The sequence below is a fragment of the Triticum aestivum genome, chromosome 2A (genome assembly GCF_018294505.1).
Source record: "Triticum aestivum cultivar Chinese Spring chromosome 2A, IWGSC CS RefSeq v2.1, whole genome shotgun sequence".
Taxonomy (NCBI): domain Eukaryota; kingdom Viridiplantae; phylum Streptophyta; class Magnoliopsida; order Poales; family Poaceae; genus Triticum; species Triticum aestivum.
The window spans coordinates 531,752,764-531,824,852 of record NC_057797.1 but is presented as its reverse complement, the minus strand read 5'-3'; the positions used below and the strand labels follow the sequence as shown (position 1 = coordinate 531,824,852).

The 72,089-nt window shown below is 48.6% G+C and overlaps 2 protein-coding genes and 1 non-coding gene across 4 annotated transcripts; 1 reads left to right on the top strand and 2 right to left on the bottom strand.

Moving 5' to 3' along the window:
• Positions 1–33,347: 33,347 nt before the first annotated feature.
• On the top strand, positions 33,348–42,770 carry LOC123189268 (mitogen-activated protein kinase kinase kinase 3). 2 transcript variants are annotated; one of them, XM_044601644.1, is made up of 11 exons: positions 33,348–33,858; positions 34,562–35,128; positions 35,471–35,558; positions 35,662–35,724; positions 36,653–36,813; positions 36,896–36,971; positions 37,476–37,535; positions 37,637–37,744; positions 37,834–38,070; positions 41,967–42,079; positions 42,164–42,770. In XM_044601644.1, the coding sequence occupies exons 1-11, from the start codon at positions 33,512–33,514 to the stop codon at positions 42,405–42,407; spliced, it is 2,064 nt and encodes a 687-aa protein (XP_044457579.1). In that variant the 5' UTR covers positions 33,348–33,511; the 3' UTR covers positions 42,408–42,770. The 2 variants fall into 2 exon arrangements, with proteins under 2 accessions (XP_044457579.1, XP_044457580.1); XM_044601645.1 differs by having other exon boundaries at positions 33,350–33,858; positions 42,167–42,770.
• A 10,201-nt stretch (positions 42,771–52,971) lies between these two features.
• TRNAF-GAA (transfer RNA phenylalanine (anticodon GAA)) lies at positions 52,972–53,044 on the bottom strand. Its single transcript has one exon. It is a non-coding gene; the product is annotated as a tRNA-Phe (tRNA).
• Positions 53,045–53,122: 78 nt separating this feature from the next.
• LOC123185503 (U-box domain-containing protein 26-like) lies at positions 53,123–55,154 on the bottom strand. The gene has a single exon (XM_044597377.1). The coding sequence runs from the start codon at positions 54,565–54,567 to the stop codon at positions 53,365–53,367; it is 1,203 nt and encodes a 400-aa protein (XP_044453312.1). The 5' UTR covers positions 54,568–55,154; the 3' UTR covers positions 53,123–53,364.
• Positions 55,155–72,089: the final 16,935 nt, after the last annotated feature.

The following is a 72,089-nucleotide window of genomic DNA, read 5'->3' as shown; positions in this document are numbered from 1 at the left end:
GGGAGGGGCTGCGCCCCCATCTAGGGTTCCCTCCCTAGGGGTGGCGGCAGCCTCAAAACCCATCTAGGGTGGCGGCCAAGGGGGGAGAGAGGGGGTGCACCTAGGGTGGGCCTTAAGGCCCATCTGGACCTAGGGTTTGCCCCTCCCACTCTCCCTTGCGCCTTGGGCCTTGGTGGGGGGGGGCGCACCAGCCCACCTGGGGCTGATCCCCTCCCACACTTGGCCCATGCAGCCTTCTAGGGCTGGTGGCCCCACCTGGTGGACCCCCGGGACCCTCCCGGTGGTCCCGGTACGTTACCGATAGCACCCGAAACTTTTCCGGTGACCAAAACGGGACTTCCCATATATAAATCTTTACCTTCGGACCACTCCGGAACTGCTCGTGACGTCCGGGATTTCATCTGGGACTCCGAACAACATTCGGTAACCGCGTACATACTTTCCCTATAACCCTAGCGTCATCGAACCTTAAGTGTGTAGACCCTATGGGCTCGGGAGTCATGCAGACATGGCCGAGACAACTCTCCGGTCAATAACCAACAGCGGGATCTGGATACCCATGTTGGTTCCCACATGCTTCCCGATGATCTCATCGGATGAACCATGATGTCAAGGATTCAGTCAATCCCGTATACAATTCCCTTTGTCTATCGGTACGATACTTGCCCGAGATTCGATCGTCGGTATCCCGATACCTTGTTCATTATCGTTACTGGCAAGTCTCTTTCCTTGTTCCGTAACACATCATCTCGTGATCAACTCCTTGGTCACATTGTACACATTATGATGATGTCCTACCGAGTGGGCCCAGAGATACCTCTCCGTTACACGGAGTGACAAATCCCAGTCTCGATTCGTGCCAACCCAACAGACACTTTCGCAGATACCCGTAGTGCACCTTTATAGCCACCCAGTTACGTTGTGACGTTTGGCACACCCAAAGCACTCCTACGGTATCCGGGAGTTGCACAATCTCATGGTCTAAGGAAATGATACTTGACATTAGAAAAGCTTTAGCATACGAACTACACAATCTTGTGCTAGGCTTAGGATTGGGTCTTGTCCATCACATCATTCTCCTAATGATGTGATCCCGTTATCAACGACATCCAATGTCCATGGTCAGGAAACCGTAACCATCTATTGATCAACGAGCTAGTCAACTTGAGGCTTACTAGGGACATGGTGTTGTCTATGTATCCACACATGTATCTGAGTTTCCTATCAATAAAATTCTAGCATGGATAATAAACGATTATCATGAACAATGAAATATAATAATAACTAATTTATTATTGCCTCTAGGGCATATTTCCAACAGTGGTTGTCTAACATCAAAGTTCAGTTCGTCTGTATCACACATCAATTTGTTCTGAAGAACTAAATTGTTATTCATTTTTCTTATCGGCTTGACTTAACATGGCACGGAGAAAGAGCAAGGGACACAGAATGACAGGGGATGGTGTTAGTACTAAGGACACACGGAAAGTGAAGCGGAAGAATCCTGCAGATTCTGCTGGTACTGATGGTGCAATAGAAGGTCAAAGTCTAGCAAAAAATTGTACAAACGGGGTATCCCGTGCTACACGAGCTGCAGAGCCAGCCAAACAGAAACAAATAGCTGCCACCAAACAAGCAGAGACAGCCCTAGTTGTTGCAACACCTTCCAAAGTACCACGAGCTGCACGAGTTACTCGTTTGTCAACTCAGCTAGCAACATGTTCCCAAGCTCCCTTGCCACCTAACACTAATTCCAAAGCACTCTTGACACAAGACGAGTTGGCAAGATCAGATGAACTTTGTGAGCTTCAACAGCAAGAAGGTAGTTGCCGAAGTCAAGTTACAGTTGTATGCTTCTTTATTTGTAGTCTCATAGTTTGATGTACACTAACACTTCCTATGTTCGTTGTTGGACTAGCACCTAGGTACAAGAGGAAAGAAACATCAGGGATAATGCTCAATAGGTTAACTAAATCTAGAGGAGGAAGAATGGAGATCAGTTTTGAGGCAGGTTTAAAAAGGCCACATGATGCTACAGAGTTAGCCAAGTTAGTATCAGAGGCAACGGTTGCCGTTAGGTGTCGTGTACGTATCCTCCCAACATGGATTCAGTACAGGAATGACAAAGATGAAACCCAGTTCAACACCTTCCTCGACCATTTTATATGTAAGTATGGTTATGCATGGAAACTAGTAATATCGTCCTGCTCTGTCCCATACTTCCTAGGTTGCTGATAATGAGACTCCCATAATTTTCAACAAATGAGGTTCAAGTTGGATAGCCAAGATGGTGCAACCAGACAAGATTGCACCCATGTTTTCAAGTCTACTCTGCGACAGTATCAGTATAACTTGAGGAAAACTCACTTTTAAGGCAAGGCTAATAGTGAACTTGCCCAAACATCTCAAGTGGAAAATATATCGGATGAAGACTAGAGAGGCCTCGTTAAACACTGGTGTGATCCAAAGTATCAGGTACATTATATATATGTGATCAGATCACATGTTGAAGTCCTATTTACACATGTGCCTCACAAATCTATCTTGTTGTAGGTAATCTATTCAAAGAACAAGGGCAACCGTATGAAAGTGAAATTCCAACAGACGACAGGATCTCGTAGCTATACTGCACACTGCGAGGCTCTTGTAATTAGCTGTTGTTTCACTCTTTTCGCTATACCATATTATCATATCTATATTGACTTGTTCCAAATGTAGGGGAAAGCCCGCAAGGACCAAAAAGTACCTGAACCAAATACTGTGGAAATCTTCAAGGACTGTCACACTAGCAAGATGAAGGGCATGACTACACCAGTCAAAGCCGATGTTGTAAGTCCTTAATCCTCATGCCTTTTAACTACTACTTACTCTGACTTGTGCATTGAACTCCATGGTTTGCAACCAATGTCTATTACTGTTTTCAATTTTATACACAATTGTCTTAGCGTATCATTGCACCTTACAAGGTTTAAAAGAGAGAAGTGATGTTCCTTTGATCTTGATCTGTAATCTAGTTACGTGCTGGACTTGCCCACACAATGTTACAATTGCTTGTTTGTCTGTTCTTAGTTGTTTCGTGATATTAATGATGTCATACTATGCTTACCATATTATAAACGTTGTCTCTTTATCCTTAGCTATCAATATAATGTGAAGAAATAGACAGTAAATTAGCCATGGTACATGGTCATGTGTTTGGAACCTGGTTTTATTATGTACTTTGCAGTAAAATACAACTAATATTTTACATGGGTTCACCCGAATAAGTTCTGTATATAGACCAAAGCTATTTTGTTTGGTTTTGATGCCTCCTTAATATCTTCTGTTCTGGTACTACTAATGTAAAAACTCAACTTTTTAGCAAGCTATGGAAAAAATGGTGGAACCATCACCTTCTAAAGGTGACGAGGCAACTATAACCGCAATGTCACCTCTTGCTGCAATGGGTCAGTACATGTCCACTAACAGTGCCAAAAGCACGTTCCTGCGTAATACTGGGTTGGTTGTTAAGGCAATCTCATCCAAACTGCCTCATGATCAAGATATGCAAGCTCAAAACAATGTTATACCTGCACTCCAGACACAAGTCCATTCCCTAATAGAGACCCTTTGTGAAACAAGGACAGACATTGTTCGATGTCATCAAGATATGCATGGTTTTGAAACCAGACTATCAGACATTTGCTATGTTGTTCAGGAGCCTAGGAGAAATGAAGGCGAAGGGTGCTCCATCGGACAATACTGTTGGGTTTCGTAATAATTTCAAAAAATTTCCTACGCGCACACAGGATCATGTGATGCATAGCAACGAGAGGAGAGTGTTGTCTACGTACCCAACGCAGACCGACTGCGGAAGCGATGACACGACGTAGAGGAAGTAGTCGTACGTCTTCACGATCCAACCGATCAAGTACCGAAACTACAGCACCTCCGAGTTCGAGCACACGTTCAGCTCGATGACGATCCCCGGACTCTGATCCAGCAAAGTGTCGGGGAAGAGTTTCGTCAGCACGACGGCGTGGTGACGATCTTGATGAACTACAGCAGCAGGGCTTCGCCTAAACTCCACTACAGTATTATCGAGGAATATGGTGGCAGGGGGCACCGCACACGGCTAAGGAATCGATCACGAGGATCAACTTGTGTCAACTTGTGTGTTTAGAGGTGCCCCTGCCTCCGTATATAAAGGAGCCAAGGGGGGGAGAAGGCGCCGGCCAGGAGGAGGTGGCGCAGGAGGAGTCCTACTCCTACCGGGAGTAGGACTCCCCTCCAATCCTATTCCAACTAGGATTCCCAAGGGGGAAAGAGGGAGAGGGGTGGCCGGCCACCTCTCCTAGTCCTAATAGGACTAGGGGAAGGGGGGAGGCGCGTAGCGCCCTTGGGCTGCCCCTTTCTCCTTTCCACTAAGGCCCATGATGGCCCATATGGCTCCCGGGGGGTTCCGGTAACCTCCCGGTAACCCGGTAAAATCCCGATTTCACCCGGAACACTTCCGATGTCCAAACATAGACTTCCAATATATCAATCTTTATGTCTCAACCATTTCGAGACTCCTCGTCATGTCCGTGATCACATCCGGGACTCCGAACAACCTTCGGTACATCAAAATGCATAAACTCATAATATAACTGTCATCGTAACCTTAAGCGTGCGGACCCTACGGGTTCGAGAACAATGTAGACATGACCGAGACACGTCTCCGGTCAATAACCAATAGCGGGACCTGGATGCCCATATTGGCTCCTACATATTCTACGAAGATCTTTATCGGTCAGACCGCATAACAACATACGTTGTTCCCTTTGTCATCGGTATGTTACTTGCCCGAGATTCGATCGTCGGTATCCAATACCTAGTTCAATCTCGTTACCGGCAAGTCTCTTTTACTCGTTCCGTAATACATCATCTCACAACTAACATATTAGTTGTAATGCTTGCAAGGCTTATGTGATGTGTATTACCGAGAGGGCCCAGAGATACCTCTCCGACAATCGGAGTGACAAATCCTAATCTCGAAATACGCCAACCCAACATCGACCATTGGAGACACCTGTAGTACTCCTTTATAATCACCCAGTTACGTTGTGACGTTTGGTAGTACCCAAAGTGTTCCTCCGGTAAACGGGAGTTGCATAATCTCATAGTCATAGGAACATGTATAAGTCATGAAGAAAGCAATAGCAACATACTAAACGATCGGGTGCTAAGCTAATGGAATGGGTCATGTCAATCAGATCATTCTACTAATGATGTGACCTCGTTAATCAAATAACAACTCATTGTTCATGGTTAGGAAACTTAACCATCTTTGATTAACGAGCTAGTCAAGTAGAGGCATACTAGTGACACTCTGTTTGTCTATGTATTCACACATGTATTATGTTTCCGGTAAATACAATTCTAGCATGAATAATAAACATTTATCATGATTATAAGGAAATAAATAATAACTTTATTATTGCCTCTAGGGCATATTTCCTTCAGTCTCCCACTTGCACTAGAGTCAATAATCTAGATTACACTGTAATGAATCTTACACCCATGGAGCTTTGGTGCTGATCATGTTTTGCTCGTGGAAGAGGCTTAGTCAACGGGTCTGCAACATTCAGATCCGTATGTATCTTGCAAATCTCTATGTCTCCCACCTGGACTAGATCCCGGATGGAGTTGAAGCGTCTCTTGATGTGTTTGGTCCTTTTGTGAAATCTGGATTCCTTTGCCAAGGCAATTGAACCAGTATTGTCACAAAAGATTTTCATTGGACCCGATGCACTAGGTATGACACCTAGATCGGATATGAACTCCTTCATCCAGACTCCTTCATTTGCTGCTTCCGAAGCAGCTATGTATTCCGCTTCACATGTAGATCCCGCTACAACGCTTTGTTTGGAACTGCACCAACTGACAGCTCCACCGTTTAATGTAAACACGTATCCGGTTTGCGATTTAGAATCGTCCGGATCAGTGTCAAAGCTTGCATCAACGTAACCTTTTACGATGAGCTCTTTGTCACTTCCATATACGAGAAACATATCCTTAGTCCTTTTCAGGTATTTCAGGATGTTCTTGACCGCTGTCCAGTGATCCATTCCTGGATTACTTTGGTACCTCCCTGCTAAACTTATAGCAAGGCACACATCAGGTCTGGTACACAGCATTGCATACATGATAGAGCCTATGGCTGATGCATAGGGAACATCTTTCATATTCTCTCTATCTTCTGCAGTGGTCGGGCATTGAGTCTTACTCAATTTCACACCTTGTAACACAGGCAAGAACCCTTTCTTTGCTTGATCCATTTTGAATTTCTTCAAATTTTTGTCAAGGTATGTGCTTTGTGAAAGTCCAATTAAGCGTCTTGATCTATCTCTATAGATCTTAATGCCTAATATGTAAGCAGCTTCACCGAGGTCTTTCATTGAAAAACTTTTATTCAATTATCCCTTTATGCTATCCAGAAATTCTATATCATTTCCAATCAGTAATATGTCATCCACATATAATATCAGAAATGCTACAGAGCTCCCACTCACTTTCTTGTAAATACAGGCTTCTCCGAAAGTCTGTATAAAACCAAATGCTTTGATCACACTATCAAAACGTTTATTCCAACTCCGAGAGGCTTGCACCAGTCCATAAATGGATCGCTGGAGCTTGCATACTTTGTTAGCTCCCTTTGGATCGACAAAACCTTCTGGTTGCATCATATACAACTCTTCTTCCAGAAATCCATTCAGGAATGCAGTTTTGACATCCATTTGCCAAATTTCATAATCATAAAATGCGGCAATTGCTAACATGATTCGGACGGACTTAAGCATCGCTACGGGTGAGAAGGTCTCATCGTAGTCAATTCCTTGAACTTGCCGAAAACCTTTTGCGACAAGTCGAGCTTTGTAGACAGTAACATTACCATCAGCGTCAGTCTTCTTCTTAAAAATCCATTTATTCTCAATTGCTTGCCGATCATCGGGCAAGTCAACCAAAGTCCATACTTTGTTCTCATACATGGATCCCATCTCAGATTTCATGGCTTCAAGCCACTTTACGGAATCTGGGCTCACCATCGCTTCTTCATAGTTCGTAGGTTCATCATGATCTAGTAGCATGACCTCCAGAACAGGATTACCGTACCACTCTGGTGCGGATCTTACTTTGGTTGATCTACGCGGTTCAGTAGTATCTTGATCTGAAGTTTCATGATCATTATCATTGGCTTCCTCACTAACTGGTGTAGGTGTCACTGAAACAGTTTTCTGTGATGAACTACTTTCCAGTAAGGGAGCAGGTACAGTTACCTCGTCAAGTTCTACTTTCCTCCCACTCACTTCTTTCGAGAGAAACTCCTTCTCTAGAAATGATCCATTCTTAGCAACGAATGTTTTGCCTTCGGATCTGTGATAGAAGGTGTACCCAACAGTTTCCTTTGGGTATCCTATGAAGACACATTTCTCCGATTTGGGTTCGAGCTTATCAGGTTGAAGTTTTTTCACATAAGCATCGCAGCCCCAAACTTTAAGAAACGACAACTTTGGTTTCTTGCCAAACCACAGTTCATAAGGCGTCGTCTCAACGGATTTTGATGGTGCCCTATTTAACGTGAATGCGGCCGTCTCTAAAGCATATCCCCAAAATGATAGCGGTAAATCAGTAAGAGACATCATAGATCGCACCATATCTAGTAAAGTACGATTACGACGTTCGGACACACCATTACGCTGTGGTGTTCCGGGTGGCGTGAGTTGCGAAACTATTCCACAGTTTTTCAAATGTACGCCAAACTCGTAACTCAAATATTCTCCTCCACGATCAGATCGTAGAAACTTTATTTTCTTGTTACGATGATTTTCAACTTCACTCTGAAATTCTTTGAACTTTTCAAATGTTTCAGACTTATGTTTCATTAAGTAAATATACCCATATCTGCTTAAATCATCTGTGAAGGTGAGAAAATAACGATATCCGCCACGAGCCTCAATATTCATCGGGCCACATACATCGGTATGTATGATTTCCAACAAATCAGTTGCTCTCTCCATAGTACCGGAGAACGGTGTTTTAGTCATCTTGCCCAAGAGGCACGGTTCGCAAGTACCAAGTGATTCATAATCAAGTGGTTCCAAAAGTCCATCGGTATGGAGTTTCTTCATGCGCTTTATACCGATATGACCTAAACGGCAGTGCCACAAATAAGTTGCACTTTCATTATCAACTCTGCATCTTTTGGCTTCAACATTATGAATATGTGTATTACTACTATCGAGATTTAATAAAAATAGACCACTCTTCAAGGGTGCATGACCATAAAAGATATTACTCATATAAATAGAACAACCATTATTCTCTGATTTAAATGAATAACCGTCTCGCATTAAACAAGATCCAGATATAATGTTCATGCTCAACGCTGGCACCAAATAACAATTACTTAGGTCTAATATTAATCCCGAAGGTAGATGTAGAGGTAGCGTGCCGACTGCGATCACATCGACTTTGGAACCGTTTCCCACGCGCATCGTCACCTCGTCCTTTGCCAGTGCCCGCTTATTCTGTAGTCCCTGTTTCGAGTTGCAAATATTAGCAACAGAACCAGTATCAAATACCCAGGTGCTACTGCGAGCTCTAGTAAGGTACACATCAATAACATGTATATCACATATACCTTTGTTCACCTTGCCATCCTTCTTATCCGCCAAATACTTGGGGCAGTTCCGCTTCCAGTGACCAGTCTGCTTGCAGTAGAAGCACTCAGTTTCAGGCTTAGGTCCAGACTTGGGTTTCTTCTCTTGAGCAGCAACTTGCTTGCCGTTCTTTTTGAAGTTCCCCTTTTTCTTCCATTTGCCCTTTTTCTTGAAACTAGTGGTCTTGTTAACCATCAACACTTGATGCTCCTTCTTGATTTCTACCTCCGCAGCTTTCAGCATTGTGAAGAGCTCGGGAATAGTCTTGTTCATCCCTTGCAAATTATAGTTCATTACGAAGCTCTTGTAGCTTGGTGGCAGTGATTGGAGAATTCTGTCGATGACGCAATCATCCGGAAGATTAACTCCCAATTGAATCAAGTGATTATTATACCCAGACATTTTGAGTATATGCTCACTGACAGAACTGTTCTCCTCCATCTTGCAGCTATAGAACTTATTGGAGACTTCATATCTCTCAATCCGGGCATTTGCTTGAAATATTAACTTCAACTCCTGAAACATCTCATATGCTCCATGACGTTCAAAACATCGTTTGAAGTCCCGATTCTAAGCCGTAAAGCATGGCACACTGAACTATCGAGTAGTCATCAGCTTTGCTCTGCCAGACGTTCATAACATCTGGCGTTGCTCCAGCAGCAGGCCTGGCACCCAACGGTGCTTCCAGGACGTAATTCTTCTGTGCAGCAATGAGGATAATCCTCAAGTTACAGACCCAGTCCGTGTAATTGCTACCATCATCTTTCAACTTTGCTTTCTCAAGGAACGCATTAAAATTCAACGGAACAACAGCACGAGCCATCTATCTACAATCAACATAAACAAGCAAGATACTATCAGGTACTAAGTTCATGATAAATTTAAGTTCAATTAATCATATTACTTAAGAACTCCCACTTAGATAGACATCCCTCTAATCCTCTAAGTGATTACGTGATCCAAATCAACTAAACCATAACCGATCATCACGTGAGATGGAGTAGTTTTCAATGGTGAACATCGTTATGTTGATCATATCTACTATATGATTCACGCTCGACCTTTCGGTCTCCGTGTTCCGAGGCCATATCTGCATATGCTAGGCTCGTCAAGTTTAACCTGAGTATTCTGCGTGTGCAAAAACTGGCTTGCACCCGTTGTAGATGGACGTAGAGCTTATCACACCCGATCATCACGTGGTGTCTGGGCACGACGAACTTTGGCAACGGTGCATACTCAGGGAGAACACTTCTTGATAATTTAGTGAGAGATCATCTTATAATGCTACCGTCAATCAAAGCAAGATAAGATGCATAAAGGATAAACATCACATGCAATCAATATAAGTGATATGATATGGCCATCATCATCTTGTGCCTGTGATCTCCATCTCCGAAGCACCGTCATGATCACCATCGTCACCGGCGCGACACCTTGATCTCCATCGTAGCATCGTTGTCGTCTCGCCAATCTTATGCTTCCACGACTATCACTACCGTTTAGTAATAAAGTAAAGCATTACATCGCGATTGCATTGCATACAATAAAGCGACAACCATATGGCTCCAGCCAGTTGCCGATAACTTGGTTACAAAACATGATCATCTCATACAATAAAATTCAGCATCATGCCTTGACCATATCACATCACAACATGCCCTGCAAAAACAAGTTAGACGTCCTCTACTTTGTTGTTGCATGTTTTACGTGGCTGCTACGGGCTTAAGTAAGAACCAATCTCACCTACGCATCAAAACCACAACGATAGTTTGTCAAATAGACTCCGTTTTAACCTTCGCAAGGACCGGGCGTAGCCATACTTGGTTCAACTAAAGTTGGAGAGACAGTCGCCCGCAAGCCATCTTTGTGCAAAGCACGTCGAGGGAACCGGTCTCGCGTAAGCGTACGCGTAAGGTTGGTCCGGGTCGTCTCGTCCAACAATACCGCCGAACCAAAATATGACATGCTGGTAGGCAGTATGACTTGTATCGTCCACAACTCACTTGTGTTCTACTCGTGCATATAACATCAACATCAATAACCAGGCTCGGATGCCACTGTTGGGTTTCGTAATAATTTCAAAAATTTTCCTACGCGCACACAGGATCATGTGATGCATAGCAACGAGAGGAGAGTGTTGTCTACGTACCCAACGCAGACCGACTGCGGAAGCGATGACACGACGTAGAGGAAGTAGTCGTACGTCTTCACGATCCAATCGATCAAGTACCGAAACTACAGCACCTCCGAGTTCGAGCACACGTTCAGCTCGATGACGATCCCCGGACTCCGATCCAGCAAAGTGTCGGGGAAGAGTTTCGTCAGCACGACGGCGTGGTGACGATCTTGATGAACTACAGCAGCAGGGCTTCGCCTAAACTCCACTACAGTATTATCGAGGAATATGGTGGCAGGGGGCACCGCACACGGCTAAGGAATCGATCACGAGGATCAACTTGTGTCAACTTGTGTGTTTAGAGGTGCCCCTGCCTCCGTATATAAAGGAGCCAAGGGGGGGAGGAGGCGCCGGCCAGGAGGAGGTGGCGCAGGAGGAGTCCTACTCCTACCGGGAGTAGGACTCCCCTCCAATCCTATTCCAACTAGGATTCCCAAGGGGGAAAGAGGGAGAGGGGTGGCCGGCCACCTCTCCTAGTCCTAATAGGACTAGGGGAAGGGGGAGGCGCGTAGCCCCCTTGGGCTGCCCCTTTCTCCTTTCCACTAAGGCCCATGATGGCCCATATGGCTCCCGGGGGGTTCCGGTAACCTCCCGGTAACCCGGTAAAATCCCGATTTCACCCGGAACACTTCCGATGTCCAAACATAGACTTCCAATATATCAATCTTTATGTCTCAACCATTTCGAGACTCCTCGTCATGTCCGTGATCACATCCGGGACTCCGAACAACCTTCGGTACATCAAAATGCATAAACTCATAATATAACTGTCATCGTAACCTTAAGCGTGCGGACCCTACGGGTTCGAGAACAATGTAGACATGACCGAGACACGTCTCCGGTCAATAACCAATAGCGGGACCTGGATGCCCATATTGGCTCCTACATATTCTACGAAGATCTTTATCGGTCAGACCGCATAACAACATACGTTGTTCCCTTTGTCATCGGTATGTTACTTGCCCGAGATTCGATCGTCGGTATCCAATACCTAGTTCAATCTCGTTACCGGCAAGTCTCTTTTACTCGTTCCGTAATACATCATCTCACAACTAACATATTAGTTGTAATGCTTGCAAGGCTTATGTGATGTGTATTACCGAGAGGGCCCAGAGATACCTCTCCGACAATCGGAGTGACAAATCCTAATCTCGAAATACGCCAACCCAACATCGACCATTGGAGACACCTGTAGTACTCCTTTATAATCACCCAGTTACGTTGTGACGTTTGGTAGTACCCAAAGTGTTCCTCCGGTAAACGGGAGTTGCATAATCTCATAGTCATAGGAACATGTATAAGTCATGAAGAAAGCAATAGCAACATACTAAACGATCGGGTGCTAAGCTAATGGAATGGGTCATGTCAATCAGATCACTCTACTAATGATGTGACCTCGTTAATCAAATAACAACTCATTGTTCATGGTTAGGAAACTTAACCATCTTTGATTAACGAGCTAGTCAAGTAGAGGCATACTAGTGACACTCTGTTTGTCTATGTATTCACACATGTATTATGTTTCCGGTAAATACAATTCTAGCATGAATAATAAACATTTATCATGATTATAAGGAAATAAATAATAACTTTATTATTGCCTCTAGGGCATATTTCCTTCAAATACAGCATGAAAACGTAACAGTCACATCAAATGAACTAAGTTTCTGAACTTCTCGTGGTGCATTTATTCAGACTATTAACTTTTATGCCAACCTTCCTTTTGTTTTATGGTTGTAATTTGTTTTGTTGCGATACAAAATTTGTTCTTAACGTGCAGCCACCGGTTGAAGAAAATAGCAAGCCATTTTTGTATAGTGTAGGGTGTTCCCTATATTTGCACTGGTGGCGATCTTTGATGCCCAGTGGATGTAATCTGTGCAATCGCCTTAATAGCCTAGCGTTAGTTTCGGGCTTATTTATTTCCTAGTATTCTTTTTCCTTGGTTTTCTAGTGGCCGCAACAACCATGGGCCATATAGGACCATGGTAACCTTGACCCTGCTACATGCCATAGGATCCATGGGCCTCCTATGGGTCGTCAGATAAATGGGCTTCCAACGGGCCGTAGAATCGGTGGGCCTTGGGCCATCAGATAAATGGGTCCACATGGGCCGTAAACGAGCGTAGTTGGTATCGGACCAGCACGGTAATGGGCCGTTAACAGGTCGGAGGATAGCAAAGGCTTAATACTGTCACAAGCATAACAGGTCGTTAATGGGCCAGAATATAGGACGGGCTGGAAACGGCGCAACGGGTTAACAGGCCACAAAAGGGCCGATTCTTGCCATGGGCCGAATTTTGCCCATTAGGGGAACATGCCAGTAACGGGCCAGAAGTAATCGAGGGCCGGAAAGGAGCCCAAGAACGTATGGGTCGTCAGTAGGCCAAAAGCTAATACGGGCTAGAAACGGCCCATGTGAATCATGGCCCGTTAATGGGTACAAAGAAATTTACTGTTCATTATGGGCTAGAGTCACCATGGGCCACTAAAGGGCTTAAAGTTACGAAAGGCCTCATATGGGCCGAAAGACATCGTGGGCCATACATGGGCCGAAAATGAAATAGGATGGTGTTATATTCGACGGCCCACATGACATTGTTGGGCCGATTTCGGGAAGGCCCTAACGGGCCGTGAGTTACCGAGCCATAAAATGGGATATTTGCGAACATATAGTTAATAGGCTTTTCATGGGCCGACCCGCTAACTTTTGACCAAGTCAAACGGGTCGGCCTTTGTAAGCTAAATGGGCCAGTGGTGGGCCGTCGCACCTATCGACATATCATAGGGGCCTATCTGACCCAATGATGAGATGACATGTGTTTCCTCCAGCCAATGAGAATTTTACACATAGAAAATCCCCATTGGTCCGGGCTGTTAACGGGTTATCGGATCCAAAACCGGACCCGATAGCTTAACGACGACCCATTACAGTGGATGCCACGTGTCGGTTACCCTTGACGAAAGCAATTCCATGACGCATCATTTATTGTCATGGAAGTGAACACTTCCGTGATGATAATTTTGGTATTGTCAATGAACACTTCTACGACAGTACATGTATGACTATATTGATTCTGTCATAAAATCGCCATGGATGTACATACATGACAGAAAAGGTGACCTACTATGACAAACACGTATCATCACGGAAGTGTATTTTTTTGTAGTGATAATCACCCAGTTACGTTGTGACGTTTGATAGCACACAAGGTATTCCTCAGGTATCCGGGAGTTGCATAATCTCATAGTCAAAGGAATATGTATATGACATGAAGAAAACAATAGCAACAAAACTTAACGATCATTATGCTAAGATAACGGATGGGTCTTGCCCATCGCATCATTCTCCTAATGATGTGATCCCATTCATCAAATGACAACACATGTCCATGGTTAGGAAACTTAACCATCTTTGATTAACGACTAATCTAGTAGAGGCTTACTAGGGACACGGTGTTTTGTCTATGTATCCACACATGTATCAAGTTTCCCGTTGATACAATTCTAGCATGAATAATAAACATTTGTCATGATATAAGGAAATATAAAATAACAACTTTATTAATGCCTCTAGGGCATATTTCCTTCAGTCTCCCACTTGCACTAGAGTCAATAATCTAGTTCACATCGTCATGTGATTTAACACCAATAGTTCACATCTTTATGTGATTAATACCCATAGTTCACATCGCCATGTGACCAACACCCGAAAGGGTTTACTAGGGTCAATAATCTAGTTCACATCGCTCTATGATTAACACCCAAAGAGTACTAAGGTGTGATCATGTTTTGCTTATGAGAGAAGTTTAGACAACGGGTCTGCCACATTCAGATCCATATGTATTTTGCAAATTTTCTATGTCTACAATGCTCTGCATGGAGATACTCTAGCTAATTGCTCCCACTTTCAATATGTATCAGATCGAGACTCGGAGTCATCTAGATTAGTGTCAAAGCTTGCATCGATGTAACTCTTTACGACGAACTCTTTATCACCTCCATAACCGAGAAATATTTCCTTAGTCCTCTTAGGCAACTAAGGATAATTTTGACCCCTGTCCAGTTATCCACTCCTAGATCACTATCGTACTCCCTTGCCAAACTTATGGTAAGGTACACAATAGGTTTGGTACACAACATAGCATAATTTATAGAATCTATAGCTGAGGCATAGGGAATGACATCCATTCTCTCTATATATTCTGCCGTGATCGGGTTTTGAGTCTTACTCAACTTCACACCTTGTAACACAGGTAAGAACCCTTTCTTTGACTGGTCCGTTTTGAACTCCTTCAAAATCTTGTCAAGGTATGTGCTTTGTGAAAGTCCTATCAAGCGTCTTGATCTATCTCTATAGATCTTGATGCTCAATATATAAGCAGCTTCACCGAGGTCTTTTATTGAAAAAAATCTTATTCAAGTATCCTTTTATGTTATCCAGAAATTATATATCATTCCCGATCAACAATATGTCATCCACATATAATATTAGAAATGCTACAGAGCTCCCACTCACTTTCTTGTAAATACAGGCTTCTCTGAAAGTCTGTATAAAACCATATGCTTTGATCACCTCATCAAAGCATATATTACAACTCCGAGATGCTTGCACCACGGCATAAATGGATCGCTGGAGCTTGCACACTTTGTTAGCACCTTTAGGATCGACAAAACCTTCTGGTTGCATCATATACAACTCTTCTTTAAGATATCCATTAAGGAATGCAATTTTGACATCCATTTGCCAGATTTCATAAAATGCGGCAATTGCTAACATGATTCAGATAGACTTAAGCATCGCTACGAGTGAGAAAATCTCATCGTAGTCAACACCTTGAACTTGTTCAAAACATTTTTGTGAGAAGCCGAGCTTTGTAGATAGTAACACTATCATCAGCGTCCATCTTCCTCTTAAAGATCCATTTATTCTCAATGCCTTGTCGATCATCGGGCAAGTCTACCAAAGTCCACACTTTGTTCTCATACATGGATCCTATCTCAGATTTCATGGCCTCAAGCCATTTATCGGAATCTGGGCTCATCATCGCTTCCTCATAGTTCGTAGGTTCATCATTGTCTAGTAACATGACTTCTAGAACAGGATTACCGTACCACTCTAGTTCGGAACGTGCTTTGGTTAACCTACGAGGTTCGGTAGTAACTTGATCTGAAGTTTCATGATCATTATCGTTAGCATCCTCTCTAGTTGGTGTAGGCATCACTAGAACTGATTTCTATGATGAGCTACTTTCCAATTCGAGAGAAGGTACAATTACCTCATCAAGTTCTACTTTCCTCCCAATCACTTCTTTCGAGAGAAACTCCTTCTCTAGAAAGGATCCATTCTTAGCAACAAAAATCTTGCCTTCAGATCTGTGATAGCAGGTGTACCCAACAGTTTCATGTGGGTATCCTATGAAGATGCACTTCTCCGATTTGGGTTTGAGCTTATCAGGATGAATTTTTTTCAAAGCATCACAACCCCAAACTTTAAGAAATGACATCTTTGGTTTCTTGCCAAACCATAGTTCATACGGTGTCGTCTCAACGGATTTAGACGGTGCGCTATTTAACATGAATGCAGCTGTCTCTAATGCATAACCCCAAAACGATAGTGGTAAATCGGTAAGAGACATCATAGATCGCACCATATCTAATAAAGTGCGGTTACGACGTTCGGACACACCATTATGCTGTGGTGTTCCAGGTGGCGTGAGTTGTGAAACTATTCCACATTGTTTTAAATGAAGGCCAAACTCGTAACTCAAATATTTGCCTCCGTGATCAGATCGTAGAAACTTTATTTTCTTGTTATGATGATTCTCCACTTCACTCTGAAATTCTTTGAACTTTTCAAATGTTTCAGACTTGTGTTTCATTAAGTAGATGTACCCATATATGCTCAAATCATCTGTGAAGGTCAGAAAATAACGATACCCGTCGCGAGCCTCAACACTCATCGGACCACATACATCGGTATGTATTATTTCCAATAAGTTAGTGGCTCGCTTCATTGTTCCAGAGAATAGAGTTTTAATCATCTTGCCCATGAGGCATGGTTTCAAGCATCAAATGATTCATAATCAAGTGATTCCAAAAGTCCATCCGCATGGAGTTTCTTCATGCGCTTTACACCAATATGATCTAAACGGCGATGCCACAAATATGTTGCACTATCATTATCAACTTTGCATCTTTTAGCATCAATATTATGAATATGTGTATCACTACGATCGAGATTCAATAAACCATTTACACTGGGTGTATCACCATAGAAGGTTTTATTCACGTAAATAGAACAACAATTATTCTCTCACTTAAATGAATAACCGTTTTGCAATAAACATGATTCAATCATATTCATGCTCAACGCAAACACCAAATAACATATATTTAGGTTCAACACTAATCCTGAAGGTAGAGGGAGTGTGCGATGGTGATCTTATCAACCTTGGAATCACTTCCAACACACATCGTCACCTCGCCCTTAACTAGTCTTTGTTCATTTTGCAACTCCTGTTTTGAGTTACTAATCTTAGCAACTCAAACAGTATCAAATACCCTGGGGTTACTATGAACACCAGTAAAGTACACATCAAAAACATGTATATCAAATACCGAAAAAGGCTTTTGCCCCGCTTTATAGATAAAGCAGACCGCCAAAGGACATACAACCACACCAAGTCCACACACACACACACCCAAGTACCACAACAAAGTCATAAGGTTCTGCTGAGGGCACAGCTCAACAAGCCCAAAGAAAGAGAAAAAACAAAGCGAGACCCGCGCCGGGGATTTAGTCAGGCTCCGGCGGCGGCGGTGGCGAAAGGCGGACGGCCATCAAGCGAAGATCAGCGATGAAGGCAGAGATGGCGTCGCGCTCCAGGGGACGGCTAAGCAGCCGCCAAAGCTGCAGGAAACCCGAGAATTTGTAGAGAGCGTCAGTAGCACAACGGAGAGGGGTACGCTCGATCACAAGCTTATTACGAACAGTCCAAAGAGTCCAGGCAAGGACCCCAACCTCCAGCCACCTAATGTGGCGGGAGGACGAGGGGGACGTTTGGAGTTCAGCAAATAAGTCGGGGAAGTTGGTGTGGGTCCAACCCCCCCCCCCCCCCCGACAATCTCGCGGAAGCAGCTCCAGAGGAACCGGGCGGAGGCGCACGCGAAGAAGATGTGGTTGGAGTCCTCGGGGACAGCACAGAGGGGGCAGATACCAGTGCCTGGGCCATTACGCTTGCGGACCTCCACACCGGATGGGATCCATCCACGGATCCACTACCACATGAAGATGCGGATCTTCAGTGGGAGACGGACGGACCATACCATCAAGAGGGGGGGAGCGGAGGAGGGGGCAATGGCCATGTAGAGCGATTTGGTAGAGAACTGGCCCGACGACTCCAAGTGCCAACGCACACGGTCTTGGGCTCCATCCACCAGCGGCTCATGCAGAGCGACGCAATCAAGCAGCTCACGCCAGGCGGCGGATTCCGCAGGCCCAAATGGCCGACGGAAAGCGAGGCGCCCTAAGTCAATAAGGGCCCTATCAACAGAAATCATGGGGTCGACAGAGATAGAGAAGAGGATGGGGAAGCAAGCCGCAAAGGGGGAGTCGCCGGCCCATCCGTCAAACCAGAAGAGCGTCGAGAGGCCGGACCCTACCGAGATAGAGGTACCAATGCGGAGCACAGGGAGGAGCTGGACGAGGGACTGCCAGAACTGAGAACCTCCCGACTTCTGGCAGAAGGCAAGGGGTTGGCCGCGCAGGTATTTATTCCGGATAATGTCCAGCCATAGGCCACCCTGACCCTGCGAGATGCGCCACAACCACTGGGATAGGAGGGCAATATTCATCCGCTTAGAGCACATGATCCCCAATCCACCCTGCTCCCGAGGCTTGCAGATGTCAGGCCAGCTGACCATGTGATACTTCTGCTTGCTGTGCTCGCCAGCCCAATAGAAGCGGGACTGGATTTTGGCGATCTCCTTATGGAGAGATTCGTGGAGGCTATAGAAACTCATAAGAAATAAGAGGAGGCTGGAGAGGGAGGAGTTGATAAGAATAGTCCGGGCCGCCTTGGAGAGCCACCTCCCCTGCCAGGGCTCGCATCTAGTCTGGAGCTTGGTCACGGAGGGGCGAAGATCGGCGGCCAAGAGGCGCGAGTCACTGATGGGTGTCCCAAGGTAGGTAGTGGGGAACGAGCCCAGGCGGCAATTAAGTCTATTGGTGATGGCCACTGACTCAGCGGGAGAGTATCCCATCACCATAACATCGCTCTTATCAAAGTTGATCTTGAGGCCCGACATCTGTTGGAAGCAAAGAAGGAGGAACTTTAGGTTGGTGATATCCAGCTCCGAGCCTTCAACCATGATGATCGTGTCATCGGCATACTGGAGGATGGAGATCCCCGCGCCCCCGGAGAGATGGGGGGTAATACCACGGAGGTGGCCCGCGGCTTTTGCCTTGTCTAGAATGGAGGCCAAAGCGTCCACGACCATATTGAAGAGGAACGGGGAGAAGGGGTCGCCTTGGCGCACCCCACAAAGGGTAGGGAAGAAGGGGCCGATCTCGCCGTTAATGTTGACCGCCGTGCGACCGCAAGAGACCATTTGCATGACTCTCGTGATCCACCGGTCGTCAAAGCCCTTACGCAGAAGAACTTCCCTAAGGAAGGACCAGCTAACCGTGTCATAGGCCTTGTGAAAATCAATTTTCAGAAAGACCGCCTTCAGGTGTTTGACCCGGACTTCATGAAGGACCTCGTGCAGGACCAGGACACCATCTAGGATGTACCGGCCCTTAATGAACGCAGATTGGTTAGGGTGAGTGATCCGGTCAGCAAGCAGGGTCACCCTATTGGCATACCCCTTGGCCAGGATCCGGAAGATCACGTTGATGACCGTAATCGGGCGGAACTGGCGGATGTCCGTCGCCCCAGGGACCTTGGGAATGAGGGAGATGGTCCCAAAGTTGAGGCGGCCAAGGTCAATCGAGCCCACGAAGAATTCCTCGAAGATGGCCATGATCTCAGGCTTAATCACGTTCCAGAAGGTCTGGAAGAAGATGACCGGAAGACCGTCAGGGCCCGGCGCCGAGGAGGGGTTCATACCCCTGATGGCCTCCCAGACCTCCTGTTCAGAGAAGGGGGCCGTCAGGGATGTGTTATCGGCTTCAGAAACCAGATGGGCGCCGGTCCAGCAATCAAGGGCGAGAGAGAGACCGCTTCGAGGAGCGGGGGAGAAGAGGGAACGATAGAATCCATCAACATGGGAGCGGATGTCCCAGGGGTCCTGAAGGAGAGAGGCTCCATCCCAAAGGCAGGGGATGGTGTTGCGTCTACGACGCCCGTTGGCGATCGCCTGGAAGTAAGCCGTATTCGCGTCACCCTTCAAGACCCAACGCTGAGCGCCCCTGATACGCCAATAGGCCTCCTCATCAGTGTAGATCACGGATAGATGGTCCTCGAGGTCATAGCGGGACAGCCACTCGTCCGGGGAGAGACCAACCGCGTCAGCCCGGAGGTCAAGGGCCTGGATCGCAGTCAGCAGCGCCCTCTTACGCTCCCTAGTGTCACGGCCCAAGTTGGCTCCCCACCCCTTCATAAATTTCCGAGCACGCTTCGCACAGAAGTGCCACGCGTCTATGGCGGAAGGGGGGCGGGGGTGGGGGTGGGCACGAGCCTCTATCCAACGAGCACTGACGGTGTCGGAGAATCCGGCCTGGGAGAGCCAGAAGGACTCGAAACAGAACCGAGGGGGAATCTGAGGATGCTTGTCCGCGGAGGAGAGAAGCAAGGGGACGTGATCCGACCCAATCCGGGTGATGGCACGAAGAGAGGCTAAGGGGCATCGGAGGTCCCACTCGGGGGAGACTAGGGCCCTGTCCAAGACGGAGAGGGTCGGGGAGGCTTGGCGGTTGGTCCAAGTAAAACGGGCCCCAACCCGATCAATTTCCCGGAGGGCAAGGTCGGCAATGAAGTCGTTAAACATGTCCATCCGGGCAAAACTAACATTGCCATTATTCTTGTCATCCGCAAATCGCAGCAGATTGAAGTCCCCCCCGACAACAACGGGGAGGGAGGCGGCCGAGATTTTCCGGTGAAGCTCCTCCAGGAAGGAAGCCGATCGACTATGGTCGGCCGGGCCATAGACTATGATGATCTCCCACTTGAAGTTAAGCGATCTCTCGAAGACCTCCATGCTCACGAAGAATTCGCCCCGATCCATGCTGCCCACCTCGAAGGTGGCATCCTTCACACCTAAGAGGATGCCGCCCGAGTGACCCGCGCTCCCACTAGAAGGGAGCCAGTGCCACGCAAAGAGGTGAGAGCTCAGCCGGTCAAGCTCAGGAAGCGCAAATTCGCGACGCATGGTCTCCTGCACGGCCATGATGTCTATGTGCTCATCTCGCATGTACTCCACTAACTGGCGGCGGCGGCCATCATGGCCGAAGCCGCGGATGTTCCAGAAGAGGGCTCGCATCAAGGAACCATTGGGGGGCTACTTGACCCCAGGACACAGGACGCGCTAAGCGCTCGAAGAGCCGCCGTGCGGGAGCGGTTGCGTCCCCGGATCTCCGGCCCGGCCCACGAGGAAGGGGGAGCCGCCTACCGCGTCCGAGGAGGGGGGGCAGAACCCCTGGTTAGCGCAGGGGCAGGGGGAACAGCGAGGGTCGCTCGGGCCTCCGCCAGTTTCCCGTCAAGAACCTCCCGGGCCCTGATGGCCGCAACCTGGGCGAGAGGGGGGCCCACCTCCCCACGAAAGATGATCGCGGAATCGGAGGCCACTTTGGCGAGATGGCCCAGAGGAACAGATACAAGAGCAGAGAAAGAACAAGACGAAGTAGAGGGGGGAGCGGAGGGCGTACCTGGCTCCAGGTTGCGGGCGGCAGCGCGGAGCTGAGCCCGCTCGGGGATGGGAAGCGCCGGGCGGCCCTCGGGGTGGGCAGCGTCCAGCCGAGCACTCCGGCGGGAGGCCACCACCGGGGAGGAAGCCGACCGGCCGCGGCGGGAGTAGGCGACAGTCCGTGGGGGGGCTGGGCTGCCAGAGGGGTGATGATCCGGGCCGTCCCCTCCCCAGGGGGCGACGAGGGAGAGGCCAACAGCCCCGGCCCCGCACAGCCTAGGGGGCTCTGGGTCACGGGTAGAGGAGCGACCCGAGGAGAAGAGAGTGCAGCCGAGGCCGAAGAGCATGCCCCAGAAGGAGCCCGAGGGGACGACGGGGCCGGGGGCACGTCGGGCGGCGTGGAGAGGACGGTGGCGGGGGGAGGCGAAGCCGGAGGGGGGGGGCATCCACAGGAGGCGACGCCCCACCCTCAGGGACCGCCGACGGAGCGGAGAGCAGCCCTCCGGTCAGGCCGACTGGGGCCATCCCCGGAGGCGGGAGGGAGACGGGGGAGTGCGGGGAGGAGGCCGGGCAGACCACCAGGCCGACACTGGAGATGTCGCTCCCCTCGGATGACGACCCGTCAGGGATCGGCGGGTCATCCACCATGGGGCCGGGAGCAGCCTGGCGGCCCTTGCCCCTCGTAGCCGGAGGGGGAGGGGGCGAGGGGGAGGGGGAGCGGGAATCCTCGGACGCCCCCTCCTCGTTAGAGCGGTGGGAGCGAGAGTGATGCCGGCCGTGGAAGTCTCCGCCGGCCCCCCGGTGGTCGTCAGGGGGGCCGACGTCGAGGGAGCGGGGGCGCCCAACATGGTTGGGCGGCTCGGGGGCGATCCTGAGGTCGAAGCCCTGGTCATTGAAAAAGACCCGGACCGAGGTGTGCAGCTTGGTGGAGTCGAGACACTTGACCTTGACCCGCACCTCCTCCTCCTTGCGGAGTGAGAGCTCGTCAACCACCACCACCTTGCCAAGGAGGCGAGACATCTGGCGGATGACGAGCTCTGACCGCGCGATGTCAGGGAGACCGGGGATGAGGATCCAGGCGGTGTCGAGGACAGCCACGGCCTGAGCGTCGAGAACTGGCTCGGAGATCTCGACAACCAGCTGGTTGAGCGCGAGAGTGATCCAGCCACTACGCGTGGCGTAGCCGTAGCTGACAGAGTCGGGGAAGACGACAGAGAAGATGTGACCGGCGGTGGGGGTGACCACCCAGTCCCACTGGCGGCGGTAGAGGTGGTTGAGCTCGGCCTCGATCATCTCCGGGGACGCCACCCCATCCACGACGGTGACAATCGCCTGAAGGGATGGCGAAGGAGGAGGGGCGTCCGGGACCTCAAGGTGGAAGAAGCCCAGCCCCTCGATCCCGTGACCATACATCATGAGCTCAGAGACCACCGGTCTGGCCGGGCACAGAATGGCGGGGTGGCCAGGGTCCTTGCAGAGGTAGCAGCACTGGGGGTTGACACATGCAAGCTGAGAGTGTCCCCTCACCCCACAGTTGAAGCATGGGGGGCGAGGGAGACCGGAGACGGGGCCCGGAGCGGTGGAGGCCCCCGGAACCGTGGAGGGAGGCACGACCGGAGTGGGGCGGACACCCCGGCGCTTCTTCTTCTTGGCGGGGCCAGGGCGGCCGCGGGAGGTGCCACCACCAAAGGCCGGAGCTGGGACCGTAGTCCCCGCGGAAGCAGCGTGCGGGGGGACGTAGTGGTGGGCGTCCGGGGTGGGGAGGATACCGTCCCGCGGACGGGGAGAGCCGGCACGAACCGGCCGGGCGGGGGAGGGGGACCGGTCCCTACGACGAGATGGCGAGGGGGAGCGCCGGCGGCGCCAGTCACCCGACGACGCCCGAGGCGAACGGGACCAGGCCCGGTCATCCCGGCGGGAGGGGGAGCGGCGACTGTCCCGGAGCTCCCGGAGCTCGCGCCGGAGCTCCTCCTCCCGCCGGAGGGAGTCAGGGGAGGGGCGGGTCGAGTCACGGGAAGCCTCCCCCGCCTTGCGCTTTGCCCGGGGGGCAGGATCCAGCCAGTCCCGCGGCATGACCAGCCGCGGCGCGACGGGGGCCGGAGGGGGGAGGGGGCGGGCGGGGACGGGTAGGCCGCCGGGCGGCCGGACGAGGGAGGAGAAGCGGCGAGAAGGGCCGGCGGAGCAAGAACAGAGGCGGAGGACGGCAGAGGAGCGGGACGAGGGGAGCCCGAGGGGGTGGCGGCGCGTGAGGACGGGGCGAGAGGGAGGCCTCAGGGTAGCCAGATTGAGCTGGCGCGCCCCGCTCTAGGCCTAGGGCAGGGGGGGCCCAACCTGGATGGGCCGGCCTGGGGGGGGAGGGGGAGGACTAGCCGAGATGGGCCGCGCATGGGCCCCCGAGCGGGATGGGCCGGGGCCCAGCAGCCCAGCAGGCCCTGACGGGTTGCCAGGGGCGCGGGGGAGAGCGGAGGGGGGGGAACCCTATCGGGCGAAGACGACGGCGCCGCCGCCGGCGCCGCGCCGGCGAGGCCAGCGGCCGGGGGCCGGGCGGCGCGGCCAGTCCGCACGAGGAGCCCAGAGGACCCGAAGTGGGCGATGAAAGGCCGGAACGGCGACGGCCGAGGCGACGGGGCCGGGGGGAGGGCGGGGAGAGGAAGGGATAGCAGAGGGGGGGGAGCCGGCGGCCGGACCCCCACCTCGGCCGGCGCCAGGAGGAACGTGCGGGGCCCCAATCGGCGCGCCCGGCCACGCCCCAAGCCTGCACGCGGCGGCGGCGAAGGGACCTACCTGCCAAGGCCGGACCTTGGCGGCGCGGCATCCGAGCCGGGCTCCGGGGCGCCGAGGAGGCCGTCGCCGGCACCCGCCTACCGGCCACAGAACCCCTCGCGTGGGGGGCTGAGCTAGCCGGCCGGCGGGACACAGCGGGCCGGGGGGAAGACCGGGGAGTAGAGGGAGCCGGAGGGGAGGGCGGAGGGGGGGGAGGGCGCGTCATCGGCGCAGTCGGCCCAGCGGAAGGGGGCGCCCGGGGCAGCCGGTGCGGGGGGCGGCGGCAGGGTCGCCGGCGGAAGGCCCGACAGGGAGAGGGCGGGGGGAGGCGACGGCGGCGCCGTGGCGGCGGCGGTGGAGTCGCCCGCGGAGTCGCCCGCGGAATCGCCCGAGACCGCCATCTGCCAATATGGCTTACCACTCGTCCGTATATCAAATATACCTTTGTTCACTTTGCCATCCTTATTATCCGCCAAGTATTTGGGGTAGTTCCGCTTCCAGTGACCATTCCCTTTGCAGTAGAAGCACTCGGTTTTAGTAGGTCTAGCTTTGGGTTTCTTCACGGGAGTGGCAACTTGCTTGTCATTCTTCTTGAAGTTCCCTTTCTTTTCCTTTGCCCTTTTTCTTGAAACTAGTCTTGTCAACCATCAACACTTGATGCTTTTTCTTGATTTCCACCTTCGCTAATTTCAGTATCGCGACGAGCTCGGGAATCGTTTTTGTCATCCCTTGCATATTATAGTTCATCACAAAGTTCTAGTAGCTTGGTGACAGTGACTAGAGAACTCTGTCAATCACTATCTTATCTGGAAGATTAACTCCCACTTGATTCAAGAGATTGTACTACCCACACATTCTGAGTACATGCTCACTGGTTGGGCCATTCTCCTCCATCTTGTAGGCAAAGTACTTGTCAGAGGTCTCAAACCTCTCGACATGGGCATGAGTCTGAAATACCAATTTCAACTCTTGGAACATATCATATGCTCTGTGGCGTTCAAAACATTTTTGAAGTCCCGGCTCTAAGCCGTAAAGCATGGTGCACTAAACTATCAAGTAGTCATCATACCGAGCTTGTCAAACGTTCATAATGTCTGCATTTGCTCCTGCAATAGGTCCGTCACCTAGCGGTGCATCAAGGACATAATTCTTCTGTGCAGCAACGAGGATAATCTTCAGATCACGGACCAAGTCCGCATCATTGCTACTATCATCTTTCAGCTTAGTTTTCTCTATGAACATATCAAACAAGGGAGCTATACGTGAGCTATTGATCTATAACATAGATATAAAAATACTATCAGGACTAAGTTCATGATAAATTAAGTTCAATTAATCATATTACTTAACAACTCCCACTTAGATAGACATCCCTCGAGTCATCTAAATGATCACGTGATCCATATCAACTAAACCATGTCCGATCATCACGTGAGATGGAGTAGTTTTCAATGGTGAACATCTCTATATTGATCATATCTACTATATGATTCACATTCGACCTTTCAGTCTCCAGTGTTCCGAGGCCATGCATGTGTGTACATGCTAGGCTCGTCAAGTTTAACCCGAGTATTCCGTATGTGCAAAACTGTCTTGCACCCGTTGTATGTGAACGTAGAGCTTATCACATCCGATCATCACGTGGTGTCTCAGCATGACGAACTGTCGCAACGGTGCATACTCAGGTAGAACACTTATACCTTGAAATTTTAGTGAGGGATCATCTTATAATGCTATCGACGAACTAAGCAAAATAAGATGCATAAAAGATAAACATCACATGCAATCAAAATATGTGACATGATATGGCCATCATCATCTTGTGCCTTTTATCTCCATCTCCAAATGATCTCCACCGTCACCGGCTTGACACCTTGATCTCCATCATAGCGTCGTGGTCATCTCGCCAACTATTGCTTCTACAACTATCGCTAACGCATAGTGATAAAGTAAAGCAATTACATGGCATTTGCATTTCATACAATAAAGCGACAACCATAAGGCTCCTGCCAGTTGCCGATAACTTTTACAAAACATGATCATCTCATCCAATAATGTATATCACATCATGTCTTGACCATATCACATCATAACATGCCCTGCAAAAATAAGTTAGACGTCCTCTACTTTGTTGTTGCAAGTTTTACGTGGCTGCTACGGTCTTCTAGTAAGAACCGTTCTTACCTACGCATCAAAACCACAGCGGCAATTTATCAAGTTTGCTGTTTTAACCTTCAATAAGGACCGGCCGCAGTCAAATTTGATTCAACTAAAGTTGGAGAAACAGACACCCGCCAGCCACCTTTATGCAAAACTAGTTGCATGTCTGTCGGTGGAACTGGTCTCATGAACGTGGTCATGTAAGGTTGGCCCGAGCCGCTTCATCCAACAATACCGACGAATCGAAATAAGACATTAGTGGTAAGCAGTATGACTATCACCGCCCACAACTCTTTGTGTTCTACTCGTGCATATCATCTATGCATAGACCTAGCTCGGATGCCACTGTTGGGGAATGTAGCATGCAATTTCAAAACATTTCCTACGCTCACGCAAGATCTATCTAGGAGATGCATAGCAACGAGAGGGGAGAGTGTGTCTACGTACCCACGTAGACCGAAAGCGGAAGCGTTTGACAACGCGGTTGATGTAGTCGAACTTCTTCTCGTTCCGATTGATCAAGCACCGAACATACGACACCTCCGAGTTCTGCACATGTTCAGCTCGATGACATCCCTCGAACTCTTGATCCAACAAAGTGTCGAGGGAGAGTTTCGTCAGCACGACGGCGTGGGTGACGGTGATGGTGAAGTGATCCGCGCAGGGCTTCACCTAAGCACTACGACAATATGACGGGAGGCGTAAATTGTGGAGGGGGGCGCCGGACATGGCTAGGAATCAATGTTGTGTGTTCTAGCGGTGCCCCCATATATATAGGTGGAAGAGGGAGACAGACTACAAGGGGCGCCCCAAGTAGTAGTAATCCTACTTGGGCACCTCCTCCAAGTCGGCATCCCCCCTTCCATATCCATCGGAGGGGGAAGGGAAGAGAGGGGTGAGGGAAAGGAAAGGGGGAGGCCGAATCCTCCCCTTTCCTTCTCGCTTCTCTTCATTTCCTTCTCCTCCTATTCGGCCTATAGGGGGCGCACCAGCCCCTTTTGGGGCTGGTCTGGCCCTCCCTTGGCCCATTAGGCCCATATAGCTTGCCGTGGGTTGTCCGAAACCCCTTCCGGTGACCCGATACCTACCCGGTACCCCCGGAACACTTCGGTGTCCGAATACTATCGTCCTATATATGAATCTTTACCTCTCGATCATTTCTAGACTCCTCGTCATGTCCGTAATCTCATACAGGACTTCGTACAACATTCGGTCACCAAATCACATAACTCATATAATACAAAATCGTCATCGAATGTTTAAGCGTGCGGACCCTACGGGTTAGAGAACTATGTAGACATGACCAAGACATCTCTCCGGTCAATAACCAATAGCGGAACCTGGATGCTCATATTGGTTGCCACATATTCTACGACGATCTTTATCGGTCGTACTGTAATGACAACATACGTTATTCCCTTTGTCATCGGTATGTTACTTGTCCGAGATTCGATCGTTGGTATCTTCATACCTAGTTCAATCTCGTTGTCGACAAGTCTCTTTACTCGTTTTGTAATGCATCATCCCGCAACTAACTCATTAGTCACATTGCTTGCAAGTCTTATTATGATGTGCATTACCGAGAGAGCCCAAAGATACCTCTCCGATATTCGGAGTGACAAATCCTAATCTTGATCTATGCCAACCCAACAAACACCTTTGGAGATATATGTAGAGCATCTTTATAATCACCCAGTTATGTTGTGACTTTTGATAGCACACAAGGTATTCCTCCGGTATCCGGGAGTTGCATAATCTCATAGTCAAAGGAATATGTATATGACATGAAGAAAGCAATGGCAATAAAACTTAACGATCATTATGCTAAGCTAACGGATTGGTCTTGTCCATCACATCATTCTCCTAATGATGTGATCCCGTTCATCAAATGACAACACATGTCTATGGTTAGGAAACTTAACCATCTTTGATTAACGAGCTAGTCTAATAGAGACTTACTAAGGACACGATGTTTTGTCTATGTATCCACACATGTATCAAGTTTCCGGTTAATACAATTCTAGCATGAATAATAAACATTTATCATGGTATAAAGAAATATAAAATAATAACTTTATTATTGTTTATAGGGCATATTTCCTTCACAAACTGCCTAGGATTCTAGACCGTGACAAGCGCCACATAAATCTTATGATTTCAGCTTCTAAGAAAACAAGAGAAGGAGTCACAAGGTATGGTGCATGCTCGGTATGTAGTGTGTCCTTAAAATTGTTCCTGCTTTATAACTAATTGAGAATCTGTATTTTACCTTCCTTAGGGCATCTTCAGCGCCCACCTACAAATGGACACAGTATTTGTCCAAAAATTAGTATGAACTAGTGTCCGGACACGAATACTCCATCCAACACTATACCTCAACTATCCCTCTGCTTTCCGCCAAACAGCAACAATTATCTGTCAAATATATTGGCAGCAATTAATCTTACATGAATAAAAGCACTTAAAAAAAGTGTAAACACATGCAAGCACCTTCCGCCAACATCATGCATGCATGTTTGAACCTTCCTCTAACTACTCCCTCCGTTTATAAATATTTGTATTTTCAAAGATTTTAAATGAACTATCACATACGAATGTATCTAAACATATTTTAAAGTGTAGATTCATTCATTTTGCTTCGTATGTAACCACTTATTGAAATTCTTAGAAAAATAAATATTTAAGAACGTAGGAAGTACATGCTAAACCGTTCTAAAAAAACTACATGCTAAACCTTCCGCCGAACAACATATATGCATTCTATAACCTTCCGCCAAACAACATGCTATCCGATCACTTTTCGCCAAAGCAACATGCATCAGCTAAATAGCAGCGCGACCTTCTGCCATCTGGACAGGGAGGAGAGGTATGTGGTGGTTTTTGATTTGTCAGACACATGTCCAGACTCATGTAAAGCCCTCACGTTTGTCTCGGGTTTGTTAGAAAAAAGTACGTCTGGACCGTTTGACGGACCGATATTTGATGGCAAACTGTGTCCGGACGCTTGCGAAAGGTTTGAGGGTCCGCCTTAGAAATGCCCTTATCTATATACCAATATAAAAAGATCCAAAGGGACAGATCCAAACCATCTCTACCGTCAAATCATTTGATCTAGCGGTTCAAATCGCTCCAATATTGAGCACCAAACACGTTTAACACTCGTATTACCCATTACTGCGAATGGTTATAAATATGTTTAGACTCAACACTATCCCATGAAATCTGCTATGTAATTAATATCTTACCATTTCCGTGAAGAAAGCAATTAATATCTTACCAAATATTAATGTGCCACAAATATACCTTACCTTATAACGTGCCACTAATATCCTACCTAATACGTACATTGCACGTACATTATTACTAGTTAGATTGAAAGACTTAAACTTGTATGTTATATGAAGAATATCATTAAGAGGAACCGTACATTTTTTTTCATTCAAAACTCTGTCCTCATAAAATACAAAGAATTAAGTCCTATCTTGCACAGAAATATCATTATATTCCTACAAACTAAAGGGTTATCATATTTTTTTACAAAGTTCATAAATTATTATAAAATTCCTGTATACCAAAGGAAGCCCTATATAAAATCATTTGTAATCTTCTTGTTTTAAGCTCCAACGAAATGCACATGACTCAAAACGGTAGCCATTCAATCTTCAGTTTTCCGGTCCAAGTTAATCAGTGTGTGGCACGTGAATTCCTACTCGAAGATTAGATTCCAAGGATGAAGGTTAAAAACACATGATAGCCGTGCATATATAGGACCCGTGACCACATGCGTCATTAACGGACTAGATCATCCCACCTTTTTCTTGCTCAGAGCATTTATAGTGGTCTATATCCTTGCTTGTTTTTTTTAAACAAGGCAAAATACTTGCTATTTTCATTGATTAAGAAGAAGTGAGAATTGTCCGGTTCATTGACAAAAAAAACGGGCTAAAACCGATACATCCAACCCATAAACACATGGGCACTACCGGCCAACCTGACCACCGACATGCAACAGAAAACACGACGGCACATGCCAACAAATGACCACACGCACAAACAATTGACAGCTCCGACTTCGACGACGAGCATCACCTGGGAAATATGCAGGCCTTGCGCCGACCGTGCCCGCTGCAAACGACCACAGAACGTCTGTCATCGTCGCCGCCTGGACTCGCTCCACCGCAACTCCACTTCAAAACAACCAAGCAACTCACGAAAGAGCACCTCGGACACGCCAGGAAGACCCGACTACCGAAGCCCGAACCGCAACCCATGCTTCTCTCGACGCCATTGTCGTTACCAAACAGAAATCAGCGCCCCCGAAACGTCCACATCAGCAAACCACGCGGCGAAGATGCCGCCATCCACTGGTCTCTAGTTGTAGCCAGCTCCGAGACGATGTCCCCAAGGAGGTAGAAGACGTGACGACGCCTTCATCGCCCAATCTTGCAGATCTGAGGTTTCCCTCTAGAGCTATGGCCATGGGGAGGAGGGGAGGAACAACACACATCAGCGACGCTTTCAAGAAAGAGCACGACGCCCGCGGGCGTCGCCGTCGCCATATCCAGCAAAGCTGGAGATAGGATTTCTCCCGGTGAAGCTCGACCACCAACTGCCCGAACCGGCCGGCCACGAACCCTGCCCACCAAACCTCGCAGAGCACCTCCCTCTAGTGCCCGCCCCAACTAAGGCCGTCCTGCGCGACCACCAGGCCAGCAGCCGCAACGCTGCCAGAACCCGGGTCCGCCTACCGTCCGACTCCGATCTGGCCACGGGATCCCTCAACCCGCCACGACCAAACACTCACCGCCCCCTGGCCAAAGCCGCCACCACCAAATCCGGGGCCGCCGCCCCGAAAACCGCAGATCTCCACCGCGCGACTGAAGCACATCACCGAGAGCCAAGCCGGAGCACTTGCACTCCATCTCGACACTCCAGAACGAGCGTCGGGCCGAATCCGTGCAAAACGCCGCCCCTCACCGCATCCAAGCTGAAGACCAGGGCCCCCAGTCAGGGCAGCCTCCTAACGGGGCCAGAACCGGCCGAAGTTGGGCCAGATTCGCGCGAGCCGCCACATCCGACGACGAGCACCTGCAGGAGCTCGCACATGAGGAAAAGGGGGGCGCCACCCTGCCAAGACCTGCAGGAGGAGAACCACCACGCGACGCGAAGAAGACTCGCCGGCGCCGGCAACGCCACGACGAGCAGAGGCCGTGGAAGGACCAAGCCTCCCCTATCGTGGGAGCACATCGCAGGGCGAGGAAGCGCCCCGCCGCTGCCATCGGCCGGTCGAGCTTAGCCCGCCGGCGTCCTCCGGCTACGGCGAGGAAGGCGGCGGCTGCGGCTGCGGCTAGGTTCCTCCCGAGCCGCCGCTAGGAGCGACGCGGGTGTGGGGAAAACTCTTGGTAGAGCAGAGAGGGAAAATGAACTATATCCTTGCTTGTGGTATTTTAAAAATTTGAGAAATCAACAATTTCTTTTGATTGTGAGTACATGCACACATACACTCATCATTATAAATGCACGCGTGCACACCCTATTTCTATGCACACCTCCGAGATACCGAGCTGGCACGTCATCTTGAGATTGACGAAGTCTCCATAAATACCTTCGTAGTTGACGGAAATGTCTAGAATGTGCATCGTCAAAAAACTTAAAATAAATTCAGCAAAATGCAACCACCCATGCCAAGTCTAAAACTTGAACTATCTAAGCCACACTTTGATACACCGTGTGTTTGTACTCCTCCATTTCTAAATATAAGTCTTTATATCACATACGGATGTATATAGACGTATTTTACACCGTGCTTCGGCATGAAATCACTACAAAAGACTAAATTATTTACAGAGAAACGGAGGGAATAGGAGTTAACTTGCGGTTGGGTGTTGGGTGACATGTCAGCGCGTCCCCTACCCACCGTCACCTTTCCCGTGCCCCACCGAACTTCCGGCGAGCGCCAAAACTCCACACCGCCGCACCACCATCCATCCATCCACGAAGATTCCACACGGGAGCCAGGAAAAGGAGACGCACGTAAACCCGGGCAAACGTCGGGCCGGGCTTATAAAAGCCCGACCTTCATTTCCCAAGCCCGAGCCCGGCCCGAAGCCCGAAATACTTCCTGTTTTTAAGCCCGAGCCAAGGCCCGAAGTCAAGCCCGAAGCCCGAAAGCCCGGCCCGAACGCTGTTTTTTAGTGTACGCACGTGCAAGCCCGGCCCGAAATACATAAAAAATGAAGCCCGAGCCCGGCCCGAACTATCTTCCGGACTGCAAAACTAGGCCCGAGCCCGGCCCGAACGTCAAGCCCGGCCCGGCCCGGCCCGGGTTTTTCGGGCCGGGTCGTCGGGCCGGGCTGCCCATGCCCGGGTTTAGTACGCGCGCGCGCTCACGATCACGCACCCTGGCCCCACATGCAGCCGCCCGACACCATCGCAAGCCGCCGCGGGCAACCCATCCGAGAAACGAAACCTCCCCCGGCATCGCATCAGCACCACTCGCCCACTGACAGCGCGGACCAAAGCACCGGCTGAACGAGCCGGGACCCACGCGGCAGCGAGACGAGCCATCAGCCGCACGTGGGCCCGCGGCGTCGCCGTCGCGGCAGCTGCCTGCCACCCACTCGCAGGCAGTAACTTCCCACGCATACCGCCATTTCCATTCCTTTTCTTTTTCTCTCCGAAAAAATATCTCCCCCGCTTTTGTCTACTCCACCACTCTTCTTTCTCCTCCTCCCCCTCGCCTAAAAAGCGTCGTCGTCGCGTCGGCTCCTACCCCGCGCCTTCCTCGCCCGCTCGCTCGCTCGCGCCTCCCTCCTCCGCTCCCCTCTGCCCACCCCTGCAGCTCGGGGGCGCGTCCGGCGCCGACGGGGCCCCACCTTCCGCGATGCCCGTGCCAGGCTGGTTTCGCGGCAAATTGAGGTCCAGGTCCAAGCCCAAGCCCGGCGCCGCGGCCGTCTCCTCCGCCGCCTCCTCCCCCTCGCGCAAGTCCGTCGACCTCGACTACCCGTCCCCGTCCCCGACCCCCCGGGCGCGGGAGAAGGCCCGCAGCCTCGACTCGCCGGCCGCGCGCCATGGCCGGGGCGGCGCCGAGTTCCAGTACAAGCTCCCGGTGCCCGTGATTAGCCCGGAGCCGCTATGCGAGGAGGCCACGGATGTGGCGGGCTGCTCGTCGGCCTCGGGCTCCAGCGTGTGCTCTTCGCCGGATGACGCGCCGGATCACCAAGCGTCTAGGTATGCGGCTGATCGCCCGATGGTTATGGCCTACCTGCGAATTTGCTGCAGGCTGGAGTCTGCTGCCCTGCTCACCAGTTCAATTTTCACGTCTGGGGTGAAGTTGAAGCTGAATTTGGGGGTGACACTGTGATCGAATTTGGGGGAATTGGGGCTTGCTCGAAAGGTAGAGGCGTTAGGTTTAGTGTGAATGATTAGTGGGCTTAGCAACTTTTTTTAAAGGAATTGGAGTCAAAATGCAGAGTTAGAGACTCGGAGCCAACAGTGTGACTTCGCACCAACTTCGCCTGTTGACCTCTTCCGTGGTCGTTGCACTTCTACAATCGTAAGCCACTTCATTTGTTTTTGGGTAAAATATGTACCTAGTCATAGGCGGGGTGACCACGGATGCCAAGGCGTTTTATGATTTGTGATTGAAGAAATATTCCCAAAAAAGGCTGAACAACTTTACGTTTTAGTCGGAATGCAGATTTTTTTTCTCTCCTTCTGCTAACTAATTGTTTATTCTTGCAAAAATTTTGATGATTATGAGTAAATATTCTTTGAGTTCTGCACTCAATATGCTTCTATTCTAGTTCCAAGGTCATATGTTCTGATTTGGTTACTTCAATTAGTGCGTTCTTTGTTTGGTATTGATATGTTCATTTCAAAATAATGCTTATACGTCTGTTGATGGTTCTTTTTTGCTTGGCATAATCTCCAGGTCTATGGATCCAATTGCTTTTGCCAAGGGGAGAGACATGCCATCTGACACAGCTATGATCTTAAATGAAGACAAACGCTTCATGTCATGTAGTATGCCACGGGAGCATCACAAGTCCTTTGAGGCGCCTGTTTCTAACATGAGGGCTCTTCATGTGCATAATAACGATGATCCTTCAACTAGCGAAGCCAGTTGTTCACGTGGAAGAATGTTGACTGAAGATATATTTGGTCCAAGAACGAGAAGCCCATCCCCTGGCCGAAAAGCCCATGCCTTTGCTGTGAATAATGTACATTCAAAAGAATTCGGGTTTAGCCCCAGGTCACCATTGAAAATGAGTGAGGGTTTGAGAAGCCCGCCTCATCCCTTGCCTCTTCCTCCAGCTCCCGGTGCTTGCTCACCTCTACCTCCATCTCCCACTGCTTGTTCACCTCTTCCTCCATCTCCCACTGCTTGCTCGCCTCTTCCTACATCTCCTACTGCTTGCTCACAGTCCCAATCACGGTGGAAAAAGGGGAAACTATTAGGGAGTGGAACATTTGGCCAGGTTTACCTTGGATTTAACAGGTATCATGGTTTTTTCATGTGTTCGTATCATTTGCGATTTGATTATCATATGGAACTAAATGCATTGATGTCTTATTATATGCTACAAAACCTATAGAAAAGCATGGGATGTGCTAAATTGTTCAATATTCCAGTAGATGCCTTTATAAGTTGACATATGAGATTATGTAGCATCTAGCTCTCAAGGGATCATGCCTAATGTATATGAACTTAGCACACTGTTGTTTCGCTCGAATTTTCTGATGTCAAATTGTTTATATTGATTGAATGTCTTGGAGTGTTGCCTAAATGTTTGGGAAGGCAGTCTGTACAAGAACTCTTATCTCACTACCAATTATGCAGTGAAAATGGGCAGTTTTGCGCGATTAAGGAAGTACAAGTAATTTCAGATGATCCACATTCGAAAGAACGACTCAAGCAACTGAATCAGGTTGATTATCTTATTCAGTTACTTGTCTTTCTACGCACCGCAATGGTATTTTCCTTACCTGTTTAATTGACTGAACAACATGTTATTCTTTCTGTATTAACAGGAAATAGACATGCTTAAGAAAGCATCGCACCCGAACGTTGTGCAATACTATGATAGTGATATGGTAAGTTCTATTTGATAAACCGCCTGCTCTGTCTGTGTGCAGTCATATTCGAATAATTATTTGCTCTTTGGATCCATCCAAATTTTTGATGGGATGGGCTCGTGAGAGAAAATAATGCCAAGTTTATAAAGTTCAAAGAAAATTAATGATGTGGGCATTAAGGTCTCATGCACATAGAGGTAAAGAAGTCGGTGGGAAATTCAGTTTACTAAAGTTCACAAATGATGAATTTTATCCATAATGAAAGGTTCTTTCTGTTGCTACTGGCATTGCTCACAAAATGATGGCTTGTTTCATAACACATATTGTGGAAATGTTGCACATATATACACAAAAATATGAGAACATATCGTGAAGTTTGTGGAATTTATTCAGTAGTTTGGGAGGCTATGGAACCAATGATATAAATTCGTTGCATATCTACATGTACAAGTATAAGCATGTATGGGAGGAGAAAACCTGCAATATTCACTCATAATACAGATTCTCCAGCCTACTTCTTTAATGTTGGCAAAACTGCCACCAAATCCTAAGGGGTTAAACGCACTGGTTTTAGAATATCAGGGGTTGGTGTGATAGCTGGTTTTGTAGTTCTTGAGGCAAAATTAGACACACCATCAAAGTTCAAGGTAATATGGAGTTCTTCAAAAACATGAATTGTAATTTATGTAGGCACGCTAATTGCTTTACCTGGATTGTTCGACTCCCATCCACCTCTTTGGACATGCTTCTGTTTGACTTAAGTATTTTGTTGCTTTTCCTCTCACCTGGCTTGCATATGTTTTACTCCATTTTTCTTCCTGTACTCTTCTATCATGAAAGGAATTTATATGATTTTGCTCTTTAGTGGTTATCAGCTTTTATTGGAAGTACATTGCCAAGTAATTGGCTGTGTTTAGACTTTCTAACCGGGTACCTTCTCTTACAGACTGATGAGACCCTTTCAATTTATCTTGAGTTTGTTTCTGGGGGCTCAATTCATAAGTTACTTAGGGAGTATGGCCCTTTTAAGGAACCTGTCATTCGCAGTTATACTGGTCAAATTCTCGCTGGTCTTGCGTATTTGCATGCGAAGAACACTGTCCACAGGTAGTATACAGCTTGTATAACTTCTACACATTACATAGGTAGTACAATAGAATAATTGATTGATACTAATTTTTCTTGGCAGAGATATTAAAGGAGCAAACATACTTGTTGGCCCTAATGGTGATGTTAAACTTGCCGACTTTGGCATGGCTAAGCATGTATGCAGTTTTCCCTTTCTGCTCCCTTCCCTACGTCCATTCTCTGTGTGTAGCACTATGTTAAAAAAAAGTCTCATCTGTAAGATAGCAATCCTAGGTATTCTATTTTTAAAGAGCAGAAATACTAATGGGCGAATTTTTGCCGGGAAGGAGCTCCGAGCGAATGTCCTTACAGCCGCTTGATCAAAATAAAGAGTGACATTTTAAAAAAAAAGTTACACTGCATTTGCTGGCAATTTTTCCTTCCGTACATGGCAAGTCCGTAACAAACGCATGACGTTTTTTAGGTGTGTTGGCATGGCAACTTTGGCGTTCGCTGGCAATTTCTCTCCCAGCGAACGTTTGCCAGATATTCGCGTCCTTTAAAGAGATAGTTGTGGTCTTTGTTAATACTACCATATGAGCCTTGGCCCAAACATGCATATACAACGAAAACACATATTCTACACTGTATCTTCTTCTCCCCCTCCAAGCCCGTTTATCTCATTTGTTGTGTTCAAGCAGATATCATCTTTTGCTGAAATACGCTCTTTCAAAGGAAGTCCTTACTGGATGGCTCCTGAGGTGAGCTGCCTCCTTTCTTTACACTAAACCTTCAAACCGTATTCTTCATTTCTAATTGTACCCTTGTCAGTAAAGCTCTACTCAATATCGAAAACATGCAGGTTATTATGAACAGTAAAGGTTACAATCTAGCTGTTGACATTTGGAGTTTGGGATGTACAATTATTGAGATGGCAACGGCAAGACCTCCTTGGCACCAGTATGAAGGGGTATGCTTCTAAGTTGCAACTGTATTTCTGTTTCAATGTAGCCGTGACAAATTCAGGCTGACTCAATCTTCTCCAATCTGGCCTTGTAGGTAGCTGCAATATTTAAGATTGCAAACAGTAAAGATACACCTGAAATCCCAGATATTTTTTCTGAGGATGGGAGAAGTTTCTTGAAACTGTGCTTAAAACGTAACCCAGCATCTCGCGCCACCGCAAGTCAGTTGATGGACCATCCTTTTGTTCAGGACCATCCAGCAGTAAGAGCAGCAAAAGACAGTGCATTGAGAAATGCATTTTCTGCTCCAGCAGATGTGAAGCATACAATGGTACAGTTAGTCCATAAACTCATTTCTTAAGTATGTGTTTGTTCTCTGGCCTTTTTCCCAATAAGAAGATATAGAGGACTTATACGGTACCTCAAATCGATGTGAGTTGTCCATTTTAAGGAATCTAATGGTGTTAGGAGCTAGGGTTCTGCCGGTTCTATGGCGGAGATTGTAGGGGAAAGATGGAGGAAGACGAGGTCGAGGGCGCGGCGGCCGGCGGCTGGGCGCCGTCCTTGCGTGGTGGAGAAGAGGCGGCGGCGGCGCAAGACGCGGCTAGGGTTAGGTCTCCCGGCTCCCTAAGGGAAGGGGAAGCCGAGCAAATACTGATTGCTTCTTGCTTGATTGGATTGATACATCTCCTCTCCTTATATAGAGAGGTTTACTTGACTCCTAAGCAAACGACCCTAATACCGATAAGATAATTGGGCTAAGCCCCTAATAACGATAAGATAACTTGGGCCACAGGCCGACAGCCCACCTAATATGCCGGTCATAACACTTCTCCCCGCCTGCACAAACAACTCGTCCTCGAGCTGTAAGGCGGGGAAGCACTTGCTGAACTCCTCGAGGTGATCAACCAGCGTCAAACACCTCCGCGACAGCTGGGGCGGCCAGGTTGCCGAGCCCTGCAGCGACGGCGTCCTCCTCAATGTAGTCTGCAGCCTCCAGGTAGAAGAGTCGGGGGCAGACGTGGCCGGGCATGTAGGTCTCGACGCAGTTGAAGCACAACCCTTGGTGGCGACGCTCGAGTAGCTTGGCTGAGGTGAGCCGGCGGAACGGGCGCGCCACGGTCGTGGCAAGGGGTGATGCGGAAGCCTGAGCAGGCCGACCTTGCGCGGGAACATCCGGCCAGGGTGGCGGCCCAGCGGCCCGGGACGGTGATGCCTGCTGAATGGCCACCGTGCGGCGCTCGAACGCGCGGGCGTAGTACATGGCCGTCTGGAGGTCCTGGGGTCCCTGCAGCTTGACGTCCACGCGGATATGATTTGGCAGACCGCCGACGAAGAGTTCGGCCCGCTGGTGAGCCGTCACGCCGGACGCGTGGCACGCCAGGGCCTGAAAGCGATCGGTGTAGTCCTGCACCGTAGAGGTGAAGGGAAGGCGGCCCAACTCCGCCAGCCGGCTCCCATGTATCGGTAGTCCGAATCGAAGGAGGCAGAACTCGCGAAAACGCTCCCATGGGGGCATGCCGCCCTCGTCCTGCTCGAGGGCGTAGTACCACGTCTGTGCGACGCTGCGGAGGTGATAAGAGGCGAGCCAGGTGCGGTCCGACGCGAGCGTCCGTCGCCCCCGGAAGAACTGCTCGCACTGGTTGAGCCAGTTGAGGGGGTCCTCAGCGCCGTCGTAGGTGGCGAAGGCGAGCTTGGCGAAGCGCGACGGTGTCTGAGCATGACGGCCGTGAGTGTACGGCTCGGCGGTACGGAGCAGCGAAGAGGATGGCGTTGGTTCGGTGTGCACAGGTGGACCGCAGGAAAGCGGTGGCCCGTCGAAGCCAGCGTGGAAACCCGCGGAGCCGGAGGGCCCGTCGTACGACAGGGGGGCGCCGGCTGGTCCGCGGCCATGGTGTAGACTGGCGGCGGTGACATCCTGGCCAACCAGGCCGGAAGCTGGGACGGCGAGGGCGGGAACCGCACTTGCTGAATCGGCACGCCCGCCGGCGTGGTTGTAGTCAGCCCGGTGCTGGGCGGCAGAGGCGCCGACAGCTGCTATTGCCTGGAAACGGCGGAGGCGGCGGGCGCGACGATGGTCGCGGCCGGCCATTGTGGCCAGATCGGAGCGGTGGCGGGGGCTGGCTGTAGCTGTAGCGAGGGCTGCAGCGGCCCGACCAACGTCGCGGTGGCCCTGAGGTGCGGCGGCTGCCAGGGCGGTGGCAGCGTGGACCCGGGTGGCGTGGGTGACGCGGCGAGGGCCGGCGTCGGCCACTGCGACCATTGGGGCGCGGCGGCGGGCGGCGGCTGAAGCGGCCAGTGGTGGTGTAGGTGGTGTAGAGGCCCGATCGGCGCCGCAGGTGCCGAATACCACGGCAGGGCGGCTGGCCCGGTCGCGGCGGCCGGCGGCACGTAGGGGCCGGCTAGGTATAGCCGTATCCCCTGGACGGCGGTGACGAGATCGTTGAGGACCCCGGTGGTCTCCGTCGGGGAGTAGACAGCAGCCGGTGGTGCGGTGGAGGGCACCGTCATCTGGGTGGTGGCGGCGCCGGAGGATGCGACCAGCGGCGCGGACGGGAAGGGCAGCGGCGCGGTGGAGAAGGCCAGCGACGCGGTGGTGACGGTCAGCAGTGGAAGCGACGGGATGGGCGGCGGCGAAGACATGATCGGAACTGAGCTACCTGATACCAAGGTGTTAGGAGGTAGGGTTCTGCCGGTTCTATGGCGGAGATTGTAGGGGAAAGATGGAGGAAGACGAGGTCGAGGGCGCGGCGGCTGGCGGCTGGGCGCCGTCCTTGCGTGGTGGAGAAGAGGCGGCGGCGGCGCAAGAGGCGGCTAGGGTTAGGTCTCCCGGCTTCCTAAGGGAAGCCGAGCAAATACTGATTGCTTCTTGCTTGATTAGATTGATACATCTCCTCTCCTTATATAGAGAGGTTTACTTGACTCCTAAGCAAGCGACCCTAATACCGATAAGATAATTGGGCTAAACCCCTAATAACGGTAAGATAGCTTGGGCCACAGCCCACCTAATATGCCGGTCATAACACTGCCGGTCATAACAATGGTCATATTAGTTTATACTAGTGCGTAAAACCTTAGTGGAGGATGGTAGTGCTGATTTCAGGGCCAAAACTGGAAGAGTTCAACAAATTGCGTGGCTCATACGGTAATTCCAAGAATGAAAAATGCTAGACCATTGTGCGGTAACTCTATAGACCTAGGTCGTATTCTGGTTGGATGGATGAACAATGGAAGGCGGGTCTCCGCGGCAACGACGGCTGCCGCCTGCAGGGGAAGAGCTGACTCGTGCAAGCACGCCGGCAGCCGGCGGCGAACTCATGCAGAAGTTTTGATACCGATCGTGTGACTGGGCGGGGTGGACCTTTATCAGCACATCAAACCTTATGCCCTTGATCCTTTCATGTAAAAAATAAAACAGTCCGATGTTTAAAGTAGAAAGTGTCCAATAAAATCAATAGTTTGATGAGTCTTATTATACTATTACCACCGTCCCAAATTACTTGTCTTAGGTTTGTCTAGATACGGATGTATCTAACACTAAAACTTGTCTAGATACATCTCTATCTAGACAAATCATAGACAAATAATTCGGGACGGAGGGAGTACTATTTTGTTGGTAGTAGAAGGTACTGTGAAAAAAAGCCAAAGAGGGTCACTTATTATAGTGGCTCGCTGACACGAGTGCTTGACATTTGCATAAAAAAGGGCAACCTGGTGCATGTAGCTCCCGCTTGCCCAGGGTCCAGGGAAGGGTCCGACCACTTTGGGTCTATAGTACGCAGCCTTTCCCTACATTTCTGTAAGAGGCTGTTTCCAGGACTTGAACCCATGACCTCATGGTCACAAGGCAGCAGCTTTACCACTGCGCCAAGGCTCCCCTTCTAGTGCTTGACATTTGCATGAACTATTGAATTTACTTGGACTCAGTCTGGACCAATTTAAGAAATAGCTAGAAGCACTATTCTGGTTTTTTTGGTCATTGTATGCACACCAGATCAACTTTGTGTGTGTGTGGGGGGGGGGGGGGGGGGGGGGCGGTTTGGCTTAATTTCATAAAAGATCCTATTATGTCTGCTCTAAACGAGTTCATGAGTAATCTGTGACTTCTTTTTTGTAAAGTTCATTGCATGATTGTTGTTATTCAAGGAAAAAGGCATCATTGTTTGCTCCATTTATGCTATCTGTTCTCTGAAAGCTCACACTCCTTATGCTGCCCTCTCGTTGCAGTCTAACAGAGAGTTGCCATCACGAATAAGTATTACTCCCCTAAGGGATATAGGTGTGAGTGCGCGAGATTTTACCGGATTTTCTACAACTGTCCCTTCACCCCGTACCTCGAGGTACTTAAATACTTCGCTTCCATCCTCATTTTCACCCTTCTCGTAACATCGTATTTTTGTTAACAAAATATATATGTGCTTTAGCAGCCCTATTCCTGTGCGAACAAACATGTCTCTACCGGTGTCCCCCTGCTCAAGCCCACTGAGGCAATTTAAGCAGTCCAACTGGAGCTGCTTGCCGTCTCCGCCCCACCCAATGCTCTCGTCTGGTGCCGCGGCTTACAATTCATCAAGCTACGCACTGAATCAGGCACGACGAATGCCGGATCCCTGGCAGGACGGCTCCTTGAAACTCCAAAGTCCTTACGGTTCTCCAAAAAGGTTCTAAGCGTCATTTGTGGAGCTTCAGCATGAAAAATGCACCCATAACATGGTAGATGCTCAGAGTTGTTCTGTCTGCAGCCTCTTGTAGCTTTGTGTTGCGACACCCGTCTGATTTACTGTACAGTCGAGAAGGGTTCTCGAGGAAAGAGGATGTATCATGAAGATCTGTATATATAATAGGCCGTTATATCATGATGTAAATCAATACAAACCCTTATAGCAATAGGGTTGTAAATTCACCAGTTTGCGCAAGCTCACAGTTGTTGTTAGGAGGGATCGAGCGACTTTCGTGTCAGATATTGGAAATTTAGCTGGCTAATGTTCATGGTACAACATTGGAGAAAAAGTGAATGTATATATTCTGAAATGGTGTGGGTGCATCTTTCCTGTAACCGAAACATGGTTTTTTGGATGCATCGAGCTGGTGTTTGCATTCAAGTCGAAAGCCAATGACATAAAGTTGCAAAGAAAAAACCGGAGGACAGTTGTTTCTTTCTTGACAGTTATGGCACACACATAATCCTTGACCAAAGTTTCTTGCATTTTTCATTTGATGCAACCACACAACTTTTGTTGCACATCCATACGCTTTCAATTCCTCTAGGATCCAACATGTCATGATATTCTTATGTTTGTAGAATTCCGTGAACCAAAAACACCCTGCAAATTTGCCTTGACATATTTTTTTAGAAGCTTTTTTTTGAAAAGGGGAGACTCCCCGGCCTCTACATCAAAAAGATGCATACGGCCACATTAATAAATAAATAAATAAGTTCAACAGAGTCTTGCAGTCTGCTCCAAAAAGAGAAATTGGCTCACAAAGAGCAACAAAAGCAAATAAGGCCCAAAAGCCACAACCGGCTGGCATAAGATAGATAGGTAAACTAGTCGCCTATCCTATTACATGACCGCCATGCAAACCGGTTGAAAATATCCGCGCTATCATCTCCCACCGGAGAGATCCAGTAACCAAACGCTCTATGGCCTCCGTCGGAGTGAGTAAGGACCACATACGGATTAGCGCAGTAGCCCGGAATAAAACCTGCAAAAAATGAATAGTTGTTGTTTTGTTAAAAGCCAAATCATTTCTGCAGTTCCAGATTGCCCGTAACAACGCACACACTCCTACGCGAAATTGTCTAGTTGTTTCGGACTCTATCCCAACAAGCCACGTTCCAAATAACAACCTGACCGAATTCGGAGGAGTAATGTTAAAGGCAACTTGCACCGAACGCCATAAGACCTTCGCCAACGGGCAATCAAAGGAGAGGTGCTTGATATTTTTATCCCGATCACAGAAACTACACCTAGTAGATCCTGTCCAGTTTCGCTTAACCAAATTATCTTTCGTTAAGATGACTTGTTTATGTACAAACCACATAAACACTTTGATTTTCAGAAGAACCTTAACTTTCCAAACATGTCTGGAAGTAGGAATCACACTAGAATTGATGACATCAATATACATCGACTTGACTGTGAATTCCCCAGATCTAGTAAGCTTCCAACACAACTGATCAGGCTGATGCGTAAGCTGAACCTCCATCAGTCTACTCACCAGATGAAGCCAGGCTTCCCATCGGTCTCCAACAAGCACCCTCCTAAACTAAATATTAAGGGGAGTAGACTGCAAACTCGTTGCAACCAGAGCATCACGAGCTGCACGATACGATATAGCGAAGGATACTGAAGCGCCAACGGCGCTTCCCCCAGCCAAGTATCCTCTCAGAAGCGAGTATTGTTGCCATCCCCAACAATAAACTTTGTTCTGTTAAAGAAAGTAGCTTTGACTCTCATTAGCCCTTTCCAGAAAGGCGAATCAGTCGGTCTGACTGTCACCTGCGACAAAGTCTTAGAGTGGAGGTACTTGTTACGCAGAATCTGTGCCCAAGTAGCTTCAGTCTCAGCAGCTAACTTATATAGCCACTTACTGAGAAGACATCTGTTCTCGACCTCAAGATTTTCAACACCAAGACCCCCTTGGCCCTTCGGTCGGCAGATGACGTCCCATTTGGCTAAACGGTACTTTCTCTTAAGTTCATCACTCTGCCAGAAGGAACGAGACCGATAGAAGTCCATCCTTTTCCTAACTCCAACTGGTACCTCAAAAAAGGACAAAAGGAACATAGGCAGACTCGTGAGCACCGAATTAATAAGAATCAACCGGCCTCCATACGACATGAGTTTGCCCTTCCAGCAGCTCAGTTTCTTCTCAAATCGATCCTCGATACACTTCCATTGGCTGTTTGTTAGTTTACGATGATGAATGGGGATACCTAGGTAAGTGAACGGAAGTGCTCCCAATTCACAACCAAACAATTGCTTATATGCATCTTGTTCCTCTTTGGCTCTCCCAAAACAGAACAACTCGCTTTTATGGAAGTTAATCTTCAAACTGGTCAATTGCTCAAACAGGCACAACACCAGCTTCATATTTCTCGCTTTTGCCAAGTCATGCTCCATAAAGATGATCGTATCATCAGCATACTGCAGGATGGACACACCACCATCAACTAGATGAGGCACCAAGCCACCTACCTGGCCGGTCTCCTTTGCCCTACCTATCAGGATTGCCAACATGTCAACGACAATGTTGAACAAAATATGAGACACTGGATCACCTTGTCTCAGGCCCTTATGTGTCTGGAAATAATGACCTATATCGTTATTCACTTTAATTCCAACACTCCCTTTTTGCGTGAAGGATTCGACTTGTCGTCTCCAAACTTTATCAAAACCCTTCATGCGTAGTGCCTGTTGGAGGAAAGGCCATTTGACTTTGTCGTACGCTTTCTCGAAATCCACCTTGAAAACCACGCCATCAAGTTTTTTCATGTGAATTTCATGGATCGTTTCATGCAAGACCACAACCCCTTCGAGGATGTTTCTGTCCGGCATGAAAGCAGACTGAGTAGGTTGCACCACAGTATGCGCAATCTGTGTGAGCCTATTCGTCCCGACCTTGGTAAAATTTTTGAAACTAACATTGAGAAGACAGATAGGCCGAATTTGCTCAATCCGCACTGCCTCAGTCTTCTTGGGAAGTAAGGTTATCGTTCCAAAATTCAGCTGAAAAAGGTGAAGCTGGCCAGAGAATAAATCATTGAACAATGGCAAGGGATCTCCTTTAATAATGTGCCAACACTTCTTGTAGAACTCTGCCGGGAAACCATCCGGTCCAGGAGCCTTATTGTTCTTCATCTGAGAAATTGCCTCAAACACCTCTTTCTCGGAGAAAGAAGCTACTAAAATATCATTCTCAACAGCCGTAAGTTGAGGCACATCCTCAATCCTCGACTCATCCAGCGACACACAGTTGTCCTCTGGAGGCCCAAACAGCTGCTTGTAATACTCAATAATATATTGCTTTAAGTTTTCCTGACCAAGAATCGTTCCCTCGTCTTGTTCAAGCTGAAAGATCCTCTTCTTTCTATGCTTACCATTGACGATCAAGTGAAAAAATTGAGTGTTCGCGTCCCCCTGAACGACTCTACTGACCTTAGTCCGAAGCGCCCACTTTAGTTCTTCCTCGCGAAGGAGCTCTTTCAGCCTCATCTCCGCATCAAGCTTGGCATGAAGCTCCGAGTCTGGCAGGATCATGGTTTCAGCCTTTACATCAAGGGACTGAATAAGCGCAAGGAGCTGTTCCTTTTCAACCTTATAAATTCCACTGAGATGCTTAGCCCACCCACGTAGGAAGCTTCTCAAATGCCTAATTTTATTCTGCCAGCGCTCGAGCGCAGACCGACCTCCTGCATCCTTAGCCCATTCTCTGGCTACGAGATCCAAGAAACCTTCTCTCTCAAACCAAGCAAGCTCGAAAGAAAAAACATTTTTATTTCCCAAGTGGGTGGCCTCCCCAGAGTCAAGAAATAAAGGCGTGTGATCAGAAATACCACGAGTAAGCGCCTGGACCGTAACAAATGGGAATTTCTGCTCCCGTTCGACGCTAGCCAGGATTCGATCCAGCTTCTCAAACGTCGGATTTGGCAAGGCGTTAGCCCAGGTAAACTTTCGGCCTGAAAGCTCTATCTCATGCAGGTCTAGGCTTTCAATGATTGTGTTAAACATGAACGACCATCGGCCGTCAAAATTGTCATTATTCTTCTCATCACTCCTCCTGATGATATTAAAATCACCCCCACCAGGATAGGAAGTTGTTCGGAACCACAAATCCTAACCAGATCAGCCAAGAAATCCGGTTTGAGCTCGGGCTGAGCGGCACCATATACCGCTACCAAAGCCCAGTTAAACCCATCTGCCTTCGACCTCACCCTAAACTTAACAGCAAAATCTTCCATGACCATGCTTCGGACTTCTAACGAATCACATCTAACTTCGAGTAAAATCCCACCCGATCTTCCTCGCGGAGGTAGACAATGCCAATCGAAATCAATACCCCCCGAAAGAGTATTTAGAAATTGTGGCGAGAACTTGGCTCTACCCATTTCCGACAAAGCAATAAAGTCCAACTTATGCTCAATAGAAGCCTCAGCAAGAAACCTTCTTTTAGCCAAGTCTTTCAGACCTCTATTATTCCAAAAGATTCCTTTCATACCTCATCATGGAATTTTTTAGCCGTCCGTATCCGAGCACTCCTCCGCATTGCGGAATCCGGGTAAATCTTCCGCTTCCATTTGCGTTTATGAGCATTGAAACTCTCCAGCTGGTCCTCACAACCAGTCGCAGAGGTATGCAAATCCACAATGTCTACTCGCTCATCCTCCTCCTCAGGCTCAGGAGATGGTTGAGCCAGATCCGCACAAAGATTATCGAGCGCCCTGACCCCTAAAGCGTCGATATCTAAATCATTCATGGGTTTGACCGCAGCTAAGTTACGAATCATCTCAAGCGCCCGTTCGGCCTCTAAATCCAGCATATCATTAACCGAGGTTGAGATTTCACTATCATTACTACCTAGTGAAAATTCCTAGCTGGTTTGCATTATTGATAATCTCATCATTGGAAAAATGCAAAATAGAATTAGAGGTATTGACCGACATACCAGTAGTGACCTCTATGTCACGAAGCTTGGCCGCCCTCATAGCGCACCGCTGCTGAATGTCGTCCACTTCCGGATGGTCCTGGAGACGGTTACTCAACCCTCACCCCTTAGAGACCGGATCCGGAATACCCCTGAACGCAATCACCTCCTCCCGAGTAGCTGCACAGGAGAACTCCAAACCGGGGGAAGGTGGAACCAGGGCCTCCTGCCCGAGCTCCCCATCCATCCCGGCCCAACGACCAGCCAGCGTCACCGGCGCTGAAGGCCAGCAGGCCTCCCTAGGCGCCCCCGTAGGAGAGAGCCCCGAGGCCACCTACCCCGAGCCCTCTCCGGAAAGCAATGCCGGCGCCAGCGAAACCGGCCCGGCAAAAGGGGAGGAAGGAGCCGTGGCCGGCAGCCTCGGCCCCCCTCCCGAAGAGTCAAGCAACACCGTGAGGAACCCGTCCTCCGGAAGCCCCGATTAGAGCGCGGAGGCCTCCTGCCCCACGCCCCCTTCATCCAAAGGCATCGCCTGCTGAACCTGAGAGATCACGACCGCAGCGGAGGAATCCGAAATCACCATCTCCGGACCCCCGCCAGCGAGAGCAGTCTCCTCCGCCTCATCCCTGATCGAAATCGGCAACGCACCCAAAAAAGGAACCACATACTCCTCAGACTCCAGCACCGGCAGCGTATGCTCAAACACCTCATCAGACTCCACACAATCACTCCAAAGTCTCGGAGGCGCAGATGCCGGATCAAAAGACCCGAATCTGAGAGAAGTCGTAGGCACGGTAGAAGGTGGTGCCGTACCATCCGCAGACATCTGAGAGTCAGCACCCGACGCAGTGGACAACTCTCGTCCACTGTCAGCTGCTGGTGCCTCCTTAAGAGCCGAGCCATCATCACCCTCGTGCATATCAGTATCCATCCCGCTGGCCACCTTAGCGAACAGACTCTTATCCTCGAACTCAATGACAAGGTTATAGATGTGGCCTCAATATGCCCACTTTACCACCTCAGGCACATACTCGATGTTCAGCACACTAACCAGTATACGGGCAATGCCGTGGGCTCTGGTGAAGTCCATATCCACTCGCTCTGGTCTGCCCACCATGATACCCAAACTGGCCACGACCCGAGCATCCTGCATCGGCTTGGAAGGGGCCCCAGAGTACCGCAACCAAACCTGAGTCAGCGGCTTGCCCGTAGGCTCAATCCTCTTCCACTCGTGAAACTCAAGCACACCATCAGTATCCGGCACCTTGCACATTTCGAAGCTCAGAAGTCTCTGAAGATCCTCAACTGACAGAAACTCAACCCGAAACAGTTTGTCCTTGATGCTAACAAGCTCCCACCGGAAATCCCCAGGAGCTAACTCCTTGAGCCTCTGAACATTCTGTGCCTCCGAGACATCTTCTCTGGCAACTTTGACTAACCCAGTCGTTAAACTCAAAGTCTCGTCAGGAACCTCCATCTCCGTTGGAGATTCAAAGAAAGTAAGCTCAGCACAATACACTCCATACATCATGAGTGCTGGTGCCTGATCTCTCAAAAACGGACAATCCCCCGAGTCGTGTGCTGATTTTCCACAAGCGCCACAAAGCTCAGCAACACACTTAGCAATAAAGTGACCCTTTCCACCACATCTATAACACAAAATATTTTGTTTCTTACGCGCCCACTTGGCCGCCCGCTCAGAGTCAGACATGCCAGTTACCTCTACTATCCCAGTTGACCTGGGCTCCGATCCTAGAATCTCAGCCGAGGCAAGCGCGGATACCACCTCCATAGCTTGTCCTAACAGAACCTGCTCCTCAACGAAACCTCCTGGTGGCCCCATGAAGGGACGCTCCGCCATGCCATCGCTCTGCCAAGCGTGGCCCTGACCACCGCCCGTCGACGAGGACCCACGGTGCTTACCAGCCCCGTACGCATCGAACCCATCATCACCCCACTGCCCCTTGGGCATGGCAGAAGCCGGAGGCGACGACGGTTGCTGCTTCTGCACCGGCCCGACTTTGTTCTGTTGTGGCTTCGCAACGACGTGAGGTGGAGGGGCCGGCTTCGGGTGTTGTGCATTCAAAAGCCCAGTCGCAGTCGGCCGTGGCATCTCGCCACCACGGCCCGCCGGAATCATCCTGGTCGCCGCCGGCGCCGGAGGCCTTAGCCCCGCAGTAACATTGGCCGGCGGTCTCGGACCCGAGACTCCACCACGGCCCGACGTCACCACCGCCGAACCACGGCCAGCAGGCAACACCTGCGGCGGAGGCACCCCACGGCCTGACCCCTGGTTGACCGGCAGCCCCGCCCCTCGGCCGCTACCCGCAGGCAACGTTGCAGAACTTGGCACGGCGCCACGGCCAGCACCGGCGGCGCAGCCTGCGCTCGGCCGGACCCCGGCTTCTTGCCCGGCGGCACCGCACCTCCGCGGCCCGCCATCAGGCCAAGCGGAGGAATGCGACGCGCTCGTCCAGCCCCGTCCGATCGCAAGTTTGGACTCCGGCGTCTCTGAACCCTAGCCGACGGCGCAGAACGAGAGGACGTGCAAACTATCGAAGCAACGTCGCCCCGAGCCTCGATCAAAACCGTATCCCCCTGGGCCACATACCCAGGCGAGACCGGCCCGATCCGCGCAACACCAACGTCCCGATCAGTTCCCAGCCCGAGCTGGTTCGGCACCGGGTTAGTCTGGGCCTCATACCCAGCTAACCTCGGCCCGGCTGGACACAGCCCAACTTCGGCCTCAGTCAGCCCCTCACGGCCAACAAGGATTTTCAAACGGCGCTGACGATCCGCAGCGATCCCGAGACCCGGAACGATCGGCGAAACAGACGCCAGCGCCGCCGGCGATGATCTGGCCGTCGTCCGGCGCCCCTTCTTCTTACGAATCACAGAGATCCACGACTCTGGCCTAACGAGATAAAAAACAGTAAGATTTGGCAAACTAACCTTTGGTAGAGGACCCTCCCAAGGCTTGACCGCCGCCGACGATAATCTGCGATGAACTAGGCGGCGAACCATCTCCCTTTTGTCGTCCGTGCGCAACCCGATCCTTGCCGGATCATGGGGTGGCAAAACCTCACCAATGGAAGAAGCGACCTCCTCCTTCGTGTAGCCCGCGTTGAACCAATCGTTGACGTAGTCGGAGGGAGTCGGTGTCGCCGGCGATGGCGGAGCATCGTCCGCATCTCCGTCCGCGTCCTCATCGGCGTCCGCGAGGGCCCAAAACCTGCCACCTACCCGTCGACCCTCGCCGGAGAGGAGCAGTGGTACGCGCGCGGCAGCCCCGCCCGTCGCCCCTCCCGTTGCATAGCAGCAAGGAGATCCCTCTTGCCGGATCATCTTCTTCTTGAAGCTAGTGCACCGATAATTACAAATTTTGTTTTCTTTGTTATCTTATTTAAAGACAGGCTTGGCGTAGTGGTGAAGTACTTCCCACCAAGAGCTCCCTGGTTTCACACGGCTTCATTGCATTGTACAGTGCATGTGTAGGGCAAAGGTTGCCTCGTATGATCCTTCCTTAGACCCAGCTAGTACGTGAGTTTCTAGCACTGGTCTGCCCTTTTATTATTATATTTAAGATAAAATCTATGGTTTAAAACAATAAGAATGCAAGAATTTTAGCTAGCTAGTATTGCAGCCTCTTTGATTCACATGATTTCAAAAATAAAAGAGCACATGATTAGAAAAAACACGGCAATTGCAACATCATTCCCACTTGAATTCTACGGGATTAAATTGGTAGTGAAGTGTGTTTATCTGCAAAGGAAAAACAAGGGACACTTTGCAAGTGGAGGGAGATTTTCCTTTGAAATGTAGTGCACATAAATCTTTGGAAAATTTTCTGTAGATTTCAATCATCTGAAATCAAACAACCCACATATACTAGTAGTAAAATTCCTAAGGATTTCAATCCTTCACAACTCCTATGAAATCCTGATAATAAAACAAACCTCTAGTGCCACTTTGCTTTATAGTATTTCAAACAAAAAGGAGTGTGAAAAAAAGAGTGTAGGGTGTCGTGGCATGTGAAATCCTATGTGGATCGAAGCATAGAAGTCAATAATAAAAGTTTGGTTTCACCACAGAAAATTCTGCGAGAGGTAAAGTTTCTACCCCCCCCCCCCCCCCCCCCCCCCACACCCCCACACACACAGAGAGCAAATATGAAAGAAGTCTACATTCTGAGGTGGCATTTGAGCACGTGTGCATGTGCATCTTCAACAAATAGTGAAGATCTAGATTTTCCTAGAATAGGACGTTTGTGACCATGCAAGCAATGTTAGTACTTTGGGTGCATTAAGCTGATGTCCATTCTCAAACTTGAAAGTTGTTTGTCATTAAACTCACAAACTTACAAGTGTTTCCAGCGGAAAGATTTTAATGTTTTCTGCTCGACATTTTGCGACGAAAAACCTAAACTTTATGACTTTGATATTTTGCGTGAGTGCGACTGGGAAAATATAAGGTATAGATTTATGCGAATTTGTTTGTGTGCATTCATGTGTGTGGGGAAAACTCTATTTTGGTCACTATGGATGCAATAAAAGGATGATTTGCATTCAAACTTCTTATTTGCGATGAATTTGAGGTCACTTGACATGAAACTTACAAGAGTATGCTAAAAAGTTTCAAGAATGAATGACTGTCATGTTATTTTGGGCAAAAAACTCGTCACTATATAAAAGGTACTATCCACACCTTTTATATTCACAATTTTATTTTTTTTGGCCCTGGAGTAGGTCAAATTATTCCTCCGCAAACCTTTTCACATTAGTGTAATACCTTATCATGCTTGATTTCAAGAAGTTTTCAGAATTTTTGACTTCCTTTGAATTTTCTGTTCTTTTCAATTCAGGTCCATTGGGACCCAAGACCCACTGGGTATTTCCGAATAACCATATGGTTAAAAATAATATGAATGTGACGAGTGTAATTTCTTTTAAGAATACAGTATGGACGCAGGCAATCATATATACGCGCATACACTCATCCTTATGAACACACACGCAGACCCTACCTTTACGAGCACCTCTGAAAAACTGAACCGGCATATCATCTTAGGATTGACAAAGTCACCACACACGCCTCGTAGTCGACAGGAACATCTTCTCTCACTGAACGCACATTGTCGGCAATTATGAAATAAATTCAGGAATAATACAAGCGCCAGAACTTGAACCCTGATGGCTTGAGATACCACCTATCCCCCAACCATGCAGCTACAGGTTAGTTTGCGATGAGTCTAGATTCTGAAATGGCGGGGTGTGAGTGCGTTGCGTGCTTGTGTGCATCTTCGATTTGGATAAATAGTGATTATCCTTCTCGAAGTAGCATGTTTGTGCACGAGAATGTAGTTCTGCCTCTCGGAATCGGATGATGACTTTGTTCCAATATAAAATAAAATAAAAATAAAAAATGAGTTAAAACTTTAGTTTGTAGCTCATGTGATAAAAAACTCGGGAGATAGAGTACATTTTGTGCTTGGTTTTTCATTTTCGCAGCTCAGAAATCAACAGCAAAATCTGGAAACAATATTGAACGATTTCGAAATTCGAAGACTAAATCAAAAAGAATAGAATGCGGTGAGCGTGGATCGAACACGCGACCTTCAGATCTTCAGTCTGACGCTCTCCCAACTGAGCTATCCCCGCTACGATGCTTCATAATTTGTAATTCCAGATTTATACCTAGATACATGATAGACAACTTAGTTTGACAATTTTCCCAGGTTAATGCAACTCCTACGTCGCAGTTTCCCGTAGCAAAACAGTTGGAATCAAAAGAATCGCCACAATACATCCGGACAATTTAGTCTCTCAATTGACGCTTGAAGCTTCACAGAATTGCCACTACATAAGTTGCACGCAATTGAATACCATGACATTGGCAGACATTCTTGACGCAGAAACTTACAGCTTACAAGAACATCTAGATCCTCGCTAACTCTAATGAGTAAGTACTCAGCTCTGGTTCACCTGGATTTGAGCAGCTTCAGCAGCGCCCTCGCCTTGGCCTTAGCCCTGGCGCCGCACTGGCTCTGGAGCAGCAGCAGCAGCTGCGTCACCACCCCGGCGCCCACCGCCTCGCTCCGCGCCGCCCGCGACTCCCTGCACACGGCCAGCAGCGCCGCCGCCGCGTGCTCGCTCCCGTCGTTGCTCGACGACATCATGAACACGTGCCTCACGAGAATGCGCGTTGCGCCGGGCGCGTGCGCCACCGCCCTGCGCCCGGCCTCCGTCTCCGCCAGCGCCTCCACCGCCGCCAGCGCGCTGGACACGGCCCCGCCGCCCTTGACGTACGCCCACCACGACAGGTGCCTGAAGAGCGCGCCGACCGCGCCGTGGTGGATGGCGCTGCCACGCGCCGGCTCGGCCGCGCAGACCGCGGCGATCGCGCGCACCGCGGCCTCCGAGGCGCGCGCGTCGGGGGCCGGGCCGGCGTGCTGCTGCAGGAGCGGCAGGAGCGCCTGCCACACGCGCGGCGAGGCGGCCACGACGAGCGCCAGGTCCCGGGTCGCCGCGGCCGTGGCGACGGTCTCCAGGAGGCGGCACAGGCCTGCCTTGGCCCGGCCGCTGCCTCGCCCCAGCAGCCGGACGAAGGACGCCAGGTGTTCCTCCTTCTTGAGCATGTTGAGGCAGTCGAGCTGCGGCGCAGCGGCGTTCGACGGCATGAGGCTGAGCGCGCACTGCAGCGCGAGCTCCTCCGCCTCCGCGTGGCGCTCCGCTGGCGCGGCCGGCGCGGCGTGGAAGACGAGCGGCAGTAGCACGCTCAGGAACCCCAGCTGCAGCATGCACGCGCGGCCGACGTCGGACTCGGACGCCAGCGCCAAGACCTTCTTGAGCGCGCCGATCTTGGCGGCGGCGGAGGTGGCGTCGGACTGGAGGCACCGCTTGAGCGCCGCGAGCGACGGATCGTCATCCGCCGACTCCGGGAGGCTGTGGTCGGTGGCGGCGGAGAGCCAGCGCTCGATGAGGTGGCGCAGGGTGCGGTTGGGCACTAGCACGGTGGTGTCGCCGTCGCCGAGGGCCTGCATTGTGACGGGGCAGGTGCGGTGGCCGTCGGCGAGCCACCGCTCGATGCACTGGCGGTCGTACGTCTGCCCCGTGCACAGCGTCACCGGGTCCGTGAAGATGTCCAGGCTGATCGGACACCGGAACAGGTGCGGCACGCTCATCTCTGGCACCCGCAGAGATCAACACGAATCCAACAAGAAATGGAAGAACCTAATCCCTCGTCCAAGCAGGAAAAAGAGAATCACAAACCACTCCACTTATACCAACCAAGAACTCATCGAGAAAACCCCAAAAAGATGGCGAACAAATCTGCAGCTCCGGCCGATCGGTGGAGAAGCCCTTGTAGGCCGGGATCGACTTATTTCGAGGAATGCGGTCACACAGAAGGCTATTTTAACTGGCTGCTGGCACTCACTCCCATGTCACTCCCATCAAGAATCCATGGCGATGTAACGTAACAGCAGCAGACGAAACCCGTGAAGTGACCGCAGCAGGGTCGGTCACTGCGTGAGATGCCGGCCCCGGCCCCTATGATGGCCGTACTTGATGCAGATGATGGGCACCAAACAACAGGAGTCGCAGCAGCACAAGTGTCACAGGCAGTACTGGATATGATATGGGCTCTCTCTCTGTCTGTCTCTCTGCCTGTCTTGGAGGAGAGAGAGGGGAGAGGAGGAGCGAGGAAGACGAGGGAGAGAGGAGGAGGTGTGTGCGATGGTCATGGCAAGATAAAGGCAGCCGCAGCGGCTGGAGAACTTTCTCTTTTGGTGATAGTCTTTGAAAGGGATTGGTCTGGTGATTGGACCAGTACGCCATGAGCGAGGAAAGTTGAATACTGGAAGGAAACATGGGGGCGGTCAGAGTTGGGGACTGGCCGGAATGCATTGTGCAGCTTGGAACGGAACGGCCAACCTCAACTTGAGATGAGAGGCTGCAGCATTTTTAAAATGGATTAATAGGCCTGTTCTGCCTGCAATTTGACTGCTGTTTTGCATACTATCCTGCAGCTTGCAAGGTCCAGAGAAATTAGGGGCCAAAGGAGATCATGCTTTGAAAGTATAATGGAATGGGTAAATGTTTCTCTTCTCATCTGTGGGGTAAATGTCTTTGGTGTTACTGTCTACATTTGTGTGGTGTGGTACTGTTTGCCAACTGTGGACTATTCTGAGCTCTCGACTCCTCAGCAGTAAACCTTTTCCTCCTTACATGGGTCTTGATTGTTCCATTTGCAGAAGATAGATTGCAGTACATTTAATGACTGTTATTAGTGTATGCCATAATGGCCTCAAATTGACATTATGACAGAAACAGGACTAATCCGTTAGATCCTTCCTTTCCCCTTCATTTTCGGTGAATCTGAATTAGTACTCCATTGTATCATTGTATTGCTCGCTAAGAAGTGTATGCTTTGGTCCAGTTTGTCAGAAAATGTTGCGATAGCAGCAACAGTTGTGCTGCAGCTCCACGACAGAGAGAGAGAATCTTTCTTAACAGGACAAAGATCAGTATACTAAAGTATGATCTGCACAGTTGAAACTAAGAAACTCCATCGGCTCCTCGAGCGACCCACTGAGAGTAAACAATGCAATTCCGTAGGTGCTAATGGCAGCTTAATGCGGCTATGACAGTGCAAAAGTCCTGGGTTACACTAGACTTTTAGGCAGTGTAGCCTGTAATGGCCAGCAGGATTGCCAGAATTAAGGGGCTCTCTAGGGCTAGGCTAGGATGGTGCCCTTGATGCACCGATGATCATACTCATGAGACGGGATCTAAATGAGACAAGCCAGAGGGCATGAGCACCAGTACTGGTGGCAAATCTAGTACAGTTGTCACTAGACATAGTTCATTATGTAATTGCTCTTTTTGTCCTAAGGACAAAAAAGTTATTGTAATACTCCCTCTGTAAACTAATATAAGACCTTCAGATAACTAAAGTAGTGACCTAAAACATCTTATATTTGTTTACAGAGTGAGTACATCATATACTTTGTATGTTTTGGACATGGCCGTGGGCAAAATTTTAGTTTTTGCTGGGATGGTTGCCAATATTTTGGTATGCACATACCCTCTAATTTACTCTAATTTATTTTCATACTAACATTGCCAAAACCCGGGCGATCAAATCATTGATCAAAATATTTGCAAGCCAAATTTTTGGTAGAGTTGTCATGGGCTCAAACCAAACACACCATATGTATGTTGAATTAATGGATTTGCTTCGAGATCCTTGTGCTTCCCCTGCTTTTCAAACTTGTTGGGATGGTTAGGGTTGCAAGGCGAAGCCGCCGGTGATGCATGAGCGGAAATAGCGATGGAACCAAGGGAGGTGAGCTTGTCTATGTCGTTTGGACCACAGGCGCAACCAAGTGAGAGATGTTGCTGGAGTGGCAATAAGTTAGAAGGGGTAGGGTTGCAGTTTGGGGGTGTTCATCGGAGTTGGGAGGGGAACGATGTTTATATTGATGCTTGATCCAACAATGGATGCTAGCAAAAACACGAAGGTTGTGTAATTGGGGAGAATATGCAATAGGTTAGGGGTGAGGGTTAGGATTGTAGGTTATGCACGTCCTAGTGTCACAAGCCGTTGGTTACATACCTGGTCATGGAGAACACTTTAGCGGATATGAAGTTTTTACTTAAGAAACCAGCAAGAGCTTTGACTGTTCATTAAGAAAAAGGAAATTTATTAAAACACCTCTACTTACACGTCAAGCGAACTACTCTCAAGGGTTGGAACAACGGGACGACCACCTTGCACCAACTCTTGCTGCATTCAGATCGTAGCGCCATTAACCATGCATCATGCCAAAGCACCTCCCCAACTGTCCATACACGTGACTCCACGACCCACTAAAGGGATCGAGAGGTCGAATAGAGAGGGAGGGGGCGGGGGTGAATAGGAGACTACAATTTTTTAGCATAACTTCCAATTTTAGGGATAAAGTATGTTCTCTAGATATGCAAACTATGATGAGAACAAACTATATGGCACGAAAGCTTACACACTAAAGAACATCAAGCTAGCTAGCAAGAAAACTTAATTAAAAGTATGAAAGGATAAACCAAACAAGTCGGATATGCAAATGTATCCCGAAGTTCACACTCTTTGGTTTGGTGGAAGTGTAGATCGAGTGGTTCTCTTTCAATTCTCAAAGTTTGGTGGAGTTTTGAGTGGAGGGATGAAGAGTAATCGAGATTTTAGAGTTGGCAATGGTGGAGAAGCTCAAGTCAGGGATTTGGGTTGGGGAAAGGAGAAGGGTGGGTATTTATACCCCCAAGGCCAAAGTGATTGTTGCTTCAGAGGGGACTCTAGGGACTTGGACCCAGGGTCACCCGAGGTGATAACACCACTCCAAGAACCGAGGGTTAGAGAGCCCGGGGACCCGGGTTGTCTAGAGAGCACTTTCACTTCAGGGGCCCAGAGGTCCCAGCAATAGTCGAGAATGCCCAGGGTTTTAACCCAAAAATGATGTAACACATGGATGGCTATGTGTATATGTTTTTCCTGATCTCCAAACTTCCTCAAATTGAGCTCCTACAAACTCAGGCTCTTTTTTATGTATTTAATAATATTTCAATCATAATTTATAATTATATAGTGGTTACTAGTATAACTTGTTAGCATTTGGGGACCTCCCCTCCGGGGGCCGGGATGCTCGCCCTTTTTGCCCGACCTATGGTCCGGACCCGAAAACTAGGTCACACCTTATGTAGCAAGGATTGGCGTCGACTCTCGGTCGAAATGTTGTGGCCACGAAGTTGCAAGCTTGCAATTATTTTTACCCTTGATTGGGGTCAACATCGATAGGCCATTCGGTCCTGCTCACAATGATGTGTAGCCTTGTCTATGCGTCTGGAGGGGGTTGGTTGAATAGGCAATTTGTCAAGTTTTACAATGTAAAGATTCAGTCTCCTAAAACACCCTAGCATGCAATTTATGTTGTGTAATGTGAAAGTGAAACTTATAATAAGTAAACAAGTAAGAGAAAGGAATCATATACATGGAGATGTATCCCAAAGTTTAGATTGTTGGCACAATTATATGTTCTCATTGGTGGAGATCTAGATGCAAAGTCCCACTGTGACGCCCCCAATTCAATCGTACACTAGTCATACACGCAAACGTGTACGATCAAGATCATGGACTCATAGGAAGATATCACAGCACAACTCTAACAATAAATAAGTCATACAAGCATCATAATAGAAGCCAGGGGCTTTGAGGGCTCGAATACAAGTGCTCGATCATAGATGAGTCAGCGGAAGCAACAATATCTGAGTACAGACATAAGTTAAACAAGGTGCCATAAGATGGCTAGCACAAACCGGGATACAGATCGAAAGAGGCACAAGCCTCCTGCCTGGAATCCTCCTAAACTACTCCTGGCCGGCGGCAGCGGCCTGCACGTAGTAGTAGGCACCCTCGGTGAAGTAGGCGTCACCGAAGGTGGCGTCTAGCTCCTGGGCTCCAGCATGTGGTTGCGACAGCCAGGTATAGAAAGGGGGGAAAGAGGGAGCAAAGCAACCGTGAGTACTCATCCAAAGTACTCGCAACCAAGGATCTACACTACATATGCATTGGTATAAATGAAATAGGTAGTATTTGTGGACTGAACTACAAAATGCCAGAATAAGAGGGGGATAGCTAGTCCTATTGTAATGCCCCGAGACCAATGTGCCAGGTGTCTTCCAGCTATTCGCTGCTGTTGCCTTGTCATTGCTTGCGTGTCATGCATTTCATATCATGTCATCATGTGCATTTCATTTGCATACATGTTCGTCTCATGGATCCGAGCATTTTCCCCGTTGTTCGTTTTGCAATCCGGCGCTCCTATGTCACCCGGTGTCCCTTTCTACCTCTTTTCATGTGTGGGTGTTAAACGTTTTTGTATTGGACTGAGACTTGTCATGCGGCCTTGGTTTACTACTGGTAGACCACCTGTCAAGTTTCGTACCATTTGGACTTCGTTTGATACTCCAACGGTTAATCGAGGGACCGAAAAGGCCTCGTGTGTGTTGCAGCCCAACACCCCTCCAAAGTGGCCCAAAACCCACCTAAACCTCCTCCATCATCTCGGTCGTTCGATCACGATCGCGTGGCCAAAAACCGCACCTCATTTGGACACTCCTAGCTCCCTCTACCTATAAATATGTGCACCCCGTCAAAATTCGCGCACGAAACCCTAGCGTCTTCCTCCTCGCACCACCGGACATGTCCAGCCGCCGCCACCGACGAATCCGGCTGTGCCACCTCATCACCCGCCGCTCTCTCTCTCCTCAGCCCCGCCGCCGGCCCGCGGAACCCAAATCGGGCCCATCTCAGCGTCGCCGCCCATGCCCGGCTCTCCTTCGCCGGAGGCACGCCTCCCGCCGCCCGCCGGCCGCCCTCCGCGCCATGCCACCCCGACGGCTCGCCGCACCACCGCGCCGGCCCACCGTCCTCCATCGCCGCCCCGCGCCTCCACGCCTCCCTGCCGAGCGCCGCCATCGCCGGCGCCGAGCCCCTCCGGCGAGCTCCCTCCCACTCCGGCCGCCCCATCTTTCTCCGGTGAACAGGAATGGCGACGAACCTCGAAACGCGCGCCGCCCCGATCTGGATCCAGATCCATCCCCCGCTTGACTTTTCCCCTCAAACCCTAATATTTTTGCTCTTTTCAACGCATCATAACTTCCTGATCGTGGCTCCGATTCGTGCCTGTAGCATATCAAAATGTCCGTCTCGATGAGTGCATCATTGCATCTCATTGCATCATTTTCATTTGAGATCATCTTGATGCCTGAAATGTTGTTGGAAGAGGGCTATGTGAGGATTATTTTAGATCTGTTTCAGCAAATGCACTTTTATCATTTTTACCATGATTAATGTGTGCATGCTATGATCCTGAGCTCTACATGTGTTTTGTAGAATGCCATGCCATCTTTACAGGGGTGTATGCCATGTATTTTTGTGATCTTTGTGGTGACTAGCACAAGCATGGAAAGTAGCTTACTCAATGATGCTGATTTCAGGGACTTAAGAATCTCACCAAGTCCTTGTCCTGTTTTTGTTTTTATGCCATATGTTCATGTTGTTTCCTAGTGATCCATGCCTCTTTTGAGGATGATCAGTAAGGATGTTTTGTTAATATTGTGGTGCTCTATCCGTCCATGTCTTTGTTTGCAATTATGGATCACCCTAGCTTGAGTCAATCGAGCTCTACTTTTGCTATAAAATGTTCCTGGCAGATTGTTAACATGTTTAGCGATTTTGCCGAGCTTGTTGTTGTTGATCCGTGCATGCTATGTTGTTGTTCTTGCCATGTCTAGCTTCTATGCCATGTCTATTTGATGGGTGTATGCTTAGTTTGTCATGCAATGCCTCGTAGTGAGTGCATCGATCTCGTAAACATGCCTACTTGTTAATCTGTTTTGCATGCTCCAGTTTTTTACTAAGTCTGAATCTGTTTATGTTTTTGCTATGTTCACATGCTTGCAATTGTATTTTCTGATCCCTTTTGGCTCATGGTCACTAAGGGACTTTTGTTACATGCTTTGAGTAGCTTCATGCCATGCCTTGCTTTGCCATGTTATGTTCCTGTAGCATGTAGTTATCGTGCTCTAAACATTGCTTCCTGATGATAAATTTCTGACATGCTGTTAATTTCACTAAGTCTGAAACATGTTATCTTTTGCACTTTTGCCATGCTTGTTTGAACCTGTTAATGAGTGAATTAGCCGTAGCTCAGTGTTCATCTTTTGTCAAGCATCATGAGTGGATCCCTGCATGTATTTTGTTGCTATGTTTGAGTTCTGTAGCATATTTATCTTGATGCATTTAGATGGCTACTTGCTGTTAATCGCAGACCGGTGCCATATTTGTTTTGCTTGCCATTTCCAAACCGTGCATCCGATTCCGGTGATCTTTATATCGATTTCAACCGAAATCATCTCCTCTATCCAGTGGCACTCTTGGTTTCCAAGTTGAGGCCAGGTTCAATCATTCCTTTCCAAATCATGCATATGCATCACATATCGCATCCCGCATATCATGCCATGTTCATGTGTTGGTTGTTTACTATGTTGTGTGCTTCTTTCCGGTGTTGATTCTTCGGGTTGGTTCCGTTAACGTTGCGTTTGTGAGGACCCGTTCGACTTCGTCTGTTTGTCTTCTTCATGGACTCGTTCTTCTTCCTTGCGGGATCTCAGGCAAGATGACCATACCCACGAAATCACTTCTATCTTTGCTTGCTAGTTGCTCGCTCTTTTGCTATGCCTATGCTGCGATACCTACCACTTGCTTATCATGCCTCCCATATTGTTAAGCCAAGCCTCTAACCCACCTTGTCCTAGCAAACCGTTGATTGGCTATGTTACCGCTTTGCTCAGCCCCTCTTATAGCGTTGTTAGTTGTAGGTGAAGATTGGAGCTTGTTCCTTGTTTGGAACATGGTTATTTTGTTGGGATATCACAATATCTCTTATTTAATTAATGCATCTATACACTTGGTAAAGGGTGGAAGGCTCGGCCTTATGCCTGGTGTTTTGTTCCACTCTTGCCGCCCTAGTTTTCGTCATATCGGTGTTATGTTCCCGGATTTTGCGTTCCTTACACGGTTGGGTTATAATGGGAACCCCTTGACAGTTCGCCTTGAATAAAACTCCTCCAGCAAGGCCTAACATTGGTTTTACCATTCGCCACCTAGCCTTTTTCCCTTTGGAGTCGCGCATCCCGAGGGTCATCTTTACTTTAACCCCCCGGGCCAGTGCTTGTCTAAGTGTTGGTCCAAACGGAGCGATGTCCGGAGCTACCAGGGGCAACTCTGGGCTGGCCCACCCGACGTCTTGCTCACCCGGTGTGCCCTGAGAACGAGATATGTGCAGCTCCTATCGGGATTTGTCGGCACATCTGGGTGGTCTTGCTAGACTTGTTTTACCATTGTCGAGGATGTCTTGTAACCAGGATGCCGAGTCTGATCAGGTTGTCTTGGGAGAAGGAATATCCTTTGTTGATCATGAGAGCTTGTGATGGGCTAAGTTGGGACACCCCTGCAGGGATTTGAACTTTTGAAAGCCGTGCCCGCGTTTATGGGCAGATGGGAATTTGTTAATGCCCGGTTGTAGAAAACCTGAAGTTGATCTTAATTAAAATACATCTACCGCGTGTGTAACCGTGATGGTCTCTTCTCGGCGGAGTCCGGGAAGTGAACACGGTGTTGGAGTTATGCTTGACGTAGGTTGTTCTAGGATCACTTCTTGATCATAGTTTGACGACCGTGCTTTTGCCTTCTCTTCTCGCTCTCATTTGCGTATGTTAGCCACCATATAAGCTAGTCGCTTGCTGGAGCTCCACCTCATACCTTTTTCCCTACCTATAAGCTTAAATAGTCTTGATCGCGAGGGTGTGAGATGCCTGAGTCCCCGTGACTCACAGATACTTCCAAAACCAGCTTGCAGGTGCCGATGATATCGTGTAGGTGACGCAACCAAGCTCAAGGAGGAGCTCGATGAAGTTCGTGTTCGTTATGTTGTTCCGTTTCCAGTTGATCAGTAGTGGAGCCCAGTTGGGACGATCGGGGATTTGTGTAGCATTTGGGGTAGTCTTCTTTTATTTTGGTTCCGTAGTCGGACCTTGTGTGTATCTGGATGGTGTAATGCTTTATTCATGAATTTATGTGAAGTGGCGGTTGTAAGCCAACTATGTAACTCTTTCCCTTATGTAAAACATGGGTTGTGTGAAGATTACCTCACTTGCGACATTGCTTTCAATGTGGTTATGCCTCTAAGTCATGCTTCGACACGTGGGAGATATAGCCGCATCGAGGGTGTTACAAGTTGGTAATCAGAGCCTTCCCCGTCTTAGGAGCCCCCTGCTTGATCGAATCACTGGCGTTGTTGAGTCTAGGAAAATGTTTTGAGTCATTTAGGATTATATATATATATATATATATATATATCGGAGAGTAGGATTCTTTTTACTCCTCAGTTCCTTCGTCTCTCTGGTGAGGCATCCTGACGTAGAGTTTTGACTCTTCTCTTCTCAAATTTCACTAAATTTTTTTTAGGATCATGCGGGTATGTTGGAATAGTTCCGATGGTTTTGTGACGAGAACATTGTTCTTGGTGCCTCCTGACATTTAGGGGTTGTGGCAGTGTCCCGGGGAGTTGAGCTCCGAGGTGTTGTCGTCACAATTTTATCGTTGCAGTTCTGGAATACCTGAGTTCGCCGACATCGAAAATCTCTTTTATGCAGTTGTTGGTGAGATAACCTCGACGCCACCCAGTACTGGGGCCAGAGTTCGGGAGTATTGCCATAACTCGTATAACGGATGCTTTTCAAAGGTTGAGGTAAACGATTTCCGAAGGTTTCTTGGTTATGTGTTGAAGGATGGATACAGCTGGATGTAGGATTTGTTAGTTTTGGGTGAGATATTATGCTTCCCCTGTATCCCCAACACCTGATTGCATAACCGGAAAGTTTCGGGAGTTTATAAGTGGGAATTCAAGTAGCTCTTAGGATATCTTTCCGACAGATGTATGATATGAAATTGGGGTTCGACGTCTAGTGGTCCGCCTATCCACGGTTGGTTTTACAGTGGTCTCGTTGTGTCTTAAAGAGTCCTTGGCTATGCCGACTCAGGGACGCTTCGTATGTCATGTGCACTGCCTTGTACATGATGGTGCTGTACGATCGAGCCCGTGTAGGCCCCACCACGAAAACTTCGGACGAAATCTCTATCATATGTTTGTTCCGGCTTATTCTGCAAGCCAATCCTTTGTTTTGTTTTGAGTTGTGGTATTCGAGTTGCTTCAATGTCAAGTGTTGATTCCATACCTTCCCCAAATGGTGTTCTCATATTTCTATGTGAATACCAATCCTTCTTGATAATCGAGATTGTCATGTCAATCCTTTTCAACCGGTGTGTCTCTCTTTAAGCGGATCCGATCACTTTCAACATCCGCAAGACCAACTCTAAGTATTCTCAACGGTGTTTGTTTCATTCGTCCCAAGCTGCCTTTGTTTTTTCCTGCCCTCCCACCCTTATTTCTTCATGGACTCAGATTTCTTAATCAAGTATCTTTTTATGGATGTAAAGTTTCTTCGTCCTCTCCGTCAATATTCTTATCCGGTGATTCTCAAGAAGATTTTAACGGAGCCTCAAGTTCATCATTATTCATTCTTTTCTTCTTCGGTGTATTCAAATCAAGCTTTGTCGACCATATCTTTTCCTCATTTCAAAATGTTTTCTCATGCCAGTGCACCTCTTAAGCATCCACTTCTTGCTAATCAATTGTTCCGGAGTGCTGAAGATATTTCGAAGATTCATGTTTTCCACTCTTAATCCGTTCAAGCAATTTTGAGGATGGTATATCATTCAAGCCATTTAATTCAACCGGTGCAATATCTTTGAAGTAATCATTTCAACGGTGTTTCTCTTGAGTGGGCCCTAACCCACAGGTCTTTTTCCAGGATCTTACCTGACTCTTCTAATTTTCCTGGAGTTTTTCAAATACATTTCAAAGTTTGACGTAAGAATGAGTTATCATCAGTCAATTGCCTTCTCCAAGAGCTTTCAAATTCTTTTCATCATTGGTTCAACCTTTATAATTTTCATCCCGGAGTATCTCAACAATTCATGGTGGTGTTTCTCATCGTAATTCTCAGATTTTGAAGACCGAAGAAGAGTTTCTCTTAAATCTTGCTCCGTTCTCGTGCAGATTCATGGTTCTAGCCTTTTGCCATCCTCTGATAATTATTTTTTATTCTGAGAATTCTTTTCACCCATCCAGAGCAATCTAGGAGTCTTTTCAGTTTGTTCATCCGGAGCCAATCATCTCAGAATTAGTCATTCTCAGCTTTCAGCTCTCGTTCTCCAAATCTTACCGGTGCATCGATCAAATATCCTCTAATCAGTTCATGATCTCTTTGTTCTCTTGCATCTAAATCCCCTCAAGTATCCTCATTCGTTCTCTAATTCTTACTGGTGATTCATCTCTTTTCTTCGTTCATTTTCAATTCTTGCGGTGGTTCGTTCAAGATTTCTCTTCCTTTGTTATTGTATCAATTCATTCGTTGTTTCAATCCTACCACTGGTTTCTTGAAGACCTTCCCAAGTTGACGCTATATCTCTCTTAATCTTTTTCTACGAGTATAAGTAATATGTCAAATCCATTGCTTGTCATCAATTTGAATTGGTGAAGGATAAGCATAATGTAATTTTTATTCTTGTTTCATCGAGTGAACTCAATTCCCTATTCCGGAGGCTCATCAAATCCTCGGTTTCATTTGTTTCATCTTTCTTTTCCGGAGTTCCAAGCTTTTCCGCATTATATCATCGCGAAGCTCCATCTAAATCATTGCAAGGATTCTCCCAGAGTTCTTTTAACTTTCCTTTTGTTTGATCATTCTTTTATTACCGGAGTTTGTCATGGAGGTTCTACATGATGGTTCATCAAGGACGTTTTTCCTTCTCGAAGTGTTCATCGAGATTCTTTTCAGAGGAGCTCAATCATTCTTCATCTTGCAATCTGGAGTGTATTTCTTTCTATCGTATCATTGGAGGTGGTTTTATGTCATTCTTGATAATTTGAGTTCATGTTTCATGATTCACATGTTTTTAAGAATGAGGTATTTTAAATCCATCAATCTCGTCATTGGAGTTATCTGGGGTTATTTTTTCACCTAAAGCTTTTCCCTAAGGATTAATGCTATCTATGGTGCTCATAAATGACCCAAGTTCTTCATCTTTTCTTCCGGTGAATAAGTTTTTCGTCTCCTTCTTGATATCAATCCAATCTATTGTTTCCGTTAGTGGCAGAATTTCACCTCTTAGTCTTGAGATGTTCTTCATAAGCCCACTACAACCTTGCTCTTTTCGTTGCTGGTTTTCCAACATCTCCGTTCGACCCTTCTCCTAAGGATGCCTTTGCAAGCTCTTTTTTGGCAGAAGTTGGCATTTTCTTCTCCATTCTTTCATTCTAATGATCTATCTTCTATTTCTTCCTTCCGGAGGCATTGTGATGTTGCTCAATTCAACCCATCTTCTTGTTTTGTCAGGATCATGTTCCTTTTCATGCTTATCCATTTAACCAGAGTGTTGTGCCCTTTGCTCAAGTTCTTTTCATCTTATCAAGTCTTTCATCTCGTTTCTACCGGAGTGTTTGGATGTACTTCTTGTCCATTGCAACCTTTTTCTCATGTCTTTCAACCTATAGGGTTCTCGTGATGTTCCTTGTTCCTCTTTTCTAACGGAGTGTTTTCAACTTTGTTCATCTCTGTTGTATTCTTTTCTCGAAATGGCTTAACCTTTTCAAGGTTCGTGGTTTCACTCGTTTGTCAAAGAAGCAACATAGTTGTACCTCTTCTCTTTCTCTTCCATTTTCCCTCCGGTGCCATTCTAGATCTCGGGACGAGATCCCCTCGTAGTGGTGGAGTGTTGTAACGCCCCGAGATCGATGTGCCAGGTGTCTTCCAGTTATTCGCTGTTGTTGCCTTGTCATTGCTTGCGTGTCATGCATTTCATATCATGTCATCATGTGCATTTCATTTGCATACATGTTCTTCTCATGCATCCGAGCATTTTCCCCGTTGTCCGTTTTGCAATCCGGCGCTCCTATGTCACCCGGTGTCCCTTTGTACCTCTTTTCATGTGTGAGTGTTAAACGTTTTCGTATTGGACTGAGACTTGTCATGCGGCCTCGGTTTACTACTGGTAGACCACCTGTCAAGTTTTGTACCATTTGGACTTCGTTTGATACTCCAACGGTTAATCGAGGGACCGAAAAGGCCTCGTGTGTGTTGCAGCCCAACACCCCTCCAAAGTGGCCCAAAACCCACCTAAACCTCCTCCATCATCTCGGTCGTTCGATCACGATTGCGTGGCCGAAAACCGCACCTCATTTGGACACTCCTAGCTCCCTCTACCTATAAATATGTGCACCCCGTCAAAATTCGCGCACGAAACCCTAGCGTCTTCCTCCTCGCACCACCGGACATGTCCAGCCGCCGCCGCCGATGAATCTAGCTGCGCCACCTCATCACCCGCCGCTCTCTCTCTCCTCAGCCCCGCCGCCGGCCCGCGGAACCCAAATCGGGCCCATCTCAGCGTCGCCGCCCATGCCCGGCTCTCCTTCGCCGGAGGCACGCCTCCCACCGCCCGCCGGCCGCCCTCCGCGCCATGCCACCCCGATGGCTCGCCGCACCACCGCGCCGGCCCACCGTCCTCCACCGCCGCCCCGCGCCTCCACGCCTCCCTGCCGAGCGCCGCCATCGCCGGCGCCGAGCCCCTCTGGCGAGCTCCCTCCCACTCCGGCCGCCCCATCTTTCTCCGGTGAACAGGAATGGCGACGAACCTCGAAACGCGCGCCGCCCCGATTTGGATCTAGATCCATCCCCCGCTTGACTTTTCCCCTCAAACCCTAATATTTTTGCTCTTTTCAACGCATCATAACTTCCTGATCGTGGCTCCGATTCGTGCCTGTAGCATATCAAAATGTTCGTCTCGATGAGTGCATCATTGCATCTCATTGCATCATTTTCATTTGAGATCATCTTGATGCCCGAAATGTTGTTGGAAGAGGGCTATGTGAGGATTATTTTAGATCTGTTTCAGCAAATGCACTTTTATCATTTTTACCATGATTAATGTGTGCATGCTATGATCCTGAGCTCTACATGTGTTTTGTAGAATGCCATGCCATCTTTACAGGGGTGTATGCCATGTATTTTTGTGATCTTTGTGGTGACTAGCACAAGCATGCAAAGTAGCTTACTCAATGATGCTGATTTCAGGTACTTAAGAATCTCACCAAGTCCTTGTCCTGTTTTTGTTTTTATGCCACATGTTCATGTTGTTTCGTAGTGATCCATGCCTCTTTTGAGGATGATCAGTAAGGATGTTTTGTTAATATTGTGGTGCTCTATCCGTCCATGTCTTTGTTTGCAATTATGGATCACCCTAGCTTGAGTCAATCGAGCTCTACTTTTGCTATAAAATGTTCCTGGAAGATTGTTAACATGTTTAGCGATTTTGCCGAGCTTGTTGTTGTTGATCCGTGCATGCTATGTTGTTGTTCTTGCCATGTCTAGCTTCTATGCCATGTCTATTTGATGGGTGTATGCTTAGTTTGTCATGCAATGCCTCGTAGTGAGTGCATCGAGCTCGTAAACATGCCTACTTGTTAATCTGTTTTGCATGCTCCAGTTTTTTACCAAGTCTGAATCTGTTTATGTTTTTGCTATGTTCACATGCTTGCAATTGTATTTTCTGATCCCTTTTGGCTCATGGTCACTAAGAGACTTTTGTTACATGCTTTGAGTAGCTTCATGCCATGCCTTGCTTTGCCATGTTATGTTCCTGTAGCATGTAGTTATCGTGCTCTAAACATTGCTTCCCGATGATAAATTTCTGACATGCTGTTAATTTCACTAAGTCTGAAACATGTTATCTTTTGCACTTTTGCCATGCTTGTTTGAACCTGTTAATGAGTGAATTAGCCGTAGCTCAGTGTTAATCTTTTGTCAAGCATCATGAGTGGATCCCTGCAATGTATTTTGTTGCTATGTTTGAGTGCTTTAGCATATTGATCTTGATGCATTTAGATGGCTACTTGCTGTTAATCGCAGACCGGTGCCATATTTGTTTTGCTTGCCATTTCCAAACCGTGCATCCGATTCCGGTGATCTTTATATCGATTTCAACCGAAATCATCTCCTCTATCCAGTGGCATTCTTGGTTTTCCATGTTGAGGCCAGGTTCAATATTCCTTTCCAAATCATGCATATGCATCACATATCGCATCCCGCATATCATGCCATGTTCATGTGTTGGTTGTTTACTATGTTGTGTGCTTCTTTCCGGTGTTGATTCTTCGGGTTGGTTCCGTTAACGTTGCGTTTGTGAGGACCCGTTCGACTTCGTCTGTTTTTCTTCTTCATGGACTCGTTCTTCTTCCTTGCGGGATCTCAGGCAAGATGACCATACCCACGAAATCACTTCTATCTTTGCTTGCTAGTTGCTCGCTCTTTTGCTATGCCTATGCTGCGATACCTACCACTTGCTTATCATGCCTCCCATATTGTTAAGCCAAGCCTCTAACCCACCTTGTCCTAACAAACCGTTGATTGGCTATGTTACCGCTTTGCTCAGCCCCTCTTATAGCGTTGTTAGTTGTAGGTGAAGATTGGAGCTTGTTCCTTGTTTGGAACATGGTTATTTTGTTGGGATATCACAATATCTCTTATTTAATTAATGCATCTATACACTTGGTAAAGGGTGGAAGGCTCGGCCTTATGCCTGGTGTTTTGTTCCACTCTTGCCGCCCTAGTTTCCGTCATATCGGTGTTATGTTCCCGGATTTTGCGTTCCTTACATGGTTGGGTTATAATGGGAACCCCTTGACAGTTCGCCTTGAATAAAACTCCTCCTGCAAGGCCTAACATTGGTTTTACCATTCGCCACCTAGCCTTTTTCCTTTGGAGTCGCGCATCCCGAGGGTCATCTTTATTTTAACCCCCCGGGCCAGTGCTTGTCTAAGTGTTGGTCCAAACTGAGCGATGTCCGGAGCTACCAGGGGCAACTCTGGGCTGGCCCACCCGACGTCTTGCTCACCCGGTGTGCCCTGAGAACGAGATATGTGCAGCTCCTATCGGGATTTGTCGGCACATCTGGGTGGTCTTGCTGGACTTGTTTTACCATTGTCGAGGATGTCCTGTAACCGGGATGCCGAGTCTGATTAGATTGTCTTGGGAGAAGGAATATCCTTTGTTGATCATGAGAGCTTGTGATGGGCTAAGTTGGGACACCCCTGCAGGGATTTGAACTTTCGAAAGCCATGCCCGCGTTTATGGGCAGATGGGAATTTGTTAATGCCTGGTTGTAGAAAACCTGAAGTTGATCTTAATTAAAATACATCTACCGCGTGTGTAACCGTGATGGTCTCTTCTCGGCGGAGTCCAGGAAGTGAACACGGTGTTGGAGTTATGCTTGACGTAGGTTGTTCTAGGATCACTTCTTGATCATAGTTTGACGACCGTGCTTTTGCCTTCTCTTCTCGCTCTCATTTGCGTATGTTAGCCACCATATAAGCTAGTCGCTTGCTGGAGCTCCACCTCATACCTTTTTCCCTACCTATAAGCTTAAATAGTCTTGATCGCGAGGGTGTGAGATGCCTGAGTCCCCGTGACTCACAGATACTTCCAAAACCAGCTTGCAGGTGCCGATGATATCGTGCAGGTGACGCAACCAAGCTCAAGGAGGAGCTCGATGAAGTTCGTGTTCGTTATGTTGTTCCGTTTCCAGTTGATCAGTAGTGGAGCCCAGTTGGGACGATCGGGGATTTGTGTAGCATTTGGGGTAGTCTTCTTTTATTTTGGTTCCATAGTCGGACCTTGTGTGTATCTAGATGGTGTAATGCTTTATTCATGAATTTATGTGAAGTGGCGGTTGTAAGCCAACTATGTAACTCTTTCCCTTATGTATTACATGGGTTGTGTGAAGATTACCTCACTTGCGACATTGCTTTCAATGCGGTTATGCCTCTAAGTCGTGCTTTGACACGTGGGAGATATAGCCGCATCGAGGGCGTTACACCTATCGAAGACTATGCTTCTGGCAGCCTCCATCTTGAAGCATATAGAAGAGAGTAGATGGTAAGTTCACCAAGTATTATCGTATAGCATAATCCTACCCGACGATTCTCTCCTCGTTGCCCTGTGAGAGAGCGATAACCAGGTTGTATCTGGCACTTGAAAGGGTGTGTTTTATTAATTACCCGATTCTAGTTGCCATAAGGTCAAGGTACAACTTCAGGTCGTCCTTTTACCAAGGGACATGACTATTCGAATAGATAAACTTCCCTGCAGGATTGCACCACATTTCCCAACACGCTTAATCCCTCTGGCCGGACACACTTTCCTGGGTCATGCCCGACCTCGGAAGATCAACACGTTGCAGCCCTACCTAGGCACAACAGAGATGTCAGCACGCCGGTCTAAATCCTATGCGCGCAGGGGTCTGGGCCCATCACCCATTGCACACCTACACGTTGCATACGCGGCCGGAAGCAGACCTAGCCCCCTTAATATAAGCGCAGGCTTACGGTCCAATCCGGCGCACGCCGCTTAGTCGTTGACGTCAACAAGGCTTCGACTGATACCATGACGTCGAGGGCCCATAACTGTTCCTGCGTAGTTGGTTAGTGCCTATAGGCGAGTGGCCAGACTCAGATCAAATACCCATATCTTGTTAAGTGTTTTAATTGATGTAACCGCGGACGCCGACCAGGCCAGGCCCACCTCTCACCTAGGTGGTCTCAACCTGCCCTATCGCTCTGCCACAAAGTAACAATCGAGGGCCGTCGGGAACTTAGGCCCACCACTACCTGGATGGAACCACCTGCCCCTTTGATAACCCACAAGTATAAGGGATCAATTGTAGCCTCTTTCCATAAGTAGGAGTGTCGAAACCAACAAGGAGCTAAAGGTAGAACAAATATTCCCTCAAGCTCTATCGACCACCGATACAACTCTACGCATGCTTAACGTTCGCTTTACCTACAACAAGTATGAAACTAGAAGTACTTTGTAGGTGTTATTGGATAGGTTTGTAAGATAATAAAGAGAACATAAATAAAAGCTAGGGGCTGTTTAGATAAAGACACAACTAAATTAGTTTCAATAGAGAGCTTTTTGTCATGAGAAAGTTATT

Excerpts from the sequence above, each read along its gene's own strand:
- LOC123189268 (XM_044601644.1), top strand. The coding sequence starts at position 33,512 with ATGCCCGTGCCAGGCTGGTTTCGCGGCAAATTGAGGTCCAGGTCCAAG. Across the intron at positions 33,859-34,561 it reads CCGGATCACCAAGCGTCTAG|GTCTATGGATCCAATTGCTT; the intron begins GTATGCGGCTGA and ends CATAATCTCCAG. Across the intron at positions 38,071-41,966 it reads CAGATGTGAAGCATACAATG|TCTAACAGAGAGTTGCCATC; the intron begins GTACAGTTAGTC and ends CTCTCGTTGCAG.
- LOC123185503 (XM_044597377.1), bottom strand. The coding sequence starts at position 54,567 with ATGAGCGTGCCGCACCTGTTCCGGTGTCCGATCAGCCTGGACATCTTC.